This window comes from Ostrea edulis, chromosome 2 (genome assembly GCF_947568905.1).
Source record: "Ostrea edulis chromosome 2, xbOstEdul1.1, whole genome shotgun sequence".
Lineage (NCBI taxonomy): Eukaryota > Metazoa > Mollusca > Bivalvia > Ostreida > Ostreidae > Ostrea > Ostrea edulis.
Window position 1 is genome coordinate 12,149,802 of NC_079165.1, and position 63,490 is coordinate 12,213,291.

At 34.8% G+C, this 63,490-nt stretch overlaps 2 protein-coding genes and 2 long non-coding RNA genes across 4 annotated transcripts; 1 reads left to right on the plus strand and 3 right to left on the minus strand.

Annotated features, from left to right (window-relative positions):
* Positions 1 to 1,678: 1,678 nt before the first annotated feature.
* LOC130052388 (uncharacterized) lies at positions 1,679 to 2,853 on the minus strand. Its single transcript, XM_056157230.1, has one exon. The coding sequence runs from the start codon at positions 2,822 to 2,824 to the stop codon at positions 1,679 to 1,681; it is 1,146 nt and encodes a 381-aa protein (XP_056013205.1). The 5' UTR covers positions 2,825 to 2,853.
* A 5,410-nt stretch (positions 2,854 to 8,263) lies between these two features.
* On the plus strand, positions 8,264 to 9,274 carry LOC130052085 (uncharacterized). The gene is made up of 2 exons (XR_008800447.1): positions 8,264 to 8,732; positions 9,071 to 9,274. It is a non-coding gene; the product is annotated as an uncharacterized LOC130052085 (long non-coding RNA).
* An 8,305-nt stretch (positions 9,275 to 17,579) lies between these two features.
* LOC125653392 (uncharacterized) lies at positions 17,580 to 28,190 on the minus strand. The gene is made up of 10 exons (XM_056156111.1): positions 28,013 to 28,190; positions 25,297 to 25,840; positions 23,439 to 23,700; positions 23,115 to 23,301; positions 22,867 to 22,955; positions 22,571 to 22,708; positions 20,163 to 20,809; positions 19,905 to 20,044; positions 19,481 to 19,659; positions 17,580 to 19,366 (listed from the first exon to the last, which is right to left on the minus strand). Exons 2-10 carry the CDS (start codon positions 25,513 to 25,515, stop codon positions 18,558 to 18,560), a joined length of 2,670 nt encoding a protein of 889 aa, XP_056012086.1. The 5' UTR covers positions 25,516 to 25,840; positions 28,013 to 28,190; the 3' UTR covers positions 17,580 to 18,557.
* A 12,792-nt stretch (positions 28,191 to 40,982) lies between these two features.
* LOC125679080 (uncharacterized) lies at positions 40,983 to 60,735 on the minus strand. The gene is made up of 3 exons (XR_007371695.2): positions 60,497 to 60,735; positions 58,887 to 58,979; positions 40,983 to 41,257 (listed from the first exon to the last, which is right to left on the minus strand). It is a non-coding gene; the product is annotated as an uncharacterized LOC125679080 (long non-coding RNA).
* Positions 60,736 to 63,490: the final 2,755 nt, after the last annotated feature.

Genomic DNA, 63,490 nt, shown 5'->3' on the forward strand with positions numbered 1-63,490 from the left:
GATCATAATTGTATCATCATGTCATCGTATCATTGTTTTAGATCATAATCGTATCATCATGTCATCGTATCCTTGTTTTAGATCATAATCGTACCAAACCGATCACGGTAGCTTATAAGTGATAGAGCGTTCGCTTCGTAACCGGGAGGTCGTGAGTTCGAGCCCTGCTAAGACCAAAACATAGGTAGTGATTGCTCCTTAACCAAACGCTTGACATTTAAAAATGACAATCCTGTACGTGTCTTTCAGATATGACCTTTAAAATGGAGATGCTGTGCTACGGAAGGCCTTGGCACAATTAGAACCCCTCTCTGCTATCGTTCTGAGCGCTAAGCACATATCTAAATTTGTGGTACTTCACCTACAGCTGGTGACGTCTCGGTATGATTGAAAAATTCTCAACGGGGCGTAAAACAATCAATCAACCATCGAGGCAATGAAATGCGTGATTCCATATCTACATGTATGTAATTCAGATAATATCATGTTGCTCACTATCGCGCTAATTTGGAAATTGTCCCTGAAAGACAAATGTATGAGACTATGCTACTTATGTTATGCTTATGTCCAAGCTCAATTTACTTTCTCAGACTATAACTACCCTTACTACGTACGAATAGGTATTGGTATTCGAATGTAAAAAAATAAAATAAAATTCAATATATGCACCCAGGGGTGCATGAGCCGAGTTGCATGGGATACATTGTTAAGTCAGGAATGATGTGGCATATTCATAATTGTGAAGAACTAATTTCAGTTTTAAACTTTTCGAGTTACTGTCCAGAAACCATATTAATATATCTAAAGTTTTCAATCTATTTTCGGTCACTGTGACCTTGACCTTTGCCTTTTTTCTCCAAAATCAATAGGGGCCTTGCTTTGCTGGTATCCAACAATATATCCAAGTTTCATTTGTTGGTTTGGTGATTTTTTTTGGAATTTTAAATCTATTTTCGGTCATTGTGACCTTGACCTTTGACCTATTTTCTCCGAAATCAATAGGGGTCTTCCTAACCTGGTACATAACAATATCTGTAAGTATCATTTGATTCGGATTGAAACTTTCTGAGTTATCATCAGGAAACCAAATATTTCTGAATTTTCGTTCTATATTCGGTCACTGTGACCTTGACCTTTTGACCATTTTTCTCCACAACTAATAGGGGTCTTTCTTACCTGGTACCCAACAATATATCAAAGTTTCATTTGATTAGATTGTAAACTTTTCCAGTTGTCATCCGGAAACCAATTGTTGACGCCCAACCGCCCGCCCGCATCACCAAACCAACAGCCGAGTTCAACTTCGTTGCAACTCGGCTAAAATAAAAAGAGGGTCAGGTGGATATAAAAGAAAATTTGTAAATATATCATCTATACATTATGTATAGTGTCAGTTTTGTCGATATACAAAATGTACATTAAAGAGCACACTCATGCAAATTTGTTTTGTTTTTTAAAACCAAGTGTTTTTAGAAAGTAATTTGTCTGTTCAGTACATTGTTTACCATTGCAGTGCGTTCATAAAAAATTGTCAATCATTACATTTTATACCGATAGTCAAAACAAAAAGCATTGGAAATGTGAAAGTATGATAATGGTTGTCAGCACATTGTCTGCTACCGAAAACGTAAACAAATGTGTTTTTGCATAAAATTTGAAAAACATTGCTGCAGAATATTTATGCATGTCCACTATCCTGTTGTATAAACTTTTCAATGCTACCTCTTCTCACATTACCAAATTCGCCATCATTGAAAACGAAAAGCTGCCTGTTTACGTGAAATAATCTAGTAAGCAGGATTCCGAGAACAGACTGGTCAGATCTATGACAATGGAAAATATGGGTCATACTCGAACACGTAAGAAACGCTTTTGAGTATGGAAAATCCATACAACCATACTGAAGTGCGCATGATACCCAGGGCTGTAACAACACCTTTAATGTGAAAAGAGACCGCTTTATTGCGACCCAACAACCTTGTACTTCTGGATAGTTAAACAAGCACGGCTCCTCTTTCAGAAAGTCAAACAGAGTATTGTGTGTGCGAACTGCTATAGAACCATATCCACCAACAACCTGTATCCCGAAGTACCTAGCTCTTTCGAATAGTCTATCAACATTCTTATTTAATCGAACAGATGAATCGACCCACATAACAAAATCGAATTCTTGCAGCATCATCTGTATTATAACGGGTTTCCATGTGAAACCCCGGAGGAATTTCAAGTGAGATGGATAATTTTCAAATGGAAACCTCCTGACATCACAGTTACATAATTTCTGTACAGTTTTCCTGTGTTCTTCAGTCAATCCTAGATCAAATACTACAAATTTTAAATCAGGGTACATTTTCCGAACAGGGTTGTTAATGGAGTTGAAGAGACCAATTGCCTCGTCGTAATGATTGTCTGAAAATCCTGACACAATGGTGGGGGCTGTTGAGTTCTCCCTTTGTTGTGTCAAGTGGACTATCCCCTTTGTATCCAACTGCAAACGTTGAAGATATTTATCGATATGGGTAAAATTGTAACTGTTCACTATCTTTACGGTTTCGGTTAACGATTCCTTGAAAGTCAAGTTTTCAAACGATTTGCAATACGGAATTTCAACTTCCCTCTTAAGTTTTTCTCCCCGTTTCTTTCCTTCGATTGATATTTTATTCTCCAGATTATGTATGTTCTCAGTCAGTTGATATTGTATTTTATCGATTTGGACAGAGTCTGAAATCATATCATTTATGATACTTTTTATATAATGTCTCAGGGGCTGCCCAGCTGAAGTCGATACCAACATCCTCCATGGCAAATATCCGCAGACTATCATAGATGTTAAAATGCCAAAAGTGACAATTCTTCGATTAGGATATCGCAACATGCCTGAAAAGAAAGAAATAGTGAATTAACTAGACCGTCCAGGAGTGCAAATCTAAACCAATTTTCCCTCTGCTGCGAAACGTCCATATTGAATATGCTGAACTCCATGTTGAATATACTACACAACACCACATTGCACTTAATTATAAGATGTAAACCAACTACATCCGGTATACATAAATCAAGCGCACAGTACTGTAATGACGGATAGTCACGTGATGAAAATTTGGCGGCTCCCTTACGGGTATCGGAGCTAAAACAATTTTGAACTCTCCAGAAAAAAGAAGTTACAAAAATTTATACTTCAGTTGGAAAACTTGGTGATGGGCGAAGACTATCTTTTTCTGATGCAAAAATATCTACCAGTTTAAAAGATTATTTTGCAAAATGTTGCAGGCGAATATTCTAGTGGCATATTCATGACTTAGTTATTACATTTAATCAAATTTCGGAAGTTTGTTAGCGCGGAAGGCGACACAAAAATAAATCACAGTGCCGTGTACCTCCTCTAACGACCGCTATGCAATGATATTATTAATAAACACATTTGATGCATCAATATACAAGCACATAGCAACGGGGAGACCTCCTCCCCTTTTCATGACGTTTGATGTACTTCTCCCAAAATCACTTTCAAAGTTAGTTAATTTTACATGAAACGATTGATAAATTAGCTTTCTATAATCGTGGTGAATAGTAGTGGAAATGCAAAGTTGAACCGATAAAGATTGAAATCATGTGCTTAGTATACTGTAGGATACAATCCTCCACGATTTTGGAGTTTGGTCAGTTAAATATGTTCTTGCTAAGTAGTTCTTTTAGACAAATATGAGAGGCGAAGATAACGAAGTCATAACTCCCACAAGGAATACAAAATATAGTTGGGTAAACACAGACCCCTGGATATACCAGAGGTTGGATCGTGTGCCCAGGAGGAGTAGGGATCCCCAGTCAAACCCGCCGTGAGCCCTATGTCTTGATCAGGTACACGGAGTAATCCATAGTCGAAATCAGCGTGCAGAGAACAGTATGGAACACGATTAACAGCATTTGACCCAATGCTAGGTTATATGGGCAAACTAGATCATTATAACGACCATAGAATTTGCGAAATGCTGACTTTAAACGAGACTTTCGAAACCTTGTAACATCAATTTATTTGTCAGTATCCTCCCTCGATTTAAAAACTGATCATACTCAGAACAAGCTCTTGCGTATCGAATCAGTTGATATAAACACCATATGCAGTTGATAATGGAATATTCCTACATAAATACAGAAGTTGACGATGGAGAAGTTGAAATCACCCGTTTGTGATAGAGTTGAGTTGTAAGTTGAAATCAATTCCTTTCTTCGTTTATCCCCACCCTTTCACTTTTAAAAACGAAGCAAAGTGCCTGATCTCACTTTACCTGATACATGGCTTGTTGCCTAAGTTAACGCAGAAAACGAGATCTCGTTGGACCATTCAATATTCAGACAGCGACGTAATCTGAGACGAAATGATAGTTCCGATATTCTATATCGTGTATAGATTGCTGATCAAAATTATTCAAGTATACTATGTCATTCAACAAAGTAAAACACAATTATTATAAAACGGTTCTTATTTATAAGTGACTTCAGTATGGATTCATCATATTCATCATACCTTACTAAGGCCTACGTATGTAATCACATTACATATAACCCCCTCTCAAAAATGTTATTCAAATAAAAGGTTTAATCATGGTTTGTTAGTCCCTCGGGCTACCGGTGGTGCCGAAGGCGACTTTGGGTTTTCACACCGTCCGTCCGTCTGTCTGTCAGTCCGGCAAATCTGTTTTCCGCACTTTTTTTTTTTTATCTTGCTTGCAGACATTCACTCGATATTAGATACATTGTTTTACCATTACCAGTTATAGATCATGATGGAATTTTGTTCATTACGTTTATCATTTGTCGATTTATGACCCTTGGACTTAGAGAATTAAACAAATACCGAGTTCTCCATGTTTTTTCTAATGCTTGCATATATTTATTTGATATTTCAGACATTCCAGTTACAGATCGAGTTGGAATTTTGTGTTTTCATGGATGAATTTTGAGAAATTCTAGGAATCTTGGATAATACCAGGTAATTTGTATTTTAAAATGTCTTCAATGCTCAGTGGGCGTTGTTTATTTTCTGCACCATTTCAAACTTTATTTTTTCTCTACCATTTGTTACTACGTATGACAAAATGGAATATGGAATTTGAATCTGTCATATATAGTTTTTATTTGATGGGACCTGAATAGTTATTCTTGTGCATGAATTATCATTATTATAAACTGTCGACGTACGATTATTCACGCAGTTCTAATAATACGCAGACGACCTGACTTGGGACCGGTATGGGACATGTATTGCTCGGCCAGAGTGCTTATTTCTTATTTTGTATAAACATATATACAATGTATAATATAGAAGAAAAAAAATTAAAATCATGAAAGTTTCTTAAAACATGCTACATGCAACTGGAAGACAAATCCTGACTTAAATTTTTCACTCCAAGAGTTATTATCTTTACTACATGTATGTATGAAGAAAGAAATTCATTCAAATTAGAGTCTTACCAGTTGTTCAGACTATCCTTAAATGAAGAAATGATAAATAATGTGAGCAACAATTAGAAATATACGGTGATATATTTGGGACATGCAAATATTTTTTTCCCTTCTTATGTTGGAAAACATGTCGTTCGAACGAGATATCATGTCGTTCGAACAAGATATTATCTCGTTCACACGACATAATATCTCGTTTGCACAACATAATATCTCGTTTGAACGACTTATTATCTCGTTCTCATGACATAATATCTCGTTCGCACGATATAATATCTCGTTCGCACGACTTAAATTTTGTGCACACGACATAATTTCTCGTTCGCACAAGATATCTCGTTCGCACGACTTATTATCTTGTTCACACGGCGTAATATCTCGTTCGCACGAGATAAGGTTTTGTATTTTTTATTTTTTACTTTGCACCCACTATATACTTAACTAACCAAAGTCTATGATATTCAGAAGTTGACTTCAGTATATAATATGGATGAGGGAAAAGTTGGAAAATTTAATCATGTGCCTTTAATAGTATTCCTTGTGTAAATGGAATTAAATAGTTATTTCTTCGGGAAAAAAATAATTCGTGCGAACGAGATAATGAGTCGTCCGAACGAGATATTATGCCGTGCGAACGAGGTAATATCTCGTTCGAACGACATAATATTTTGTAACATAAGACGGAAAAAAATATTGCATGTCCTAAATCTACCACCGTAGAAATAGCTCTCAATTAATATTTATAATAGATTACATTTCTCACCATTTTGATCTAACATCTGTTAGCAGTATAGCCGACGCATGAAGGGGATGGACAATGTGTCTATCGTGCGAGAAAACAAAAGGGGTGGACAATGGGGGGATTATCCGGATAATCACCTTCTATTGTAAATATAGGGGGAGAAAACAATAGGGGGATTATCCCTTCTATTGTGAGGAGGACAATGGATGACCTTGAAGGCATCTCCCTCCTGACCTACTAAACTGAGGTAATAAGCATAGGCGGATCCAGGACTTTTTGAACGGGGAGGGGGGGGGAGGTCAGCACTTGATCTTTTAACTATTTTTCGCAATCTCCACCCCACCTTTATTTACACCTTTTGCTTGTGTACATATCATCAATGGGGGGGGGGGGGGATCTTAAGACAGTTTTATACACGAAAATGCTTTGTTTATTTACTACTTGTCCCCCCAGTCTAGTCATTGTTATTGCTATACTCAGATCTGATGTTAAATAATAATAAAAAAGCTGATTTAAAGGTTACGTCCAATAGGCCAGGGGTGGGGTGGGGGCCTAGGCGGCCCTCAGAAGCTCTGCGGTAAATGGTGCAAAATCCTGCATTCTGAGCATTTCCTGGCACTTCTTTTTCACTTGCCTGCTTCTTAAACAAAACTTTTATGTTATATGTACTTTTTAAGAATTCTTAACTGATACTTGTATCTGACGAAAATATCGTAAATATATATCAATGTTTTGTCTTATCTATCCTAGAATTAAATGATATACTGGTGTTGATAAATTTTAATGATGCAATTACATGTAAAATATCCACCTTTCATATCATTTTGACTCAAAATCTCGTTAAAATTGAATAACTTAATTTTTTGGGTCCGCGAAAAGGGGGAGGGGGTTCGAACTCCCTGGACCCCCTCTGGATAAGGGAGGTATCATAACTTGGTCATCAAGGTTTTTGACATTCGGTACATTTAACAGTATCCGAGACAGCAGCTCATCAAGGTTACTATCGGTACCTTTAACAGTATCGGATAGAGCAGGGTATCAAGATCAATTGAGGAGGACATATTTACGCACCGGTAATCCCTCCATATAAGACAGGAGATACTCATAATGAGTTGACCGTGAAGAACGTCGCATAGATTTTTACCTGTAACTTATCGACACACAAAGAGTATATCAAATTCTGAGGTAAATTCAATGATGCAGTTTCATGGATCCCTGTGTATAAGCCTTCACTCATCAGTGGTCTCCTTTACACTATTCTTCTTTTGACAGTTGAAATCTCTAATTTTATTACCGCAGAATTTAGATTTAATACTTACGAGGTTTCATTCTCCTCCATCTCCGAGCTGAAAGAGAGTTAAGCGTGATAATCAAGGTGATATTTCACGAGTTCTGATCATCATAGAAATCATTTTTTTTTTTTTACTGTAATAATAAAAATATAACGAAGTGATTCACCTTTCACACCGGTAGTTGATAGAGAGATAATTCAATGTCTCTCCCAACTCAGCCAACGAGCTACAATTATGAAAAGAAGTCGTAATTAAAATAAAAACCCACCGCATTTAACGACTGGGTATACGAATAAACGAGTCAGATTCTATAAGTGTACTCACTCTGGTATTAAAATAAACCAGTGAATTCTGAAGGAAAAAAATACCAGGAAAAAATACTTTATATAGTTCAGTGTTAATAAAAAACAAATAATTCTCCAAAACTTTATCCAAAATGAAATGAGTTTTAATAGAACTACACTGTAACATGGGCCGTTTGGGTGCATTTGGCGCAGTTCTGTGAATAAAAAGTTATCATGTTATAATTTAAAAATCATTTTGTTCATATTCATATTATAATACACTAATTCCAAATCTGTGACTGTCAATGGGTTCGACTGCGGCCTATGTACAGAGAAAAATCTCCAATTGAAATTTATAAATGGTAGATGATTGTATATTGTTTAACGTCCCTCTCGAGAATATTTCACTCATATGTAAACGTCACCACTGCCGGTGAAGGACTGCAATATTTAGGCCTATGCTCTGCGCTTTTCTAATTTAATCTATCCTTATCCAGTGAACATTTTGTACAGGCTAAATATGAAGGGATGGGTAAACACTGCTTTTTAAATATTCAAAGTTAAATTAATATCTATTTAAGTTAAGATATTGGGATACACACCAAAACCTATTAAAAAGAAGATGCAGTAACTAAAATATTTGATGACAGCAAGCCTAAGAAATAAGAGAAAATAGCTCAAAAAGATGAGGAAAAGCAGGATACGTGTAATACTTTCAAAAATCATCACAGCACTAGCACATTTTGTATTATACTATTGTTTTTAAAGAAATTGAAAATGTACAAGTAAACAAATGAAGTATAGTATATATGAAGTATAGTATATATGAAGTAAGTATATATGATTAATTAGTCATTATTTTTCAGCTAATCCATTTTCTTTTGGAAACCAAAGAAAACTCATATGCAGAACCTATTGACCAACCTGGACTATCAGCATCTAAGGAAACAGGTAATTTGATGCACTTCTCTATTAAATGATTAACAAAGTTTTACAACCAAGGTCATTTGAATTCCCCCTTTGCAGTTCATCTTTCAATTCTTGACATTTATGTGGTAATTACTGCAGGGGTGTAGTGATAATCAACTGATTTGTGCTGTATACAGGTTCACATTGTTAGATTCTCTTGTAAACAGATGTACTAATAAATCAGAAAGAGAAAAAACTACTATGAAAAATAAACTCTTTGTTGTGTGAAATACATGTACATGTACATGTACATGCACTTTCATGAAAATTCATTACTAAAGTTATAAAGTAATGGTTTGATTTCATTTTTATATTTTCAGCTCAATGAAGACATGAATAGTGACAAAAATATCCCACTCTCAATCCATATTGAAGAATAAATCAACTTTGTGCAACATATACAGATAGAATTGCCCAGTCATTGTCCATCATATGTGCTAAGGAATGTTCAAGTGAAGAATGAAGAAGTGAAGATAATGAACAATCCTGTATAAAGAATACAAAATTAAAAGTTTAAGAATTAAGAGTGTCGTTTTCATCAATTTATCCCAATGCACTAGTGTTTTCATTTGAAGCTGCTAATAATTCCTCTTCATTATAATCAGGCTCATATTGATATCCTTTGCAGTCAGACATGATCAGATGCTTTCACTGAGAGGCAATTGCCCGGTATACGTCATAAACAGATGGGATTGTGGGAAATATCTTAAAGAGCGATAACTTTATCTTGCAAAATGGCAGCCTCCAGCAGATGATGTGTAGCTATATTTAATAGCCGATTTCTACACAACAGATTACAATCAAATGGAAATAACCAGTGGACTTAATTACTAAATATTTAGTATTTGAAATGTGAAATTTTTTTATACCCTACGTTCCCTTTAAGCAGGGAGAAATCTTTATCGTGCCACACCTGCTGTGACACGGGACCTCGGTATTTGCGGTATCATCCGGGTGTGCAGAATTTATAATTAGCTAATATTGAAATGATGGTGGTAGGAATCATACTTACTCTATATTCAATGTGCTGAAATAATACACAACACATTTTTAGAATATATATATATATATATATATATATATATATATATATATATATATATATATAGAATCTGCAGTAAAAATGAAAATACATAAATTCATTTATGTAAATAATTTAAATTTGAAATTATTATCAGTTTTATGGTAGTCCTGTGGAGATCCGCGTTGGAACGAGGCAACTAAATGCTTAATGGGGCGGTCCTTCGGATGAGACCACAAAAAACGAGATCCCGTGTCACAGCAGGTGCGGCACGATAAAGATCTCTCCCTGCTCAAAGGCGGTAAGTGCCGAGCATAGGCCCAAATTTTGCAGCATTTCACCGGCAGTGGTGATGTCTCCATATGAGTGAAAGATTCTCGAGAGGATCGTTAAACAATATTCATTCAATCAATCAATTTTATAGATATTACCAAAATAAGTTTGAGGACGTTAGCCAATATTTCTTGCCTTATCTTTTTTATTGTTGTTGATTGGGCCACCAGAACTATTGAATTACGTGTAGAAGGGTAGGCACGGAAGCTACTACAGGAACATTTTACTTAACTAGATCCCAAATTCCAACCATCATAAGCTAATCAATAAAGCTTGAATCGCCGCTAATTTGTGCGGTGATATTTGACATTTTCTCCGATATACGATTTGACAGTGATTAATATATAAAATTGTGCCTGAACACGAAAATTATTACAGTACCGGTAGGTAGGAAACAAAGCTGATTTCTTTTTTTACTTTCATTAGTAGTCTTTCAACTTGAATAGATATGGGAAATCCTAAACATTTAAAGATGACATAATGATTTGCATTTCCAATAAATCAAATTCCATTTTTGCAACATTTATGAGCAGAAAAAATTAACTTAACATAAGATATGATTTTCATGAGAATATATTTATACTCTGTCACAAATACTAAGAACTGTTTTTCTTATGTGCCTTTATTAGCTCACCTGTTGTTGTTGTTTTTTTTTTACTTACGTGGCAGAATTTATTCAAAAGAGCATACATGAAAAGAACAAAAATCTCTTGGTGTATATTCTTTTAACTTGACATTTAGATACATCGAGGTCGTGTTATCTATTCGCAATACTCGCATTCGGTTGATTGATTGATGTTTTCCGCCACATTCAGCAAATTTTCAATTATCTGGTGGCGTCTAGTTTTTTTTTTTATGGTGGAAGAGAGAACCCAGATATAATGTTCCCGGGAAGAGACCACCGACCTTCTGCAGGTATATAGGCCTATTCGTGTATATATATATATATATATATATATATATATATATATATATTGTCAGATTGTCAAATTTTCGGGACGACCTGTCCCTTCTTCAGGACAAACGAAAATAATTACATAATGTGGCCAATATCAACAGAGCATAATAACAAAAACTACAGATGAATACATCTAGCACTACAACTACACTAATCTACAAACGTAAGAAATATATGTATATTAATTAAAAGTATGTTACAATACTGATAATGTCTCGCACATTGATTTAATTTTATTAAAGTTTATCCGAAATTCCTAATATAATGTCTACATGTATATAATTATATGTATTGGTACCGTATAAGTTTTACATTCAATGAATGTACATCTATATAAAATATGAATTGCTAACATATCATAAAGTACTTAAGAAATGTAACACTAATTATAGAGAGATTCTATTTTAACTATGCATTAAGAATAAATAATTTATAAAAGATAGTGATAAGAAAAATATCAACAACACGCACACAAAACTAAAAATAAACAATGTAAATGAATGAACACTACATGTATAAAATGAAATAAGAAATGAACAACATTTGAGAGAAAGATAATGTAAATAACAAGTTTGAATAAGTAAACAAAGCGGACCAACTCCAAACAAAAACAAAGAATAAGCAGCCTAGGAAATTGAATCAACATCAGACATTCCCGTACTGATCATGTCTAGGGTAGACGTGCAAAAAACATAGAATCACGGAAACTGATAAATGGGTTTTACATGTAAGCAATCGGTTATGAAGGTCACAGTAATTAAAAGTGGTGGGCTGATTGTAAACAGAATTGAAAAGAAAAAATGTGTACAAAAATGGTCGGACATGATCAGACGAGTAGGTCTAGATGAAGCTTAAAATCTAGTAAGGGTTTAGCCCGTACCCATCGTGGTGAAGTCAGTAGGTTTGTTGATACCATGCGGTTCAAATGACTTCAACCTGTGCATCCAGAATTTTTCCTTCTGCTTTCTTTCGGTATCTGACCAACTAGGGTCATGATCAATAACCACTACTGTCATGTCCTCCCATCGGTGGTTATTGCCATTGAAACGTGTTGCTACTGGCAAATCTTTTTTGGTTCTGATGGAGGACCGGTGGTTGTTGACCCATCTGCGAAGGTCTGTTGTTTCTCCTATGTACTGCTTCTGGCAGACATCGCAACTGATGAAATATATACATATCCCAATATTTTATAACTGCGACCCGTGACAGGACTGCTAAAACGCTCAGTGTCTGAGCTGTATTTGCATAATTGACATCTGAGGTCTGGGCATGTTTTGAAACCTCCATTGGGTAAAGGGCTATCCAGTTCGGTCCTTACTATCATGTCCTTCGGGTTTCTGGGGTGTCTGAAAGATGCCATCGGTGGTTCCTTAAAAACACCAGCCATTCGTTTGTTGGCATGCAGAATGGGCAGGTGTTTTTACAGAATACCGTTGATGTTCTTGAGGGCGGGGTGCTACGTATTGACCGATGGAACCCTGTCTTTCTGAGGTTTTTCTTTATACTGGAGGAGAGACTGTCGGTCCTGTAGTGACATCTCATCAATCGCGGATTGTACCTTGCAAGGATATATATATATATATATATATATATATATATATATATATATATATATATATTTGACTTTATATATATATATTTTTTTTTTAAAGTCAAAAATTAAAATCCATTATACTCAAACTTTTACCTATAGCGCTTTCGCCTTGCGGGCTCTTCAGTAGATTTTTAAACAATGTAAATAAGTTCCATTATGACGTCATGCTCGTGACGTTATGTGGGCAACATTAAACATAATACACGAGGATGACGTCATAATGGAACTTATTTACATTGTTTAAAAATCTAGTGACGAGCACGCAGGGCGAAAGCGCTATAGATAAAAGTTTGAGTATATTGGATTTTATTTTTTGACTTTATTTTACCCCGATACCAAGAAAAAAAGAACTTATCGAATATATATATATATATATATATATATATATATATATATCCAAATTGTGTTTTTAAAAAAAATCACAGTGTCCGGTATAAAATATTAAAAGAAATAGAATAAACATTACACAAAGTTAAAAATTTAACGCAAGCGCTTTCATTTTATAATCCTCAGGCGTTACATTTTAAAATAGTTTTGAAATGGTTTGACGTCATAAAGGCGTCCTAACATTTCACGTACATAACGACGTCATAAACGAATGAAGGGAAAAGGATTTTACGTTAAGCATATATATATATATGAAAGGTGAAGATAACGAACAGTGATCAATCTGATATCTTCTATAAGCAATACAAAATAGATAGTTGGGCAAACACGGACCCCTGGACAAACCAGAGGTGGGATCAGGTGCCTAAGAGGACTACACATTCTTTGTCGACCGGTCACACTCGCCGTGAGCCCTATATCTTGATCAGGAAAACGCAGTTATCCGTAGTCAAAATCAGTGTGCCAAGAACGGCCTAACAATAGGTATGAAACACGTCAGACAGCATTGGACCCAATGATAGATTGCATTGATTCATTAACTAGATCGTTATAACGACCATAAAATTTGTGAAATGCTGACTTGAATCGAGACTGTTGAAACCCCTGTACCATCAACTTGTTTGTCAGTAGCTTGTCTTGATTTAAGAACTGACCATACGCTAAAGAACTCTTGAATATCGAATCAGTTGCGAGATATAAACACCATTTGCAGGTGATAATGGAATATTGCTACATAAATATGGGAAGTTGATGATGAAGAAGTTTGTCATACAGTTGAGTTGTCAGTTTGCCAATAATGTCTACCATCAATAAAATATCTAAGTATGAAGCAGAAGTGGACGACTCTGTGGTATCTTTTATTTCGAGCTCACAGGGATATATCGAATCGACATATGAATGAAAGTTATTATTGTTAATAGACAAAACGTCGTCAATATATCTAAATATCGAATTGAAGGCCATCGCGCTCAAAACCACACGGCCTCTCACCTCTGCTCGACGCGGGTTCGAATCCCGCTCGCTCCGGTAAGTGAAACAGTTTCCCAGTTTACTTTCGGAAGGTCGGTGGTCTCTTCCCAGATACATTGTATCTGGATTCTCTCTTCCACCAATAAAAACTGGGCGCCACCATATAACAGAGAAATTGTTGAGTGTTGCGGAAAACATCAGTCAATCAATCTTATTAAATGGGGCAATATCGTCTTATCCAATGATATTTAGTCAAGGATATTCTAGTTTAACTTCAGACGATCATAATAAAAAATATTCCGTACCAAAATAATTCGAAATCCGACAGAAGGGGGATGCAGACGAAAAATAAATCTATGGAACGCGTGTTTAACAAAAAGGTACCGAGAAATTTCGTTATTTACGTTTTTCCATTTTATTCGAGAAAATACTTCTTAATGAATGTCAAAACATTTATATATTATTTTGTTTGATATTCAATAAATTATTTGTTGCAATTTTGAAAGAGAAAATCTACCGAACGCTTGTTTAACAAGAAAGTAAAACTTAGAAATTCTGTTAAGCGATTTCAAACTCGGGTGTTGTTCACTTTGTTGTTGTTTTTGAGCATCACTGAAGAGACATTATTTGTCGAAATGCGCGTTTGGTGCATCAAAATTGGTACCGTATAAGTTTTACTTTATATACATATTTTGACAACAGAAAATGCTAAACCCCAATAGCTTCTGGAACTTTACACCTGTGCTCCTACTATGGTTTCGCCCAGGGCCCACGAGAGGCAGGGGGTTAAGATGACCCTCCAGACTTCCTACCTCCTTTGGCACGCACATCATTTCGTTCATTTCGAAAGTAAACTGGGAAACTTCTCACTTACCGGCGCGAGCGGGATTCGAACCCACGCCGACCAGAGGTGAGAGGCCGTGTGATTTTGAGCGCGATTCTTTAACCACTCGGCCACGGAGGCCCCTCAAATGTACTAAGTTTCAATATCCCGGAGTTTACGGTTTGGTTTGTATCCTGCCTGCAAGATTTTCCAACGAAGTGATACTATGACCTTGACCTTTGACTTCTGACCTTGACAACTAATAGGCACCTTCCTCTCTTTCATGGTGATCACAGGTACCAAGTTGCAATATCCTGGAGCTTACGATTCGGCTTGTACCCTGCCTGCAAGGTTTTCCTACTAAGTAATACTATGACATGGACCTTTGACTTCTGATCTTGAAAAACAATAGTCATCTTCCTCTCATCATGGTGATCATATATACCAAGCTGTGATATCCTGGAGCTTGTGGTTCGGTTTGTTTCCTATCCACAAGGGTTTCCTACTAGGTTTTCCAACTCAGTAATACTACGACTTTGACTTTTGACCGTTGACCTTAAAAAAGAAAAGGCATCTTCCTCTCATCATGGTGATCAAATGTACTAAGTTGTAAAATCCTGGAGTTTACGGTTCGGTCTGTATCCTGCCCACAAGGTCCGGACAGACAACATCATATCATAATACTGTGACAGGGTGATATTTTTCTAAAGTAAATATATTATTTCATTATTTAGATTATGAAGATTAGTACATGACAAAAGTTGTCTTTACTTTTAATTTATTTTATGTACAACTTAATAGTATATGCAAATATCTCTAAAGTTATTTATAGATTATGAGATCATAATGGTCAGTAATAGCACCATGTAAATATTTATAGAATATAGAACTCTCCAATTTCATTGGTTGTCTAAGTTCCCTCTCTTTACTATTGTTCACATTTTGAATTGTCTTCTAAGAGTATAGAAGTGTTTTCTAGAAGATTTTCCAGAAGATTTTCCTAGTACAATTTGACTGTAAGTAAATATGACTTTCTTTTGAGTTTTTATGATCATATATAATTCAAAGTACATGTGCTTACTTTGAATTAATAGATTTGCTGAATAGTTAGATTTTATGCATTTTCTATGATGGTAATTGAGTAAGAGTGATCATATGCATTTCTACATTATCTTTAAGTTATCAATTACAACTAAAGAGTAAAATGTATATCAGTATGAATGTATATTAAAACTATAAATCATGATTGAATCAAATGTAGTAGTTTAAATATGTTATGTGTGAATGTCAGAGTGTTCGAGTAGTATTCAGCTATTTTTACTTTTTATGATTTCCTTGTGTGAATAAGTAATGTAACATTAGTTTCACACAAGTATTTGATATTTCATTATTTCTATATAGATTTATTACCAGCATATAGAATATTCTGGACCTGACCAGAAATTTGGCTCTGTGTCACACATAGGTATGACATTGCATTTTTTTGTATATTCTTTGCATTATGATAAGTTCTGAATATTCTTATCAAGTTTATTAATAGTCTATGATTAATTAAGTGCAATAGTCGAGTAAGATAAATCTATTTATTATTTATACCATATAGTAATCAATAATCAAATATATCTTTATAAGCACTATTAAGGGGAATAACTCTTGGTTGTAAACTGTGCTGAGCAAATGAGTTTTCTTTGTTGATATTTTTATACTATATGTTTTAATTCATGATATTATATATGTGATATTCTTGTTATATATTTCAGAGTTAATTAGAAAAGAATACAAACTCTGATAGAACCCTACCATTGGTGTTGAGTTGTTTATATACCTATACAATCCACACTATTACAATACGTCCTGTCTTCGACGAGCGTATAAAAATCAACGTGCCTAAATATGTCCAGAAAGTGAAATAAAATCTTAAGGATGGAGTCTTGTCAACTTCATTGTATTTAAAAAGTTTTCATTTTTTCACAGAATGTGCATTAAGATACACTTAATTCAAAAACATGAAGAAATCATGGGGTCATCAGCCTTAATTTTGCGTCAAAGTGAGCGGAAGTTCACTTTCTAAAAATAGCATTTTTTCCGGATAAAATTGCAAAATTGAACCATCCTTACACAAGTGTTCATAGACAAAATTCTTGATGTTGATTTTCAAATATTTTAGTATGAATATACAGTACGATATGGCAATTGTGTATTTTAGGGAAATTTTTTATTGATATATACCCCCAACTTGTTCCTATTCTAATTCGAATTTCCTCTGTCTAATTTTAAAATTTTACTTTTTTGAGCCAAAACAATAAAAGTTCTTATGAAAATTATACAATGACCATATATTTACAAATTCCTATAATTTTGCCTAAAGATAGGCGATTCCTTATAGATTATTCCTCAAGAAAAAAAATTGCAGGTCAACACCCATTTAAGAAAGTAATTTTACTTAAAATGATGAGATTTATTTCAAATTCAAATTTTACATTCATTTAAAGCGACTATATTTACAATATCAAAATTTATTAGTGTTGTAAGCAAATATCATAATTTGCTATGATGCTTTGAAAAACATGATTTTTATTAAAGCAACAATCACAAACTAGCTGCTTTCGCGAGCAAGAGTTTTCAGGCAATCTAATCCGAATTTTCTCTATCTTTTTTTCTTAAATGTAAAATACAGATATTTTTAAACTTATTTTGAATTTTAATTTAGTTTAATGCATTTTAATGAATAAAAACACATTGTGCTGAAATTGAGTCATTTTCATTTCAAATGAAAATGAAATGGAAATTTAATAGACCAATTTCATTTGGTATCAAAATTCAAAGAACAATATCATAACTGCTGTGTACATCAATACTGATGTGGTTTGCACACAATTTGTTTTGCAGTTACTTTTCAATTCTTGCAACAATCACTCTCTCTCTCTCTCTCTCTCTCTCTCTCTCTCTCTCTCTCTCTCTCTCTCTCTCTCAAAAACAGAACATGTTAAATTGAGTATAGCATATAATAAACTTTCATACTGTTGACATCCATACATTGCTTTGGGTCATGTTTGATTAAATATTTCAGCAAACAAACAATATTTTTTAATGTACTGAAAAAATACTGTTACATTCAGATAAGTCATAATTGAATTTCTTTTCTAGCCAAGTGTAAATGCTTTTTAGAGCAACCATATGTTGCCCATATCACCGTAAAAATAAACTTACACATCACAACATAGTATGTCCTTTCATTCCCATATTAGACATACTTCCCTACAGTATTATACTAGAAAATATGCAGCAAGCAAAAAAAGAGTGATAAAAATTAATGCCCATTTCCAAAGCTATCTTGAACTAAATAAACACAGCTTAATATTTCTAAATCGCATATGAATATAACCAGGTTTTCAACATAGACAGAGCACCAGTCTAAAAAATAATTCAAAGTATTAAGAGGGTTGAGAATCTTACATCAACATCCAACAAATATTAACAAACAGTGATTGTTTACAGGTACATCATACAGAGCCCAACTTACAGTATTCTAAATACTTTGATCGTAAATGCTTCCATTAATGCATCATTACATTTCTATGATGTTGTGACTTATAATATTTTGTACGTATAAACTTGTAGGGAGAGGGCAAATCAAGTTTTCAGAACTTGTGCCTAATTCCAATGTAAATGTCTAATGCAATAAATATGTTCAAACTAATTGTCCAATGACTATCATCAATCTATATTTCACATGTTGATACAAAGTATTTGTTCAAAGAAAAAATGACTTTCTGAGATTTAGTCACCCGAACACCATTTCTGACTTTTTCAGACAACAAATGTTGTATTCCATCATGTGGATCTCTTCTATAAGCAAGTTGTAGACACCTAAAGTTAAGTCCACTTCCAGCAATTTTGCTTGCCATGCCTTTACTGACAACATTTTCATTGATTAAATGATTCAGAGTTGGTATATTCTTTCTTACCTCTGAACTGTATCTGCAGCTTTCTAATGCATTTAAAAAAGTAAATGAAGCATTTGAAAATAAACAATTTGACACATCTATGTCTAAATGTCTGATCAGTTTTTGAACAGCAAGTACATCTTCTATAGCATCATGAGCATTGTACTTGGATGATACAAAATGTTTAAAAAGACTTTCCTGAGAATAACAATTCAATGTACCATCAAAGATTTTAAAAAGTATCTTTGTGTCTACAAATCCTGCAATGCATTGAGAAAAATCATTTGTTTTTTTACAAGATTCAAGAGCATTTAAGAGAAGGTGACAATCATACGATTTGATATTGTGACCAATCAGAATTACTTTAGTTTGAAATTTTGAAACAAAATTAAGCAAAGCATCAATTCCAGCTGAAATTTTTAAAGGATTAACTTCTACATTTTTGCTAAACATTTTTTCATTAACAATCTCGATTCCGGTAATTTCTGAAGCTTTTGCTGTGATGGGTATTCTCGGAAAGATATAGGTGGAAAACTTTTCTTCACCATACATGGCAGCTATCTGTGTAATATGAGAATCTCTCGCTGGAAAATGAATTAACACCAAACTATAATACTGTACATGTATTCATTTCAGAACTTCTTTTCCCAACTGATTAATCAATTTTGATGTTGGACAGGTAGTAAAAAGAAACAAACCTAATCCTGTTGCTTCAAGGTCAAAGAACACAAGTGGGGTGTTCGAGGAAAATGTTGCTGGCTGGAATGCTGCTTTGATGATTGGTTCTGGTATCGTTGTTATATCAATCTCATCAAACGCAATCTCCGATTTGTAATTTTCCCCCTCTCTAGTCTCCATAACAGCTGTTGATTGTTTCCTAAAATTTTGATAGTCAATATTATCTTGAGAAGAAGATTTTTATAACCCCACCCTATTTTTGCATTTTTGTGATTATCTCCCTTTTAAAGGCGGCATGTCCATTCATTTGAACAAACTTGATTCCCATCCACCCAAAGACAGAGAAGAAGATGAAAATGTGAAAAGTTTATGCTGATGACAACAGACAAATTTCGATAAGAAAAGCTCACTTGAGCCTTCGGCTCAGGTGATATAAAAACTAACCGGTTTGCTTTAAGTTGTAACCTCCTTTTCTTAGCTTGCTTTGTCAAGGCTAGAGTTTTTTTTCTTCGGGCTTGAGTATCCTTTAGTAATGCCAATTTCCCTGTATAAGCCCCAGGGGACAGTCCTAGTTTCTTGTTCAACTATAAATAAATCAAGATAATAAACTGGTCAGATTTTCTACTTTTCCTGACATGTAGGTATCTTTTTAAAACATTTCAAAATACATGGCCAATTCTTAAATACTTGCTTCTTACTTACTTGTATCAAATAACCTTGGCCCATGTTTTTTTGAGCCACACTGGCAGCAACCCTGTAGCCAATGGAACGGCTGTAGAGATGAGTTTTGGGAGCTTTGGACGCCACAGTTTTGTTGAAGCTTTCATTAGGTTGTGTGCTTCCAAGTCTTGAAAGTTTTAGGCTGTGTTTCTTTAAGCGGTTAAAGACCAGTGCAATATCTTCTTGCAATTCCTTGTTTTTCAGTGGTCGACCATAAGGCAGTGAAGAATACTTCTTTGTTGCATCTTCTTTGTGCTGACACCATGTTACACTACACTCTGTATGGTTTCCAAATGGATGGAGGGACAAGGCCGAGAGTCCCCTCTCTATTACACATGGATTTCCCTGATTCTGCGACAACATATAACTGAAAGACTTCTTAAAATATTGAATTACTTTCGTAGACAATGATTTATGTTTTCTCTGAAGATTATACAATGAATTTGAAATGTTTTTTTTGACATGATTCTTGTCCGAGTATTTCTTCAAATTTGCATCTAGATCCTTGTGGATTTTCGATATTGCTGTGGTGTCATCATCACCAATTATTGCCTCCATCTGAACACCTTGTTGCATCACACTCCCAACCATCTCAACCACCATATCTGGTTCCATTGATTTTGAACTACCTGTGAAAAGTTAGCAGATGGGTTATATACTGCATAACAAACAAGAGGCCTACAGGCCTTATCGGTCACCTGAGTACTAGTGAAAAAGTATCACTACTCCCAGGGGCTATGAAATCTAGAAAAATGTTCCTGCTCTGAATATCTAAGCTAAATTCTGATGTTCAGCAACAGTATAAATCAAGATGTGTTATCAAAACTTCAATGCCCTCAAAAGTGCATACACTGATGAAAGGCTTTATAAAATACAATAGGTGTATTAACATTGATACATTAAAAGATATGACTAATTTGGACCCATCCTAGAGTCAAAACACTGGGTTGTAAAATTCACCATTTTTAGTACGTCCTTTTCTGCTATTCCTAAGTATGCATTTAGATTTTATACAGTATCAGCAAACTTACACATAAATACTATATACTAAGTTTGGCCCTGCCTTGGGGTCAGAACCCTTACTCTGGGGATCATCAAATTTACAATTTTGTTAAAACTACCTGCTCTATCCATTTAGTTTCAATTTAGTATCAATAGCACTAAAGAAGATGTTATTCAAGTGTTTCACACATTAACGCTATATAACAAGTTTGCCCCCCCCCCCCCCCCCCCCCCCCCCCTGGGGTCAGAAACCCTACCCCGGGATCATGAAATTTACAATTTTGGTAGAGGCCTTCCTGCTCTACATCACTATGCATTTAGTTTTTCTTACACATGTGTGGTTGTACAGAAGATTTATGAAAATTGGTCAATTTTGAGCGGTTTTTGCCCTACCTCTAAGGCCTCTGGGGTGCAGGAATCCTAAAATTTACAGTTTATGTTCCCCTTGTTCCAAAGATGTTTCATACCAAATTTGAAAAGAATTGGAATGATAGTTATCAATAAGTCAAAAATTTCTATTGTTCACACATTTAATAATAGACCATTTTGGCCCCACCCTGATACTAAAACCTCTACCCCTGGTTCATCAAATTTACAATTTTGGTAAAGCACTATCTGTTCTTTCTAAATATCCATTCAGTTTCAATTTAGTATCAATAACACTAAAAAAGATGTTATTTAAGTGTTTTACACATCAACACTATATATCAAGTTTGGTCCTGCCCTGGGGGTCAGAACCCCTACCCCGAGGGTCATGAATTTACAATTTTGGTAGAAGCATCTCGCTCATCATTATGATATACATGTACTCACTTTCTCTGCTAAATGCCCAGGAGTAAAGAAGAAGATTTTTAAAGAAATACATCAATTTTACAGTTTTTACCCCAAAATATGGGCCCCTTAGAGTGAGGGGTCATGAAAATTACAATTTCCAGTCTCCTTCACCTATAGATGCTACATACCAAATTCGGTCGAAATTGGCACAGTAGTTCCTGAGATGAAGTTGTTAATAGACGGCACACGACAGGCGATGGATGCAGACCATTAGTCGGGGGCCATGATTTTTAGAACTTGAGTCTGCACTATGTAAGGAAGTTTTCATGTAAATGTCAGCTCTTCTGGCCCAGTGGAACTTGAGGAAAATATTTTTAAATGACCCCACCCTATTTTTGCAATTATCTCCCCTTTGGAGGGGGCATAGCCCTTCATTTGAACAAACTTGAAAGCCCTTCACTCAAGGATGCTTTTTACCAAGTTTGGTTGAAATTGTTGGAGAGGAAGTCAAAAATGTGAAAAGTTTAAAGACAGACAGATGATGGACAACAGGTGATCAAAAAAGCTCCCTTGAGCTTTCAGCTCAGGTGAGGTAAAAAAAACCCCCAACTAACCTGACCAATTTCTTTTACATTTATGCGACATGGGAAGTTGGTTTTTCTTCTCTGCATTTTCACAAATTTTACAGCATTTGTTTCTGACACTGTATTCAACAATCTTTCCTGTCTGTGTTCCTATCATTGAGCAATGTCCTAAAAAAAAAAAAAGATGACACCCTTTTATATCAAGAACATTGCTAATTGATTATGTAAGCCATGTTGCAATAATCCCTAAATCATAATTTAAAAAAAAAAAATTGTGTATAATTATGATAATACCTGTATTATCATCTCAGTGGATATATACTTACCAGTTAAACTATCAAACGACCTTCCACTTCCCCTCTTTTGCCATGCCCCATCGACACTCACTGTAATTGCATTGCCTCTGTTGTTAACACTGATAAAATATATATAAACCAATTAATTTATTAGGTCAATGTTAAAGATACTTTCCCTATTTTTCTCATAGCTATTCCAGTAATAACTCAATTACTCACAATGAAATCAAATTGTTTGGTAATACAGTGAGTACAGTTTAAAGTAACCATGTAAATACCTATACTTGGAAGTTTTGTCTACTTCCTCTGCAAGTGCTTCCTTGATTGATGTCTCTGCCACAGACTCTGTGGCCAGACCAACCTCCTCCTGTCTAATTTGAATCAAGGTTTTGCTGATTGGTGGAATGTTAAGCTCTCCTAGTATACCATTAATCTGTTCAAATCCTATTCCAGTGTGTTGAATGGCTTAATTAAAGTAAAAAGGATGTATATATAGCAACCTGTTTATCTAACAGCTAGTATTCATAATTAGTCTTGTATTATTTAATTCTTAATTACCAATACTTCTAAACACAAACTGTGAATTTGATTGATATATTTACCAGCTACAAGCTTGCGATTGGCACCCCACACTTTATTATGTCTTTTCCCTGTTGGTACATTATTCACATGCTTACAGTTGGTGTTCGAACATGGTATCTTCAATAAGGCAGATAAACCATAGGTAATAACTCCGATTGAGTGGTGTAACTGAAGTGGTAAACCACATTTTTTACATCCTGCCAACCCCTCAGCAAGCACCCCAAGTTCAATAACTCTTCTGCCAGTTCTCCACTGTGCATTGACTCTCGAGTTTTCATATACCTAGTGAAAATACAGTTCATTAATTAAGCATGCATAGAAAATTTTCAAATAGTTTTTCTTTTTTTGTACTTTGTAATCAAACATTGAATACTTATAAGCATCTAAATGCTTATTTTCCTTACTACAATAATAGCACATCCAAACAAGTGGACATCTAAGTGACATTGGACACATCTGATCAGTTCAGGCCAAATAAAAGAATATGTATGGTTCCGATTATACGACAATCCCTAGTTTTTACCCCCAACCCTAATCTTTTTTTGACTCTTTCCAAAATCAGTTACTGTATTTTGCTGAATGTAATGCACACTTTAAATTTTTCAAGATTTTCTTTTATGAGAAGGGGGTGTGTATTAATATATACCACTATATATATATATTGGCTGTAAGTTCATTCATAGCCAATATATAGATACTGCTAAAATGCTAAGCTATACACACTGGCTACAGCCCATCTAACATTAGACAGAAAGTGATTTAGAACTAAAGGGTGCTTACATAAACAATAGTGCAAATTTCAGGTTGTTTGAATATAATGAGTGATCACCCTCCTTATTTTTTTTTAAAAACAGTTGAATAGGTTCAAGACCTTGAAAGTGCTTGAAAACAATATCTGTTATTTTTTGCTGATTTCAAATTCTGTATTTTAAATTTTTTATTTGAAAAATATATATAAGAATTGTCAAAACTAGGGTGATCACTACCAATTTGATAGGTATATATCACATCATATATAAATGATACATGCAAAGAAGTGAAAGTAAAAGGAAATTGTGTTTCCATTAAAAATCTATCATTAAAAAAATAAATAAGAAAAATAAAATAAAATCCCTACCTACCTATCCTATTTTTTAAAGGAAGTGTAACTGAACCACACATATTATTTTATTTGGCCTCACCATAGAGAGAATTGTTATTCTAACATAAAATGAAAAGCATTCTAACCATTCATTAAAACACTTCATGAAAGCATTTTCACATTCATAAAAAAAAATATAAGATTTTTTTTTTAATAATTGATTCTCAAAACAATCACTTCTTTATAACACATTCTTAGATAGACTTTTGTTGTTCATGATCTTAATTGACTAATTGACAAATCTTAATTGCTTTTATTAAATGGAATGGGGTTCATTCCATTTGATAAAAGCAATTAAGATATTTTTTTTTGAAAATCCACATCATATATGATTTACTAATTTTAGACCTGACTGGGACACCATACTTCTCTTTCTAATATTATGAACACATAAACACTGGACTGGTATTTTGTAACTAAATGGGGTTTGAAAAAAAGGTTAGCATCTTTAGTGCACTTAATTACCATTGTTTCATTGACAATGTTTAATTTGGTTGGTACATAATTACGTCAGTTTACCTGAATATTGAAAATTCATGAATTCATGTTGATGTGCGTGAGTGATGAGTCATGACCAGCTGATGACGTACTTGTAAGCTAGGCCTATACATGTACACACGTATGTTCATAAGCAGGCCAACGATTTTATAGAATATATACATAAGTTGTATTGACCCTTACGGAAGATTATAATTAAAGATATATTATTCCACTTCCATGGTGTACATTTTACTTACATTTTCTTCGTGTGCAACAGTGTAATAGTCATCTGAAATGTCGTCTGCCAGGTGTGGAAATTGTGGAACGGTGCTCTCTTTATCGGAGGGGATTGCATAGTCATGCTGTGAAAGAATGACACCTTTCTCCCATCTTTTTCGCTGGGCTTCGGCGATATTGTTGTATTTATTTGCAGTTACAGACTTCGCGAACCGCCCTCGCCGCCTTGACTTTCCCATGTTGTTTACGTTTGTATGCAAGAGTTACGATGGTTGTCGTTAAGTTTTCGTTGCGTTTATCGAAACATTAAGAATTAAATAAATTTTGCTAGTAAATGGTACAGATTTGCCATTTCTATTTCAATATAATCATTTGATAATTGTCTATTCTCCAAAAATTAACAACAGAAATTTTTACGTCACTCAAACTATGGAGACCCAGTTACGTTAAAAATCAATTCCTTAAGCACGGAACACAACTTTCTTCTACAACCATGTCTGTATCTAGCGTATTTCCCACAAAAGGCACACAGTGCGGTGGTAACGGGAACGCTGATTTTACGCACTGAAAAATATATTTTAAAAATTCTAAACTGTTTAACAAAGACATTCAAAATGTTAGAAAATACTTCTGTAGTAGTGTGTAGTAGTATCTTTTATAGATAGATGAGGAAACAAGAGGCCCATGGGCCACATCGCTCACCTGAGTCACCTTGGCCCATATCTGAAGACTTTCCATATATATTTGCATGTAAAACCTTAGTCCCTATTATGGCCCAAACTACCCTTTGCAAACTTGAATCTACACTATGTCAGAAAGCTTTCTTGTAGATGTCAACTTCTTTGGCCCAATGGTTCTTGAGAAGAAGATTTTTAAAGCTTTTTCCTATATTTGTATGTAAAACTTTGACCCCCCCCCACTTGTGGCCCCATCCTACCCCCCGGGGGGCCATGCTTTGAACAAACTTGAATCTGCACTATGTCAGAAAGTTTTCTTGTAAATATCAGCTTTTCTGACTCGGTGGTTATTGAGAAAAAGATTTTAACTATATATTTGTATGTAAAACTTTGATCCCCCTTGTGACCCCATCCTACCCCCGGGGGCCATGATTTGAACAAACTTGAATCTGCACTATGTCAGAAAGTTTTCATGTAAAAATCAGCTTTTCTGGCTCAGTGGTTCTTGAGAAGAAGATTGTTCCTATATATTTGTATGTAAAACTTTGATCCCCCTTGTGGCCCCGGGCATCCAACCCCCGGAGCCCATGATTTGAACAAACTTGAATCTGCATTATGTCAGGAAGCTTTCATGTAAATCTCAGCTTTTCTGGCTTAGTGGTTCTTGAGAAGAAGATTTTAAAAGTTTTTCCCTATATATTTGTATGCAAAACTTTGATCCCCCCTTGGGGCCCCATCCTATCCCCGGGGGCCATGATTTGAACAAACTTGAATGTGCTTTATGTCAGAAAGTTTTCATGTAAAAATCAGCTTTTCTGACTCAGTGGTTCTTGAGAAGAAGATTTTTAAAGTTTTTCCCTATATATTTGTGTGTAAAACTTTGATCCCCCCTTGGGGCCCCATCTTATCCCCAGGGGCCATGATTTGAATAAACTTGAATCTGCACTATGTCAGAAAGTTTTCATGTAAAAATCAGCTCTTCTGGCCCAGTGGTTCTTGAGAAGAAGATTTTTAAATGACCCCACCCTATTTTTGCATTTTTGTGATTATCTCCCCTTTGAAAGGGACATAGCCCTTCATTTGCTTTTGCTTTTGGCCATGTTTGGTTGAAATTGGCCCAGTGGTTCTGGAGAAGAAGTCGAAAATGTGAAAAGTTTAACAGACAGACGACGGACAAAAAGCGATCAGAAAAGCTCACTTGAACCTTCGGTTCAGGTGAGCTAAAAAGCTACTGCAGTTTCATTTTAATGGGGAAAGGGAACATGATGAGTTTCGAAAATTATTAAAGTGCAGAAGACTTCATTTTGAAAACACATTAAAAGGACAAAACAATTTACAACAAGACATTAGATATCTCACGTCCACGATCACTTCATCTGCCATTTAAAGTGAATCACTCTGGTATAAATTAACCAATATAAAAATATAGACTACTTGTATAAAAGTAACTGAACATGATTACAGCTAAATATGTTGAAAAAATTACAAAACACTTTATCTCGAATGAAACTTTTCACACTCCATGCCTATGACATTTGATTTGTTTCCCCTGTCAAATGTCGATTATGAATAGAGCTCAACATAATATGTATTGTTTCATCAATACTATTAATTTACAATAGGTTCCATTTTGGTAAATCGGTAAATTCACGGTATGTGGAATTCGTGTATCCATCTTAAAATATCAAACCAATAATACTAATAGGCTTTCGTATTTAATCAGGCTATTCATTTAAGACTTGCGAAAAATTACTACAATGCTTATTTTTTTCAAACGAGGATTCTAGCGGACACTGGTATTTGATCAACGTTCATTTTTGGACAGCAAAACAAATTTGATTGATTGATTTTGCGTTGTTTAATATTCCATAAAGCCAAGTTTTTCATTCATATGGAGACGAAAATGATTGTAAAAATTCTGTATGCGTTAAAATTAAGATGGTGAAGTTTGTTGTTGAAGCGATATGCGAGAAATATAATCGCTCGTTTATTTAAAAATGTCAGTCAGTTGTCTTTTCAAATCTATGCACAGAATGACATTTTCATGTAGTCTACATACTTTTACGGGTGAAACGCCACATCCGTACCAGCCCTCCCCATCCGACTAGAAGATTAATACACAACAGAATGGTGTAAAGAATGAAGACACGCATTTTTCTTGTTTACAAGACAAATCTTGTTTACAAGACAAATTGTTCACTCAAAACACAGATTATTCCCTTTGACTTTCTCAACGCAAATTAAAAAAAAAGTACCTTGACTTTTATATGCTTACTTAATCATGGAAAACCCCTAATTAAAATTTTACAGACCCATTTCGTGACCGTACGGTTACTGGAAATGTGGGCGTGACCAAATCAGGATGAATGTTATTTACTAGTACTTTGAATGGCTAGGTTGTCCGTAGGTGCTAATTGCTATGCACAATGAAATACACGGAAAGTACAATAGGCATAGCCTATGTAGGCCCTCAAACGGATCTGAGGTTTTATCCGTAGAAGTATGTAGACTGCATGAAAATGTCGTTCTGTGAATAGATTTGAATAGACAACTGACTGACATTTTTAAATAAAAAAGCGATTATATTTCTCGCATATCGCTTCAACAATAAACTTCACCATCTTAATTTTAACGCATACAGAATTTTTACAATCATTTTCTTCTCTTGGCTCTATGGAATATTAAACAACGCAAAATCAATCAATCAAATTTGTTTTGCTATCCAAAAATGAACGTTGATCCAGTACAGTGTCCGCTAGAATCATCTTTTGGTTAGGATACAATACTAATGAAAAAATAAACATTGTAGTAATTTTTCGCAGGTCTAAAATGAATAGCCTGATTAAATACGAAAGCCTATTAATATCAAACAAAATATATAAATTCACCTTTTACTATCTCGTAATTATCAGATAATAATTTCGAAATTACAAGAACAGATCCCGTAATTACGAGAATATATATATATGACTGGCGTCATGAGAAAAGGGCCCTTATCTTTCGACGTCACAATTCACAGAAAACGACGTCAAAGTTGGTTAACTTGAAACGTATAAATCGCAGCAACGTAAAAAAAAAAAATATGAGTTTGTTGGTTGTATTTGCTTATATTCTGGATGCATTAATTATATAAATAATCACATGTCAGTTCCAACATAGAATATGTATATGTCCGAAAAGAATTTTAGTTACATATTACATTTCATTAATTTCATTGGACGGGTACAAATAACTGTGTTTGTTAATACATGCAAGGTGAAGATAACGAACAGTGATCAATCTCATAACTCATACAGGCAATACAAAATAGATAGTTGGGCAAATACGGACCCCTGGACACACCAGAGGTGGGATCAGGTGCCTAGGAGGAGTAAGCATCCCCTGTTGACCGGTCACACCCGCCGTGAGCCCCATATCCAGATCAGGTAAACGGAGTTATCCGCAGTCAAAATCAGTGTGCCAAGAACGGCTTAACAATCGGTATGAAACACGTCAGACAGCATTTGACCCTATGCGAGGTTGTATTGACGAACTAGATCGTTATAACGACCATAGAATTTGCGAAAAGCTGACTTCAATCGAGACTGTTGAAACCCCTGTACCATCAACTTGTTTGTCAGTAGCTTACCTCGATTTAAAAACTGACTATACCCAGAACAAGCTCTTGCATATCGAATCAGTTGAGATATATAAACACCATATGCAGATGATAATGGAATATTGCTACATAAATGTGGGAAGTTGACGATGGAGAAGCTGAAATCATCCCGTTTGTCATACAGTTGAGTTGTTAGTTTGCCATTAATGTCTACTTTCAATAAAATATCTAAGTATGAAGCAGAAGTGGACGACTCTGTGGTGTCCTTTATTTCGAGCTCACAGGGATATATCAAATCGACATATGAATGAAAGCTGTCATTATTAATAGACAAAACGTCATCGGTATATCTAAAAGTCGAATTGAAGGTCACAGCGAGAGATTTTTTCTTCTCACGTAGAAGTTTTTGAATAAATTCTGCTTCATATGAATATAAAAACAGGTCAGCTAACAAAGGAGCACAATTCGTGCCCATGGGAATCCCAACAGACTGTCGGAAGACCTGATCACCAAAGACCACGAAGATATTGTAAATGAGGAACTCTAGCATATTTTTTTATTTCAACTTCAGAGTACTTGTGCGTGGAATCAGAGTGGTGTTTAACAAAGTAAGTTTTTGAATGATTGATCACTAGATATGAATATTTCCATTTTCCGTTTTTGTTGAAGAAGCAACTGTCTATGATGTCAAAAAGTCTAGTCTTTAATTTATCGTGAGGAATGGTCGTGTATAGTGTTGAAAAGTCATAGGTTTTAATGCTATACATATGTAGCACAGTCTAGTAAATACGTACGGGTTTTCAAATAAAAATGTTATACATGTACACCACGCAAATTTGTTTATATGCTGAATCGTACTGATATTTGTCAGTTACATGTATCGTAGTGCATATTGTTCCTAGTTTTGATGCACCTTTAATTTTAGATTAAATATATACATGTATTTATATCCATACATTATTTGATTTATCTCACATTTACAGATCTATGTGCAGTCCTGTATATACTTGTACCGTACATACACGTAAGAACTAATCGAAGGAATCGATCTATTTCCAAACATACTGATATGTTATATGGAGCTGTAAAATTAGATTTCTGATAATCCACCATTTTAATTTCAATATTATATATATATTTTCTCGTAATTACGGGATCTGTTCTTGTAATTTCGAGAAATATAATCGCTCTTTCATTTTAAAAATGTAACAAAGTAGTGTAAAGAATGAAGACACGCATTTTTCTTGTTTACAAGACAAATTGTCCACTCAAAACACAGATTATTCCCTTTGACTTTCTGAACGCAAATTAAAAAAAAATACCTTGACTTTTTATATGCTTACGTAATCATGGAAAACCCCTAATAAAAATTTTACAGAGCCATTTCGTGACCGTACGGTTACTGGAAAAGTGGGCGTGACCAAATCAGGATGCACGCTGATTTCCTTTTAAACTTTCATTATTAGACTTCCAACTTGAATAGATATGGGAAATCCTAAACATTTAAGGATGACATAATAATTAGCATTTTCAACAAATCAAGTTCCATTTTTGCAACATTTATGAGCAGAAAAAAATAACTAAACATAAGATGTGATTTTCATGAGAATATATTTATACTTTGTGTCACAAATAGTAAGAACTGTTTTTCTTATGTGCCTTTATTAGCTCACTTTTTTTTATAATTATAGTGATCTGTTTTAAATTGCTCAAAATATTTTTATCGTGATTTTCTGGTAGTTTTACATAAAAGTTCTTATCCTCTATATGTTGAAGCACGAGGGATTTGTAAAATGTTTTATCCATACAGACTATTGCTCCTCCTGTGTCTTCTTCTTTGAGGATAATTTCAGAGTCATTCTGTAGTTTTTGAAGGGCTTTTCTCTGTATCAAATTCAAATTGTTTTTAACAGTATTTTTGTTACACAGTGATGATTTGGTAGATTTAAGGAAAATATTGTACTGTAAATGATAACATGTCATGCAAGTCGAAAAACTTACTATACTGCATTATTTGCAACGGGTGTGGCGAGGAATATATTGGACAAACCGGAACACAACTAACAGCGAGGATGCGTGTCCATCGCCAACAAATTAACGATCTCAGTACAAGAAATACCCCATGCAGTGAACACTTTGACACCTGTGCTAGAGGCAACTATAGCGTATTTCCATTTTATAAACTTAAAACAGAATCAACGTCCATGAGACTTGCTAAAGAAAATTATTTCATTAAACTGTTTTCTCCTAAACTAAACAAACTTTAATCAATGCATATATGAAAAATTCTGATTGTTAAACCTCTTAATTAATCAACTTTTATCATGTAAATGTTCATGCTTATTTTGTCCAAGTCACCTTTCCCGAACTTTTGTATTATGACGTCATGTATCTATTTCCTCCTCGCAAAGACTATCATGACGTCACAATAGACGTCTCTAAGATAAACAACTTTGTATTCATTATTAATTTGTATTCACCTGAGGATGGATGTTAAAATCCAGAAAGCGCTAGTGATTTAAATATATTTTGAAACTGTATATTTTCCTGCTTTTTTTATTAAATTATTTTGACTCAGTCTATTTGGATTATATATATATATATATATATATATATATATATATATATATATATATGTATATATCTATCTATCTATCTATCTATCTATATATACATATAGATAGATACGCTTTTACAAAAAGTTACAGTCTGATCCCACCGAAGAGTTCTCTACCAAGATCACAGAAACCCTCCAGCAAAATACAAGGGCGAGATCGATGACAATGTTTTGGGAGCGCTTTATCCTAACATCTGCAGACCAGAACTATTCTATCTACTGCCTAAAATTCACAAAAAAGACATGCCGGGCCGTCCTATAGTCAGCGCCATCAGACATCCCACGGAGAAAACCTCTGAATTCATTGATTTACATCTCCGTCAGCACGTAGAAGATTTACCATCATACTTGAAGGACACCACTGATTACCTTAATAAAACACCCTCATCGGGCCTGCCAGACCATACCATCCTTGTGACCATGGATGTTACTTCACTTTACACTAACATTCCACATGACGAGGGTATCGAGGCATGTAGAGAGGTTTGGTACAATAGGGTAATTAAATATCCTTCAACCGAATCACTCATTCAGCTTCTTGAACATGTCCTCAAGTTCAATAACTTCATGTTCAATGGTGAACACTACCTGCAAATAAGTGGCACAGCTATGGGAGCAAAATGGCACCATCGTATGCCAACATCTTTATGGGGAGACTGGAACGTGGACTTCTACATTATTCACCAGTTAAACCCCTTAGTTGGCTACGTTTTATAGATTACATTGAGATGAAGTGGGTTGTCGGTCGTGAAAGCCTAGACGATTTTATCGAGATGGCAAACTCTTTCCATAATTCCATCAAATTTACTGGGGAAATTTCCACCTCAAATAACACTTTTTTGCATACCACAGACACATTTAGAAACGGGAAAATTGAGTTTAATCTCCACACCAAACCCACTGACTCTCATTTATACCTTATGCCATCTAGTTGTCACACACCCCACACTTTCAAAGGTGTGTCTAAGGGTTTAGCTACGCGAATCCGCCGCATTTGCTCTACTCCTACTATTTTCCAAGAACAAGGAGCAATCCTCAAAACTCATCTCACTAACAGAGGATATGATCCTTGCAAGGTACAATCCGCGATTGATGAGATGTCACTACAGGACCGACAGTCCCTCCTCCATGAAAGAAAAAACCCAGAATGACAGGGTTCCATCGGTCAATACGTATGATCCCGCCCTGAAGAACATCAACGGTATACTGAAAAAAAACCCCCACACCTGCCCATTCTGCATGCCAACAAACAAATGGCTGGCGTTTTTAAGGAACCACCGATGGCATCCTTCAGACATCCCAGAAACCTGAAGGACATGGTAGTAAGGACCAAACTGGATAACCCTTTACCCAATGGAGGTTTCAAAACATGCTCAGACCTCAGATGTCAATTATGCAAATATAGCTCAGACATGAGGGTTTTAGCAGTCCTGTCACGGGTCGCAGTTACAAAATATTGGGAAACTTTTCCTGCAAAACCAATAACTGCATCTATCTCATCAGTTGCGATGTCTGCCAGAAGCAGTACATAGGAGAAACAACAGACCTTCGCAGACGGGTCAACAACCACCGGTCCTCCATCAGAAACAAAAAAGAATTGCCAGTAGCAACACATTTCAATGGCAATAACCACCGATGGGAGGACATGACAGTAGTGGTTATTGATCATGACCCTAGTTGGTCAGATACCGAAAGAAAGCAGAAGGAAAAATTCTGGATGCACAGGTTGAAGTCATTTGAACCGCATGGTATCAACAAACCTACTGACTTCACCAGGATGAATATGGGCTAAACCCTTACTAGATTTTAAGCTTCATCTAGACCTACTCGTCTGATCATGTCCCTAATAGTGGTACTATGACCATTTTTGAACACATTTTGTTTCTTTTCAATTCTGTTTACAATCAGCCCACCCCTTTTAATTACTTTGACCTTCATAACCGATTGCTTACATGTAAAACCCATATATTAGTTTCAGTGATTCTATGTATTTTGCACGTCTACCCTAGACATGATCAGTACGGGAATGTCTGATGTTGATTCAATTTCCTAGGCTGCTTATTCTTTGTTTTTGTTTGGAGTTGGTCCACTTTGTTTAATTATTGAAACTTGTTATTTACATTATCTTTCTCTCAAAGTTTGTTCATTTTTTACTTCATTTACATAGTTTATTATTTTTTTAATTTGTGTGTGTGTGTTGATATATATTTTACTTATTATTATCTTTTATAAATGACTTATTCTTAATGCATAGTTAAAATAGAATTTCTCTTGGTACGAGTTAGCTTTACTATTCGTCTTAAGTCTATCTTTATCACTTCGTACATTTTGGATCAGCTCTTTGGACGAATAAAACATGTCCTAATTCGTTCCACTTTTTAGGGAAGCCTAAAGACCAAAAAACATGTAATCTGCGTTGTAAATACGTTTGTAAATTAGTGTAGTTGTAGTGTTAGATGTATTTATATCTAGTTTTTGTTATTATCACATATGAACTAATATGATATTTGAATTTTAAAATCCATTCTTTTTCTCATGAATGTATGAACCTGTGCAATAGTTAAATTGTTACATGAGGAATATGCTTTGGTTCCAGCTGACAAAGCTAGTAACAACATTGTCTTTGTTTGTAAGGCTCATTATTACAACTGTATTTTAAACGAACTTGGCATTAATTCCACTTTTGGTAATCATACTCATACTCCAACTGCCCTTTCAAAAGATGAAATTCTTCAAAACCATGCTTCAGTTTTAGACACATTTAATATTCCAGTCAATGGGTCGAATGAATGTGAGTTACCGTACCTATACTGGATTCCTAAACTACATGAAAACTCTTACAAAGATACATTACTGGATCCAGTAAGTGCTCTACCAAGCCCCCTATCTTTGCTCCTCACGAAAATGTTAACAGCTGTGAAGGAGAAACTTCAAACTTACTGTGCGACTACATATGCCAGAAGTGGTGTTAATCAAATGTGGATTCTAAGAAATTCTAAAGAACGTTTAGTAAACTTGAAATCACAGATTTTTTCCCAAATCAATAACATTAAAATCTATGACTTTTCAACACTATACACGACCATTCCTCACGATAAATTAAAGACTAGACTTTTTGACATCATAGACAGTTGCTTCTTCAACAAAAACGGAAATATTCATATCTAGTGATCAGTCATTCAAAAACTTACTTTGTTAAACACCACTCTGATTCCACGCACAAATACTTTGAAGTTGAAATAAAAATATGCTAGAGTTCCTCATTTACAATATCTTCGTGGTCTTTGGTGATCAGGTCTTCCAACAGCCTGTTGGAATTCCCATGGGCACGAATTGTGCTCCTTTGTTAGCTGACCTGATTTTATCATATGAAGCAGAATTTATTCAAAAACTTCTACGTGAGAAAAAAATCTCTCGCTGTGGCCTTCAATTCGACTTTTAGATACATGTATATCGATGACGTTTTGTCTATTAACAATGATAGCTTTCATTCATATGTCGATTTGATATATCCCTGTGAGCTCGAAATAAAGGACACCACAGAGTCGTCCACTTCTGCTTCATACTTAGATACTTGATTCAAAGTAGACATTAATGGCAAACTGACAACTCAACTGTATGACAAACGGGATGATTTCAGCTTCTCCATTATCAACTTCCCATATGTGTGTAGCAATATTCCATTATCACCTGCGTATGGTGTTTATATATCTCAACTGATTCGATATGCAAGAGCTTGTTCTGGGTATAGTCAGTTTTTAAATCGAGGTAAGGTACTGACAAACAAGTTGATGGTACAGGGATTCCAACAGTCTCAATTGAAGTCAGCACTTCGTCAGTACAACCTCGCATTGGATCAAATGCTGTCTGACGTGTTTCATACCAATTGTTAAGCCGTTCTTGGCACACTGATTTTGACTGCGGATAACTCCGTTTACCTGATCAGGATATAGGGCTCACGGCGGGTGTGACCGGTCAACAGGGGATGCTTACTCCTCCTAGGCACCTGATCCCACCTCTGGTGTGTCCAGGGGTCCTTGTTTGCCCAACTATCTATTTTGTATTGCTTATAGGAGTTATGAGATTGATCACTGTTCTTTATCTTCACCTTGCATTTATGTCCTGCACGTCTCCAGCGTCAAAGTGACGAACACGTCTGTTCATCCCTTTAAAATGATGTACCCCATTATCAGCACAGGAGGCACGTGTTCTAGTAACCATAAAATTGTATATGGATACAAAACTTGGACTGCAAAGTTGTGTATACGGCACAGCTGCATAGTTACACTTATTAAATGACGTAGTGGTTAGAGCATCGCGCTCAAAATCACACGGCCTCTCACCTCTGCTCAGCGCGGGTTCGAATCCCGCTCGCGCCGGTAATTTAAAAAGTTTCCCAGTTTACTTTCGGAAGGTCGGTGGTCTCTTCCCAGGTACATTGTATCTGGATTCTCTCTTCCACCAATTAAAACTGGGCACCACCATATAACTGAAAAATTGTTGAGTGTTGCGTAAAACATCAGTCAATCAATCTTATTAAATGGGGCAATATCGTCTTATCCACTTGGACTTGGTCGTTTAACTTTGGTAACATCCCGTATGGTGACAGTCCTGGTCAATTACTGTTAGTACACCAGTTTAAAAAAAAATCAATCAATTCTTTCCTTTTCTTTCCAATATCTAACTCCATGTCTATGCACATCTTCTGTAGCACCGTTTTGTTTAGCTTCTTTAGATTGTCGCGCAAAGCCATTGTATTCCTTGCTAATGTGGTTAAACGCATGCGCGAAAGATAGTCCGAACTGGACTATTTAACACATCGTTACATCTCTCATTAATGGATTAAACTTGATTGTATAGCTTCATCACTACATTCTCCTCCCAAAGAATTAGCCTGTCTCAATCTATCCGGTGTATTCTTTAATATCGTCAGTTGGTGATAATTATTTTCAGTTGTTGGTATAAATTTTAAACTTTAAATTTTACGTCAATTTCAGCTTCATTCATCACATCAAAATTTGCAAGTAATGTATTCTGATGGACAGTGTCTGGGATTTCGTTAAGAAGACAAATGCCATCCCGAATGTAGCTTGGAACTGTTCCGCATAAATCCTTTAATACCGGTAATAGATATGTGGAATTACTATGTCAATATATTTAATACCGGTAATAGATCTGTGGAATTCCTATGTTAATATGTTGGATGTGTAGGTAATAGATCTGTGGAATTACTATGTCAATATATTTAATACCGGTAATAAATCTGTGTAATTACTATGTTAATATGTTGGATGTGTAGGTAATAGATCTATGGAATTACTATGTCAATATGTTGGACATGTAGGTAATAGATCTGTGAAATCACTATGTCATTATGTTTAATACCGGTAATAAATCTGGGGTACTACTATGTCAATATGTTTAATACCGGTAATAGATCTGTGGAATTACTATGTCAATATGTTTAATACCGGTAATAGATCTGTGGTATTACTATGTCATTATGTTTAATATTGGTAATAGATCTGTGGAATTACTATGTCATGTTTAAAACCGGTAATAGATCTGTGGAATTAATATGTCAATATGTTGGACGTGTAGGTAATAGATCTGTGGAATTACTATGTCATTATGTTTAATACCGGTAATAGATCTGTGGAATTACTATGTCATTATGTTTAATACCAGTAATAGATCTGTGGAATTACTATGTCATTATATTTAATACCGGTAATAGATCTGTGGAATTACTATGTCAATATGTTTAATATATACCGGTAATAAATCTGTGGTACTACTATGTCAATATGTTTAATACCGGTAATAGATCTATGGAATTACTATGTCATTATGTTTTATACCGGTAATAGATCTGTGATATTACTATGTCATTATGTTTAATACCGGTAATAGATCTGTGATATTACTATGTCATTATGTTTAATACCGGTAATAGATCTGTGATATTACTATGTCATTATGTTGGACGTGTAAGGACAGCCACAATCGGTAGTAGTTTTACATCCACGGGTTCACGAGTAGAGATGTATTTGATTTTGCTATTCAATGGCGGTTTGGTGTTCCTGTTTTATGTATGTTGGGTAGTCCAAAGAAACTCCCTGTCCCAATCTCAAAGTGAAGCTTCTCTTTCAATAAATTTTCGTATTTATTGCATCACTGTTTTAAATTTCTCATGATATTTCTATCAGATTTACACAACAGTTGTCATCACAATGATGTTGGAGAGCGGGGGATTTATAGAATGTCATATCTATACACACTATCACTCCTCCTCTCTCCACCACTTATATATAATAATGATAATTTCAGTATCACTTTCTAGTTCTTATCCCTTGGGGATCCGGGTTAGAATAAGTTCTCAGTATCCCATTGCTTGTCGGAAGAGGTGACTAAATGGGGCGGTACTTCGGATGAGAATGCAAAACGAGAGGACCCGTGTCACAGCAGCTGTGGCACGATAAAGATCCCCCCTGCTCAAAGCCAGTAAGCGTCAAACACAGACCTAATTTTGCAGACCTTCACCGACAATGGTGAAGTCTCCATTTAAGTGAAAAGTTCTCGAGTGGGACGTTAAACAATATACAATCAATCTCTAGTTCTTGAGCTTTTTTCTGTTGTTTCACTCAAATTGTTTTTAATCAGTGGTGGTATTGTAAAGAAGTGGGTACAGTTTCTAAAGTCATCTGGCCCAAAATATTGATGATTTCACTTGGAGCTCAAATCCTGGCTTTCAATTAGGGAATAGATAAGCAAACCCAAAATTTGCTCAGTTTGATCAGCAAAATGATTTGTGTCATATGACGAGACCTTGAAGTTGGCATAAAATTGCAAAAATGCCATTTTCAATGAAAATATCCACATATTCAGGTTGTTTTCCTTTCAGAAAACACACAGGCGCATGCGTCGAGCAAATTCATATTGAAGCATGTTTTTCATCTCAAAATAATACACAATATATTATCATTTTCAGTTTGCTCGACAAATGCGCACATCTTTTCCTGAGCAATAATTTGTATGACATTTGACAGTTTTCAGGCTTATTTTGAAAAAAAGGCGGGAAATGTCTTATTCATGATGTCATAATGCTATCCATTTAGGAATATCATTCTGATTTTGTTGACATAGGATACCTGGCATTTATTTTACTTTCTTAAAACGCTGATTAAGGTTAATTCCAGACACATTTTATAGAGAGAAAATGTTTGGGCCTTTTTATGTATACAACCGTTCCTTGTTCTTTGACAATATATATATATATATATATATATATATATATATATATATATATATTATTTGAACATATATATATATGTGTATGGTATACCGTATACCAGGGTTTTTCTGCCTCATGTTTTTCCGCGAATCAGAACCTAAAATAGTGTATTAAATTTACAGAATCAAATTTTCACTATTTCAAAGTCATCGTGAAAATATAATTCAGGATTATTTAAACTTATAAAAGAAGCCAGCTTGTGAAAGTATAACTCTTAATTTCTAATGCAAAAAATTCACACAGTGAAACGATCTACACGATTTCTGAGTTACTGATTTTGCACTTTTCTTTACACTATAGTAAATAAGGGACTCACTGCTGTATGTGACTGTAATAATCCACCCCAAGGCGTTACCCTATCTATTGTACTTGTATTAAACGACCACCTGCCTAACGCGACCAACGACCGTGATTTTTACAACATTCTACATTTCCGTGTGATTTCACGAAATTTTACTTTTATTCAACGACTTTACATTTTTCGATTATATAACGCGATTCCTACTTTCGATTTCAGTCGAGCATGACTATTCTTTCGTTTTAAAACGCACGGGTAATAGTTCAGCTGTGATCTTGTTTAGTTGACTCACTGACTCAATTATTATAACCAAAGCCATATAATCAACACAGGGTCGGATGAGGTTAATTAACAAAACCTGAGTTGTTGTTTATTTAACAAAATCAAGAATCGGGGAATCAAGGCCTTTGTTTTCATAGTTGTGAATTTCGACAGACTTTGAGATGTGCGGGGTAGATCGGCCGTATAACTTTATCATAAAAGCAAACTTTTTATCAAATTTACGCGGATTTATTTTCCGCGATTCGGAAATCGTCGCGAACAAAGCGGAAATTGGATACACGCGGAAAAAACCTGATATACGGTGTTTATATATATATATATATATATATATATATATATATATCATGAACGTAACAACCTAACGACACTCCTATCCAAAAGTGTCGGATAAACAAAACAGATACCAAAAAGTAAGCCAACATTACAAACAATGAAAATTGTCAAAAACGTGACTGGATGTTTGTGTTTGGTATAGGTGGTCCTACTGTAGTAGGATGCTTATTGTCAATCTTCAAATAAGTGATATGGCCTTAAAAACGGAGGTCCCGTGTCGCAAGCGACATTAACACGTTAAAGAACCCTCACTGCCATCTGTGACTCTCTCCTGTTCTACAGTTATATATATATATATATATATATATATATATATATATATATATATATATATATACGGAAGACCTTAACAACACTGGTAGGTAAGAGTTCTTGTTCTGTAATCTTCTTCGTTTGATAATTATACCTTCGCAACAAAGTTAAAGGAGAACACTGTAGTGGTCGCCCTCATGAAGAGTGGTTTTCCAGCCTTCCCCTTTTAATCGGAAGTTATCATTCTTCACACACAGACGAAGAAACCATCTTCCTATGCGTTTTTTTTTTAAATTCTTAATTTTGCTTTGTCAAGATCGTGTATACGATCCAAGTAATATTCGCCCAAACACTGTTACAAAGGTAAATATACTTTATTGCGTATACATAGTACATTAATGACATCTGATTATATGTATGTAGGCCCTTATATATATTTTTTAATTATAGGAAATATTGAACGTGCTTAAATATGTACAGAAGGCGAAATAAAATCTTAAACTAACATAGTAGACTTCGAATTGCTTTGCATGGAGCACAACTTTCCTCTACAAAAATATCTATATCTAGCGTAATTCTCACAAAAGGCACACAGTGCGTTGGTAACGGAAACGTTGATTATCCGTAGATCTGAAAAATATATTTCAAAAATTCTAAACATTTGACAACTGTTTAACAACGAAATTCAAACTACTTCTGTAGTAGTGTCTTTTTTTTTTTTTTTTTCTAGATAGATAAAAAAAATTATACTGCAGTTTCATTTTAATGGGAAAAGGGAACATGCTGAGTTTCGAAAATTATTAAAGTGCAGAAGATTTTATTTTCAAGGCACATAAAAAGACAAAACAATTTACCACAAGACGTTCAATACCTCATGTCCACAATCACTCCATGTGCCATTTAAAGTGAATCACATGGTATAAATTAACCAATATAAAAATATAGACTACTCGTACAAAAGCAACTGAACATGATTACAGCTAAATGCAAGGTGAAGATAACGAACAGTGATCAATCTCTTAACTCCTATAAGCAATACAAAATTGATAGTTGGACAAACACGGACCCCTGGACACACCAGAGGTGGGATCAGGTGCCTAGGAGGAGTAAGCATCCCCTGAATATGTTGAAAAAGTTACAAAACACTTTATCTCGAATGAAACTTTTCACACTCTATGCCTATAATAATAATAATAATAATTATCCTTTATTTATACAGGATTGCACAATTATTTATATAAACTAGTTTACATTGTGGTCCTGTCTGTAACATATATACATATCGAGAACATGTATCACAAAGCATGGAAATATCACAATTTATATACAAACAGATAAGAACTAAGTGAAAAGAGAGAATAAACGAGTATCATTGAGGATCAAAATAATGTTTTAGATAGGCTGATTTAAAAGATTTGGTAGTTGTGCATTTTCTTATAAAATCTGGTAATGGGTTCCATAAAATTGCTGCTGAAATGATAAAAGATCTTCTAAATATTCTGTTTTGGCTCTTAGTAAAGCTCTGTCTTGTATCTCTTGTGGTTACCTCATTCACAAATCTAAAAACATGCAACTACTCTGGAGTCATCCGATGTAAAACTTTGAACATAATAATTTTTCGATAAATAAAATAGTCAATCAAAGGCATCCATCTCAAATTTGATAGCATGCAAGAAGTTGACACTGAATGAGGTACTTTGATATGTAAAATGATCCTTGCTGCCCTCTTTTGTAATTTAAAAAGCCTATCAATATTTGTCTTGTTCTTTGTATCCTGCCATACTGTACAACAATAATTAAAACTAGAGCCAAGCTCGTTGCAAAGCAACGAGAGGTCTTCCGTCGGAGCTGTGTGACATAAAAACCTTAAACTTTACCATATGTCCTTGGGTCAGGTCCTAATGCAGCCTAGTTAACATGAAAATACAGGAACCGTACATGAGTATGTGTGTGTGGGATCTAACTTTCGCCTTCTTTCCCTCTTGATATGTTATACGTAACATCACCCCGGGGAAAATTATTTGAAATACTTATCCAGTGATTTTACAAAAGACGAATACAAGTTAAGTTTTTAGAAAGAAAATAATCAACTGTACTGTAACAGGAAGATAAGTACTGTAACGATATAAGTAGTTTGGCTACGCTGGCGATTCTGACTTCTCGTATGTACTTATGAAATAGTTTGAGAATTTAATATATATCATTGAAATGAAGCTATAAAGGTGTACTATAAATTTTTATCGTTAGGTGTTTAATAATTTTATACTACTTAAGTACATGCGTGTATGATCTCATTACATGAATCAGTCTTTTGAGGCGCGCGTGTATGTGGGATTAAATTCTTTCAGCATTTAACTTTTCAGTCCCAATAATGAACAAAAAATTACTATTTAAATTTATGAAATTCATGGCTCAGGACATACAATAAAGGTTTATAGCTGTTACCAATATTTTATCATACAACAAAATTATGATAGCATAATATTCAGACTGAAGAGAATAATTCATCGAGTTTGAATTATTTATACATACAAATCAAATAAATTGCTCTCAAATCTTGAATATTTTATTAAACTTTAATATCTATCTGCGTAAATACATGTAGGTATACTATGTACACAGTGCGCACAGAAGTCGCGTATGAATTTCACGCCAGGGGCACGTGCCGAAGTAAGTTATACACATATTTTTCCCCCTTCACCTACCTAATGATACGGTTACCTGTTTGCGGGTCAAGCATTTTACTCATATATAACACAATACTCGAGCAAAATATTATGTTTATGAGATCAATAAGATGTTAAGGAACAACTTTTCCAGCGAAAGCCATATCGAAATATTGACCGTTTTTGAGTTATAAAGCGAAAATTTTGAAGATCCCCAGATCCCTAATTTAAGGGGCCAGCCCCTTTTTAGGGATATCAAAAGAAAGCTCTTAACATTTTGCACAACTTTTGTTCTACACGTCTTAACAAAATATTTTTAGTTTAAAAGATACAAAGGAAAATATGTGTAATGTTTTGCTCCTTTAGGCGTCCTAATTTTTGAACCCTTACAACCACCATTTCGAACGCTGTAATCAAAAAACAAAAAACGATGTGCACAACTACAATGCTCCTACTTTTCATTTTCAATGCATTTTCTGCTCAAGCTTATACAGTCTCGGAGCCTTTGTCTGGAATCCAAAGCCCCTAAAATTTTATTCAAAGGGGAATAACTCGTGAACAGAAGGGAATTTCTGAACTGTAGTACATTATTTTAAAATCGTTCTGTAAAGTTTATAAACCCTGAAAATTTGAGCATAATCCATGCAGAAATGAGCGAGATATGAAGCTTCAAAGTTAGCGTCTAGGAAAAAGGAAGAAGAAAAAAGAATAATAAGAACTAGATGCGATCTCGTTGCGAGCAACGAGTGGGTCTTCCGTCCAATTTTAGATGTGATGAGATAAGAATTTGACTGAGATTTTCATTCATAAATAATGATACAAATATATTGTCTAGACGTACAATTTAGCTTCGGTAATGTTTTAAGTGCTATAAATTAAAGAATCTCTGCCGCTCTTGGCCACTAATTAAAGTGGTCAGCTTTTTTTTTCGACAAAAAAGTTAATAATGTTATTTACTGCGATACAAATTCGAGACTGATCAGGCGAGTCATGTCGCCCGGAGGCCTATTTTTTTTTTTTTATATCATTCTAGATATATCTCGCAAAACTGAACAAATTTTGTTCTACATGTCCTATTAAAATTTTCTTGAGAAAAAAGTTATTGATTGCGACATTTATCAGACTGTTAAGGCGAGTCATAAGGACCGTGGGCCTTTTTCTTGATATCGTTTGAAAAATCTTGCAAAACTGAACAACTTTTGTTCTACATGTCTTATCAAAAGTTTTTCGAAAAAAAAGTTATTGATTGTGACACTAATCAAACTGTTCAGGCGAGCCATGAGGCCCGTTCGCCTTTTTCATGATGTTCTTTGAAACATCTTGCAAAACTGAACAACTTTTGCTCTAGATGTCTCATTAAAAGTTTCTTGACTAAAATGTTATAGATTGCAACAATAACCCAACTGTTCAGGTGAGCCATGAGATCCACAGGCCTTATTCTTAACATCGTTAGTTAACGCTTGCGAATTTGAACTTTTGTTCTACATGTCTTATCAAAAGTTTCTCCAGAAAAAAGTTATTAATGTTATTAACTGTGATACAAATTCGACTGTTCAGGCGAGCCATGACGCTCGTAGGCCTATTTTTTAATATCATTAGATATATCTTGCAAAACTGAACAACTTTTACTCTACGTGTTTTATCAAAGTTTGGTGACGAAAAAGTTAATCATTGTAACAGAAATTCAATGGTTCAGGCGAGCCATGAGGCCCATTGGCTCATTTCTTGATACGGCACGAAAGATCTCAATAAACTGTACAACTTTTGTTATATATGTCTAAACAAAATATTTACGAGTATAAAGTTATGCGACATTTATCACTGTTAAGGCGAGTCATAAGGCCCGTGGGCCTTTTTCTTGATATCGTTTGAAAGATCTTGCAAAACTGAACAACTTTTGTTCTACATGTCTTATCAAAAGATTCTCGAGAAAAAAGTTAGTAATTGTGACACTGATAAAACTGTTCAGGCGAGCCATGAGGCCCGTTGGCCTTTTTCATGATGTTGTTCGAAAGATCTTGCAAAACTGAACAACTTTTGTTCTAGATGTCTTATTAAAAGTTTCTTGACAAAAATGTTATAGATTGCAACAATAATCCAACTGTTCAGGTGAGCCATGAGACCCGCAGGCCTATTTCTTAACATCGTTAGTTAACGCTTGCGAAACTGAACAACTTTTGTTCTACATGTCTTGTCAAAAGGTTCTCGAGAAAAAAGTTATCAATGTTATTAATTGCGATACAAATTCGACTGTTCAGGCGAGCCATGACGCCCGGAAGCCTTTTTTAAGATATCTTTAAATAGATCTTGCAAAACTGAACAACTTTTATTCTACATGTCTTACCAAAAGTTTCGTGAGAAAAAAGTTAATCATTGTAACAGAAATTCAATGGTTCAGGCGAGCCATGAGGCCCATGGGGCTATTTCTTGATATGACACGAAAGATCTCAATAAACTGTACAACTTTTGTTATATATATCTAAACAAAATATTTACGAGTAAAAAGTTCTGATTTAAAACGTGGGAAAAAATTGGACACTTTTTTAAACTCCATTTTCGACCCCTACCGAGCTTCCATACTAGGCACTTCCGGAAATTTTTAAAACCCAGGTGCACAACTACAACATGTCGTCTAACATCACTGAAAATTTCAGCACTCTAGCTTTTATCGTTTTTGAGTTTTTGTCTGGACAAAATGGTCATCTGAAAATCGATAAAAGGGGAATAACTTCCAACCGGAAGTGATTTTTCAAAAATTGAAACGGCGGTACAAACTTCAAATGGCAACGCATCAATCCTGAAAATTTAAAGCAAATCTATCCAGCCATCTCCGAGAAATCTTCTGCACAAAAATCGGTAAGGAGAAAAAAAAAAGAATAATAATAACTAGTGATCCTAATTGTTCGCGAACAATTAGAGGGCTTTCCACCTACAATGATTTAAAAAAAGATATTTAAAAATATTTAAGATGATGTACGAATCTCAAAATGACCAAGAAAATTTAAATTAATAATTTTCACGTTGACCTTGACCTTTGACCTTGACCTCATTTTGAAGGTCAAAGGTCCTTGCTCTTAATGCAGATGATCCCATGTCTCTATCTATATTAATGTAAAAGCTATAAGCTTAAAAAATGGTAATCAAGACATTCAGGGGCAATAATTTGTTTAGGGGTTTTCGGTTACTTTCGGTTAGCTTATCAATGCTAAAAATACTTTGAAAGACCTTGAAAATGGAAAAAAAATAATTTTGATGATGACCTTGACCTTTGACCTTGACCTCATTTTGAAGGTCAAAGGTCATCGGTTCTAATGCAAGTGGTCCCATGTCTCTATCTATATTAATATAAAAGTTATAGGCTTAAATAATGATATTGGAGACTTTCAGGGGCAATAACTATGCTTAAGGGTTTTTGTATCCCTTTGATTATTTTTTCTTTGCAATACGGTTTTACTGTGAATTCATTAGCGAAGGTTTCGTGTCTCTATGACTTTCCGTTAAGTAGGAGTAGCGATAACAAGGTTTTCGACGCGAGTCTCCGAAATTCACAGAAGGGTCAAAGTTCAAAGTTGTAATGCATACTATCAAAACCAATCAAGAAGTCAATACTTACCCATATAATATTTCAACGCTATCTTAAGCAGGAAAGAGAGTATAAAAAGTGCTATTTTTTCCTCTTTTCTGATGACCTTGACCTTTGACCTTGACCTAATTTTCAAGGTCAAAGGTCACCGATCCTATTCCAGTTGGTCCCATGTCTCTACGACAAACCGTTCTCAAGCTCGACATATTTTACGAATAAATCGCAAAACATAAAGAGGCATTAACTCCCTTTAGGGGACACCGAATCCCTTCATTTGAAATTCTTCGCTTTTACTAATTACCCTCTATGTTTTAGAAAAGGTTTCATCCTCCTATCATTTACGGTTACAAAGTAGAAGTGCTAACAATGATTTCTGCGAAAGGTCAAATAACTCCGTAAGGGGTCAAAGTTCAATTACGCAGGGTGAACTGTATTCGTTTCTCAAGAAGTACTATATGATGGACTATAAAGTTTTTCGATAAGTCTTAAGACGAAGATTTTTTTTGACGGCAGGAAAATAATAATAAACAGAACAATAACTAGTGATCCTAATTGTTCGCGAACAATTAGAGGGCTTTCCACCTGCAATGATTTAAAAAAAGACATTTAAGAATATTTAAGATGATGTACGAAACTCATTTTGACCAAGAAAATTTAATTAATAATTTTCACGATGACCTTGACCTTTGACCTTCACTTCATTTTGAAGGTCAAATGTCATCGGTCTTAATGCAAGTGATCCCATGTCTCTATCTATATTAATGTAAAAGCTATAAGCTTAAAAAAATGTCAATCAAGATATTCAGGGGCAATAATTTGTTTATGGGTTTTCGGTTACTTTCGGTTAACTTATCAATGATAAAAATACTTTTAAAGACCTTGAAAATGGAAAAAATTTAATTTTGATGATGACCTTGACCTTTGACCTTGACCTCATTTTGAAGGTCAAAGGTCATCGGTCTTAATGCAAGTGGTCCCATGTCTCTATCTATATTAATATAAAAGTTATAGGCTTAGATAATGATATTGGAGACTTTCAGGGGCAATAACTATGCTTAAGGGTTTTCGTATCCCTTTGATTATTTTTTCTTTGCAAGAGGGTTTTACTGTGAATTCATTAGCGAAGGTTTCGTGTCTCTATGACTTTTCGTTAAGCAGGAGTAGCGATAACAAGGTTTTCGACGCGAGTCTCCGAAATTCACAGAAGGGTCAGAGTTCAAAGTTGTAATGCATACTATCAAAACCAATCAAGAATTCAATACTTACCCATATAATATTTCAATGCTATCTTAAGCAGGAAAGAGAGTATAAAAAGTGCTATTTTTTCCTCTTTTCTGATGACCTTGACCTTTGACCTTGACCTAATTTTCAAGGTCAAAGGTCACCGATCCTATTCCAGTTGGTCCCATGTCTCTACGACAAACCGTGCTCAAGCTCGACATGTTTTACGAATATATCGCAAAACATAAAGAGGCATTAACTCCCTTTAGGGGACACCGAATCCCTTCATTTTAAATTCTTCTCTTCTACTAATTACCCTCTATGTTTTAGAAAAGGTTTCATCCTCCTATCATTTACGGTTACAAAGTAGAAGTGCTAACAATGATTTCTGCGAAAGGTCAAACAACTCCGTAAGGGGTCAAAGTTCAATTACGCAGGGTGAACTGTATTCGTTTCTCAAGAAGTACTATATGATGGACTATAAAGTTTTTCGATAAGTCTTAAGACGAAGATTTTTTTTGACGGCAGGAAAATAATAATAATAATAATAAACAGAACAATAACAATAGGACTTTCCACTGAAAGGTGGAAAGCCCTAACAATAGGACTTTCCACAGAAAGGTGGAAAGCCCTAATAACTAGACACGATCTCGTTGCGAGCAACGAGTAGGTCTTCCGTCCGATTTGTTGATGCTCTCGGAGTTAAAAAAAACAAAAAAAAAACAAATGAGTCCCAATTTAGTTTCCGACTTTAAGACACTTTAGATATAATCAATTTTTCATATCATAAGCTTCTGAAGCAAAGTTGCGGTGAAATTCGTTTCAAATTCGACTCTCCGGGCGAGCCATAAGGCCCGAGGGCCTATTTCTTGATGTCATTTGTTAGCCCTCTATAGACTCAACAACTTTAGTTCTATATGTCTTTACAAAATATTTACCTGTAAAAAGTTATTGAGATCGACCGATATCGACAAAAAATCGACTCTACAGGCGAGCCATTAGGACCATAGGCCTATTTCTTGATATCAATCGATAGATCTCGATAAACTGAACAACTTTTGTTCAATATGTCCTTACAAAATATTTACCAGTTACAAGTTTTTCAAATCGACTGATATCGACAAAAATCGACTCTACAGGCGAGCCATGAGGCCCACAGACCCATTTTTTGATATTGATCGATAGGTTATGACACATTGAACAACTTTTGTTCAATAATGCTTTTCAAAAAATATGTCGTTTTAAAGATATGAGGCGTCAAATATTTACGATTTTGGCCCTTAAAATCTCTAATTACGTAACATATGACCTACTTTTTGATTTGATAAGATCAAGCTCGATGAGATGAACATTTCCGCTTCTACAACTTATTATAAAATATTAATAGTTTCTGAGATATTCTCAAAAACATTTGGACCCTTCTGAACCCCTAATTTAAAGGGCCAGCCCGTTTTGATTGATATCGTAAGAAAGGCCTTGTCATTTTAAACATTTTTTGCTCCACAAGTATTTAGAAATTCTTTACCCTTCTCGAGTTATCTCTACAAGAAATATTTAGGGGCCAAACTGTAGCTCCCTAACGGGGCCACATAGGAAAAAAACGAAATGTACATATTGTTTAGATTATCATTCTGAACAACTTTTGTTCAATAATGCTTTTCAAAATATTTGTCGTTTTCAAGATATGAGGCGTCAATTATTTATGATTTTGGCCCTTAAAATCCCTTATTACGTATCATATGACCTACTTTTTGATTTGATAAGAACAAGCTCGTTTAGATGAACATTTCCGCTTCAATGACTTATTACAAAATATTTATAGTTTCTGAGATATTCTCATAAACCTTTGGACCCTTCTGGGCCCCTAATTTAAAGGGTCAGCCCCTTTTGCTTGATATCGTAAGAAAGGTCATGACATTTCAAACATTTTTTGTTCAACAAGTATTTAGAAATTCTTTACCGTTCTCGAGTTATTTCTAGAAGTAATTTTTAGGGGCCAAACTGTAGCTCCCTAACGGGGCCACATAGGGTAAAAACGAAATATGCATATTGTTCAGATCATCATTCTGAACAACTTTTGTTCTTTATTGCTTTTCAAAATATTTGTCGTTTTCGAGATACAAGGGGTAAAAATTTTATGGTTTTGGCCCTTAAAATCCCTTATTACGTAACATATGACCTAAATTTTTATATGAATAGATTTGGATTGTTGAGATGAACATTTTTTGTTCTTTGAGTTATACCAAAATATTAACGATTTTTGAGATATTTGATCTAGACTTTGAGCCCTTCTAGATCCCTAATTGAAGGAGCTAGCCCCTAAATCTTGATATTTTCGAAAAGATCTCGTAAATGTGCACAACTTTTGTTCTACATGTCTTAACAAAATATTTGCAAGAAAAAAGATATTGGAGATCAAAGGTCAAAAATCGCCGAAATCGGCGAAAAATTTTGGCATCCATTTTTTCAGGTCCAGGCGAGCGTTTAGGCAAATCGCCTCCGGTAAAATCGAATCCCCCACAAATCTTCTAAAATGTTTACTCTATCTTGTGTAGAAATTTCAAGACTCTAGCTTCAAAACTGACGGAGGAGATGTGTGGACAACAAGGCCCTTCAAAAAGTAACTAAAAGAGAGATAACTCCTGACCGGAAGTGACGTCAAGCACGAAATTTTGCAAGCAAAGTCTCGTCACCAAAAGACATCTTTCCTGAAAATGTCGTGAAAATCGATCGAGAAATGGCTGAGAAAAACGCGTGTACTACCAAGGAAAATAATAATAATAATAATAATAATAATAAAATAATAATAATAATAATGAAGAAGAAGAACGCGAACAATAATAGTAAGGTCTTCCGCAGGAGACGGAAGACCTTAACTAGATTCGATCTCGTTGCGAGCAACGAGTGGGTCTTCCGTCCAAATCTAGATGTGATGAGATAAGAATTTGACTGACATTTTCGTTCATAAATAATGATACAAATATATTGTCTAGACGTACAATTTAGCTTTGGTATTGTTTTACAAATATTGATCATTTAAATGTTATAAATTAAAGACTCTCTCTACCTCTCGGCAACTAATTAAAGGGGTCAGGTTTTTTTCGAGAAAAAAGTTAATAATGTTATTTACTGCGATACAGATTCAACTGATCAGGCGAGTCATGCCGCCCGGAGGCCTATTTTTTTTATATCATTCTAGATATATCTCGGAAAACTGAACAAATTTTGTTCTACATGTCCTATGGAAATTTTCTTAAGAAAAAAGTTATTAATTGCGACATTTATCAGACTGTTAAGGCGAGTCATAAGGCCCGTGGGCCTTTTTCTTGATATCGTTTGAAAGATCTTGCAAACCTGAACAACTTTTGGTCTACATGTTTTATCAAAAGTTTCTCCAGAAAAAAGCTATTGATTGTGACACTAATCAAACTCTTCAGGCGAGCCATGAGGCCCGTTGGCCTTTTTCATGATGTTGTTCGAAACATCTTGCAAAACTGAACAACTTTTGCTCTAGATGTCTCATTAAAAGTTTCTTGACTAAAATGTTATAGATTACAACAATAACCCAACTGTTCAGGTGAGCCATGAGACCCGCAGGCCTTATTCTTAACATCGTTAGTAACGCTTGCGAATCTGAACAACTTTTGTTCTACATGTCTTATCAAAAGTTTCTCGAGAAAAAAGTTATTAATGTTATTAATTGTGATACAAATTCGACTGTTCAGGCGAGCCATGACCCCCGCAGGCCTATTTTTTGATATCATTAGATAGATCTTGCAAAACTGAACAACTTTTATTCTACATGTTACATCAAAGTTTCGTGAGGAAAAAGTTAATCATTGTAACAGAAATTCAATGGTTCAGGCGAGCCATGAAGCCCATGGACCCATTTCTTGATACGGCACGAAAGATCTCAATAAACTGTACAACTTTTGTTATATATGTCTAAAAAAAAATATTTACGAGTATAACGTTATGCGACATTTATCACTGTTAAGGCGAGTCTTAAGGCCCGTGGGCCTTTTTCTTGATATCGTTTGAAAGATCTTGCAAAACTGAACAACTTTTGTTCTACATGTCTTATCAAAAGATTCTCGAGAAAAAAGTTAGTAATTGTGACACTGATCAAACTGTTCAGGCGAGCCATGAGGCCCGTTCGCCTTTTTCATGATGTTGTTCGAAAGATCTTGCAAAACTGAACAACTTTTGTTCAAGATGTCTTATTAAAAATTTCTTGACAAAAATGTTATAGATTGCAACAATAACCCAACTGTTCAGGTGAGCCATGAGACCCGCAGGCCTATTTATTAACATCGTTAGTTAACCCTTGCGAAACTGAACAACTTTTGTTCTACATGTCTTGTCAAAAGTTTCTCGAGAAAAAAGTTATTAATGTTATTAATTGTGATACAAATTCGACTGTTCAGGCGAGCCATGACGCCCTGAGGCCTAGTTTTTGATATCATTAGATAGATCTTGCAAACCTGAACAACTTTTATTCTACATGTCTTATCAAAAGTTTCGTGAGAAAAAAGTTAATCATTGTAACAGAAATACAATGGTTCAGGCGAGCCATGAGGCCTATGGGCCCATTTCTTGATATGACACGAAAGATCTCAATAAACTGTACAACTTTTGTTATATATGTCTAAGCAAAATATTTACGAGTAAATAGTTATGATTTAAAACGTGGAGAAAAATGAGACACTTTTTAAAACTCCATTTTCGACCCCTACCGAGCTTCCATACTAGGCACTTCCGGAAATTTTTAAAACCCAGGTGCACAACTACAACATGTCGTCTAACATCACTGAAAATTTCAGCACTCTAGCTTTTATCGTTTTTGAGTTTTTGTCTGGACAAAATGGTCATCTGAAAATCGATAAAAGGGGAATAACTTCCAACCGGAAGTGATTTTTCAAAAATTGAAACGGCGGTACAAACTTCAAATGGCAACGCATCAATCCTGAAAATTTGAAGCAAATCGATCCAGCCATCTCCGAGAAATCTTCTGCACAAAAATCGGTAAGGAGAAAAAAAAAGAATAATAATAATAAGTAGACACGATCTCGTTGCGAGCAACGAGTAGGTCTTCCGTCCGATTTCTTGATGCACTCGGAGTTAAAAAAAAAAAAAAAAGACAAATGAGTCCCAATTTAGTTTCCGACTTTAAGACACTTTAGATATAATCAATTTTTCATATCATAAGCTTCTGAAGCAAAGTTGCGGTGAAATTCGTTTGAAATTCGACTCTCCAGGCGAGCCATAAGGCCCGTGGGCCTATTTCTTGATGTCATTTGTTAGCCCTCTATAGACTCAACAACTTTAGTTCTATATGTCTTTACAAAATATTTACCTGTAAAAAGTTATTGAGATCGACCGATATTGACAAAAAATCGACTCTACAGGCGAGCCATTAGGACCATAGGCCTATTTCTTGATATCAATCGATAGATCTCGATAAACTGAACAACTTTTGTTCAATATGTCCTTACAAAATATTTACCAGTTACAAGTTTTTCAAATCGACTGATATCGACAAAAATCGACTCTACAGGCGAGCCATGAGGCCCACAGACCCATTTTTGGATATTGATCGATAGGTTATGACACATTGAACAACTTTTGTTCAATAATGCTTTTCCAAAAATATGTCGTTTTAAAGATATGAGGCGTCAAATATTTACGATTTTGGCCCTTAAAATCTCTAATTACGTAACATATGACCTACTTTTTGATTTGATAAGATCAAGCTCGTTGAGATGAACATTTCCGCTTCTACAACTTATTATAAAATATTAATAGTTTCTGAGATATTCTCAAAAACATTTGGACCCTTCTGAACCCCTAATTTAAAGGGCCAGCCCGTTTTGATTGATATCGTAAGAAAGGCCTTGTCATTTTAAACATTTTTTGCTCAACAAGTATTTAGAAATTCTTTACCGTTCTCGAGTTATCTCTACAAGAAATATTTAGGGGCCAAACTGTAGCTCCCTAACGGGGCCACATAGGGAAAAAACGAAATGTACATATTGTTTAGATTATCATTCTGAACGACTTTTGTTCAATAATGCTTTTCAAAATATTTGTCGTTTTCAAGATATGAGGCGTCAATTATTTATGATTTTGGCCCTTAAAATCCCTTATTACGTAACATATGACCTACTTTTTGATTTGATAAGAACAAGCTCGTTTAGATGAACATTTCCGCTTCAATGACTTATTACAAAATATTAATAGTTTCTGAGATTTTCTCATAAACCTTTGGACCCTTCTGGGCCCCTAATTTAAAGGGTCAGCCCCTTTTGCTTGATATCATAAGAAAGGTCATGACATTTCAAACATTTTTTGTTCAACAAGTATTTAGATATTCTTTATCGTTCTCGAGTTATTTCTAGAAGTAATTTTTAGGGGCCAAACTGTAGCTCCCTAACGGGGCCACATAGGGTAAAAACGAAATATGCATATTGTTCAGATCATCATTCTGAACAACTTTTGTTCTTTATTGCTTTTCAAAATATTTGTCGTTTTCGAGATACAAGGGGTAAAAAATTTATGGTTTTGGCCCTTAAAATCCCTTATTACGTAACATATGACCTAAATTTTTATATGAATAGATTTGGATTGTTGAGATGAACATTTTTTGTTCTTTGACTTATACCAAAATATTAACGATTTTTGAGATATTTGATGTAGACTTTGAGCCCTTCTAGATCCCTAATTTAAGGGGCTAGCCCCTAAATCTTGATATTTTCGAAAAGATCTCGTAAATGTGCACACCTTTTGTTCTACATGTCTTAACAAAATATTTGCAACAAAAAAGATATTGGAGATGAAAGGTCAAAAATCGCCGAAATCGGCGAAAAATTTTGGCATCCATTTTTTCAGGTCCAGGCGAGCGTTCAGGCAAATCGCCTCCGGTAAAATCGAATCCCCCACAAATCTTCTAAAATGTTTACTCTATCTTGTGTAGAAATTTCAAGACTCTAGCTTCAAAACTAACGGAGGAGATGCGTGGACAACAAGGCCCTTCAAAAAGTCACTAAAAGAGAGATAACTCCTGACCGGAAGTGACGTCAAGCACGAAATTTTGCAAGCAAAGTCTCGTCACCAAAAGACATCTTTCCTGAAAATTTCGTGAAAATCGATCGAGAAATGGCTGAGAAAAACGCGTGTACTACCAAGGAAAATAATAATAAAATAATAATAATAATAATGAAGAAGAAGAACGCGAACAATAATAGTAAGGTCTTCCGCAGGAGACGGAAGACCTTAACTAGATTCGATCTCGTTGCGAGCAACGAGTGGGTCTTCCGTCCAATTTTAGATGTGATGAGATAAGAATTCGAATGAGATTTTCGTTCATGAATAATGATACAAATATATTGTCTAGACGTACAATTTAGCTTCGGTAATGTTTTACAAATATTGATCATTTAAGTGCTATGAATTAAAGACTCTCTGTCGCTCTCGGCCACTAATTGAAGGGGTCAGACTTTTCTTCGACAAACAAGTTAATAATGTTATATATACTGTGATACAAATTCGACTGATCAGACGAGTCATGTCGCCCGGAGGCCTATTTTTTTTAAATATCATTCTAGATATATCTCGTAAAACTGAACTAATTTTGTTCTACATGTCCTATCAAAATTTTCTTGAGAAAAAAGTTATCAAATTGTTAAGGCGAGTCATAAGGCCCGTGGGCCTTTTTCTTGATATCATTTGAAAGATCTTGCAAAACTGAACAACTTTTGTTCTACATGTCTTATCAAAAGTTTCTCCAGAAAAAAGTTATTGATTGTGACACAAATCAAACTGTTCAAGCGAACCATGAGGCCCGTTCGCCTTTTTCATGATGTTGTTCGAAAGATTTTTCAAAACTGAAGAATTTTTGTTCTAGATGTCTTATTAAAAGTTTATTGACAAAAATGTTATAGCTTGCAACAATAACCCAACTGTTCAGGTGAGCCATGAGACCCGCAGGCCTATTTCTTAACATCGTTAGTTAACGCTTGCGAAACTGAACAACATTTTTTCTACATGTCTTATCAAAAGTTTCTCCAGAAAAAAGTTATTGTGACACTAATCAAACTGTTCAGGTGAGCCATGAGGCCAGTTGGCCTTTTTCATGATGTTGTTCGAAAGATCTTGCAAAACTGAACAACTTTTGCTCTAGATGTCTCATTAAAAGTTTCTTGACGAAAATGTTATAGATTGGAACAATAACCCAACTGTTCAGGTGAGCCATGAGACCCGCAGGCCTATTTCTTAACATCGTTAGTTAACGTTTGCGAAACTGAACAACATTTGTTCTACATGTCTTATCAAAAGATTCTCGAGAAAAAAGTTAGTAATTGTGACACTGATCAATCTGTTCAGGCGAGCCATGAGGCCCGTTGGCCTTTTTCATGATGTTGTTCGAAAGATCTTGCAAAACTGAACAACTTTTGTTCTAGATGTCTTATTAAAAGTTTCTTGACAAAAATGTTATAGATTGCAACAATAACCCAACTGTTCAGGTGAGCGATGAGACCCGCGGGCCTATTTCTTAACATCGTTAGTTAACGCTTGCGAAACTGAACAACTTTTGTTCTACATGTCTTGTCAAAAGTTTCTCGAGAAAAAAGTTATCAATGTTATTAATTGCGATACAAATTCGACTGTTCAGGCGAGCCATGAAGCCCGGAAGCCTTTTTTAAGATATCATGAAATAGATCTTGCAAAACTGAACAACTTTTATTCTACATGTCTTACCAAAAGTTTCTCCAGAAAAAAGTTAATCATTGTAACAAAAATTCAATGGTTCAGGCGAGCCATGAGGCCCATGGGCCTATTTCTTGATATGACACGAAAGATCTCAATAAACTGTACAACTTTTGTTATATATATCTAAACAAAATATTTACGAGTAAAAAGTTCTGATTTAAAACGTGGAAAAAAATTGGACACTTTTTTAAACTCCATTTTCGACCCATACCGAGCTTCCATACTAGGCACTTCCGGAAATTTTGAAAACCCAGGTGCACAACTACAACATGTCGTCTAACATCACTGAAAATTTCAGCACTCTAGCTTTTACCGTTTTCGAGTTTTTGTCTGGACAAAATGGTCATCTGAAAATCGAGAAAAGGGGGATAACTTCCAACCGGAAGTGATTTTTCAAAAATTGAAACGGCGGTACAAACTTCAAATGGCAACGCATCAATCCTGAAAATTTGAAGCAAATCGATTCAGCCATCTCCGAGAAATCTTCTGCACAAAAATCGGTAAGGAGAAAAAAAAAGAATAATAATAATAATAATAAGAAAAGTGAAAAATCAACAATAGAATAATAGAAGGGTCTTCCGCTGAAGACGGAAGACCCTAATAATAAGAAAAGTGAAAAATCAACAATAGAATAATAGAAGGGTCTTCCGCTGAAGACGGAAGACCCTAATAATAATAATAATAAGAAAAGTGAAAAATCAACAATAGAATAATAGAAGGGTCTTCCGCTGAAGACGGAAGACCCTAATAATAAGAAAAGTGAAAAATCAACAATAGAATAATAGAAGGGTCTTCCGCTGAAGACGGAAGACCCTAATAATCTTAACCAGCACAATCAGTAGAAGGTCTTCCGTTGTTACGGAAGACCTTAATGAGGAAAAACAATAGTATTGTAAATTTTGAGTAGTGCCTCCTTTGACATAAAAGTACTCAATCTCCTTAAAACACCTAGTTTCTGACTAAGTTTTTTTTTTTTTTTACATAAGGCATCTGTGTGATAAGACCACGTAAGACATTCATCGATGTAAACACCTAAAAGTTTGGCACATTTGACATTTTCTATAAAACTTTCACCAACATCAATACAAAGGCATTTCATTTGTTTCCCCTGTAAAATGTTAATTATGAATAGAGCTTAAAATAATACCGGTATATATTGTTTCATCAATATTATTATTTTACAATAGGTTCTATTTTGGTCAATCAGTAAATTGAAGGTATGTGGAATTTGTGTATGCATCTTAAAATATCAAACCAATTCCCTTTCTATCCATTACAGCATAAGAATTTAATTTCCAGTCTCTTTAATTGATTACTAAAACTAGAAAAAAATCCGGGCAATATCCCAATATTGTTTGGAACTCATAAAACTAATTACTATGGTCCGCCAGATCATTGCAGTTTATATTTGTATGACATAGCATTTCTGTCAGTGTTGGAGTGAAATCAAAATCGTAGATAATGTTTTGATAGTTAATATGAGGGAGGAATAAATCAATAAAGAAAAGATTTTTAAAGACTTTCAATTGATAGATTTGTTGAATTTTGACATCTAAATGAAAACAATATCATATACATTTTAGGTTGACTATAGAATTGTTTAATAATCCAAAACAATTTGCTGCACATTAGTTTTACAAATTTTAATAGACTGGCAATGCTTTCCTTTTTCTATCAAAGTTATAATAAGCAGTTATGAATAGATATGATGTTTTCAAAGGATGACATATAATTATACAAAACTTGAATAAATTAAATTAAATATGCTATTCATTAAAATTGGTAATTATTGTGCTGTCATTAATTAAATTTGACCTAAACATGAACCCAATCAAAAAAAATAAATAAATACAACACCGAATCGTGCTGTTCTGATCGAGCTAACCCTGAATCGTCCCAGCCCTATTCACTGCAGATATACAAATATTCAATAATTGCAAGAATCATGCCTTATTAAAACCAAAGACGCGTTATGCCTTTACCGATTTACAGTTAAAAAGGTAGAAAAGTTGTATTTTACTTGTAAATTCGTTCCTGTGCCATGGATCTTGTACATTTCTGTCAAGCTGTGTGCTTTCCCTATGAACTAAACGCTGAAATCTTAGCCCTGAAACTGTAAATGATGATGATTTGTTTAATTGTAAGGGATTTGTTCCACGTGAGTAAGAAAGAGCTTTGTTCTGCTCTTGTGAACTTGACATTTATGATGTTTGACTTTTTTAATCATTCTCTTTGTATGTATGGATATTGATCTACCTTAATACGAAACAACATACAATTACATTGTGTATAAAATATACTGATCAAAATAAAAAAAAAAAAAGAGAAAGAAAGAAAGAAAAAAGGCATAGTACAATTACATATTCATCTTAAGACATGCGATATAGTTTAAAATAATTAATTTATTGATAAAAGAGAAATGATGCTAACGCTGGGTTAATAATCAAACTGCATGTATCACAAACCACTAATGATAATTACAGTCGTCAACAGGTCAAGGTCACCCAAAATTAGTACATAGTGTGCCCTCCATGAGCACTAATGACTGTCTGAAAACTTTCCAGCGTGTCTCAAAAATTGTCTAGGGATGTTATGTCACTCTAACTGTAGAGCTCGAGCAGTATGTGGTCTGGCATTCTCATGTTGGAATACTACTCTGGGATGCTGTATTATTGGAACCACTTTGGCTATATGATTTCAATATACCGTTGAGTCGCCAAAGTACCAATGTTGTCCTGTCTGTAATATCTTGCAACTGCATATTGTTACACAAATGCTTCCAGTCGTCCAATTGCTTTGAGCAATATTTAGACGAATCATTTCTCAAAAAGAGGTTACATTCAAAGACAATTCAATGAAATATGGAGAACCCGTGCATTTGATTAACTACTGGTGCCTGAATCACGTGCATTTGATTAACTACTGGTGCCTGAATCACGTGCATTTGATTAATTACTGGTGCCTGAATCAGTGCATTAGGAACTTACAACAACCCAGAGTTACAGAGACCGATTTTAGGATTTCATGAAAAAACGTTTTATTGTCCTCAAATTCTATAGAATATCTATCCAGTAACCGACAACACTAGGGGTAATACGGAGTCATCAGACTATCCAGTAAACAAGTGTTAGATGAAAGGTGAAGATAGCGAACAGTGATCAATCTCATAACTCCTATAATGGTACAGAATAGAGAGCTGGGCACACACGGACCCCTGGATAGACCAGATGTAACAAGAAGTAATCAGGCAATTCAATACGAAAAATTGGTTTGAAAAGATTCAGCGAAAAAGCACTACATGTACTATGCGTTTCTTTTCTTTTTATCCGTATAGTATCCTAATCAAAAAGTGATTATAGCTGACACTGAATACTGGGTCAACCTTCAATGCGTTTCTTTTCTTTTTATCCGTATAGTATCCTAATCAAAAAGTGATTATAGCTGACACTGAATACTGGGTCAACCTTCAATTTTGGATAGCAAAACCAATTTGAAAATGTTTGTAAAAAGGCTGTACGCAATAAACTTAAGATGATGAATAAATATAATTGTTCTTTTATTTTAGATAATGTCAGTCAATTGTCTTTGCAAATATATGCACAAAACGACATTTATATGCAGTCTACATACCTTTTGGTGTGGCAGAATGGATTGCACTTTGGAACTGTGCCAGCCTTCCGCATCCGATTAGAAGATTCACAAACAACAAAATAGTGTAAATGATTAAGACACGCATTTTTGTTGTTATTTCCCTGTTTAAAAGACAATTTTTTCAATCAGAAAAGCAGATAATTCTCTTTCACTTTCTCGACGCAAATGCAGAAAAATTCACCTGGACTTTTATTTGCTAATGTAATCATGGAAAAACCGTAATTAAAATGATATATGTTTTTAAAGACCGTACGGTCACTGGAAAAGTAGGCGTGACCATTTTCATTTCATTTATTCGCTCAAGTTATTCACAATGGTACATGTGAAACATACTTTTGACTTTGTAATTATATAAGCAATATTTCCAAGGGTATAAATTATGCATGCATATATATGTTCATTAGCACAAAATAGAGATGGGGGCATAATGCATACAAAGAGATTCGGACATTTAATAAACATACGAGGGCTGTTCGATATGTAATGTGTATTGTACCACAGCGCGATAACGCTTTTCACGATTTCGTAGATGAGGATACTCATGAATAGCCCTATTCAATACCTTTCCAACGGTATAAACATGAGCCTTCAGCTCCACATAGTTTTAAACTTATAGTCATTTCAATAGAGCCAGTCGTTGACCACTGTTGTAGAAATGGTTGGGAATCTGGTTGAGAATATTGAAGAAATTAGAGCTTATATTAAAGTTCACAAAAACTCGGTCATTCGATACTGCAGCTTTTTACTGAATTGGGGGAAGTTTATGGGTCTGATAAGGTATCTTATGAGAGAGTTCGTAGGTGGAGAAAGAAATTTCTGACTGGCATAGAGTCCGTCAAAGATGCAGCAAATCTGGCCGACCTGTGACTGTAACAGGCAAGACAAATGTCTCAAAAGTCATGGAAATAATTGTAAGTGATGGCAGATATGCGATTCGTGATATTGTCAAAGCTGTTGACATATCGCTATCGGGGGTGCATTTCATTTTGAAGCGTATTTTGAAAGTACGAAAGATTTCTGCCAGATGGATACCGCATATATTGACAGATGACCAAAAACGGGTACGAGTACAAACCGCTATGCAATTGCTCAAAATGTTTCCCAAATTCAATCAAAGACAATTTGCAAACATTGTTACATGTACAGGTGACGAAACATGGGTTCACTATTTCGAACCAGTAAGAAAAATTGGAAACAAAATATGGCTAACTAAACACGGTAGAAGGCCTGTAGCTGCCAAAAAAAACAACAACAAAAAAAACAACCCCAAAGCACAAAGAAGGTTCTTTATTGCATATTCTTCTCATGTGATGGTATAGCCGTACAAATTCTGGTGTCAAAGGACAAATGTGTTACAGGTCGGTCTTATCGAGATGTTATACTAAAAAAGCTCAAGAAATATTATCATAAACCACGCCCTGTGTCAGGATTTAGGCATGTTTGTCTACTTCATGATAAAGCTGCATCACATACATGTACATCTGTGCTTGTGAAGCAATTTTTGAAGTCGGAGAAGGTTACCGTCTTGTCACACCCACCATACTCTCCAGATCTAGCCCCATGCATGCGACTTTTTCTTTTTCCAAAACTTAAAAAGTTCTTATCTGGTCGTCGTTACAAGTCCCGACTAGCCCTTGGCTCAGCCATCAGTCAGTGCCTCTGAGGTCTACCAATACATATGTATCAGCGTATCGTGACGCATTTCAGAAATTGACTAGGAGATTGAAATTATGTATTTCAAACAGCGGAGAATAATTTGAAGGGATTTAATGCTCATTTCACTATTTGAGTCGAATGCTTTTGAGATATCGTACAATACACATTACATATCGAACAGCCCTCGTACATGTTAGGGAAGACAGCAGACTAACTCCTGAATTTTAGAAATAAATATATAGATAGTCTTTTTTATGTTTTAAAGTTTGATATTGTCATTAATTCTCTAAATTTCTCTAAATCAGCATAATACCTATCAAATTAAAAAGTTCAACGAAAAGTGGAATGAATATTAGGGGATGGACATACATAAAGAGAGTTATAAGTCAAGTATACATAACATATATATTGGATGGTAGTTTGGCCAGATCGTAAGAGTAAAGCACTTTTAAAAAAATTACCCAGATTACAGAGTTGTTTTCTATTATGAATTGACATCAGTTGTATCATTAGAAGCATGGGACCAATAATACTTTTTTTTTTATATATGCAGATCTGAGCTTTTTGTATAAAGGGCATACTAAAATAAAATGATATTCGTCCTCAATTTCGTTCAAATTACAAAATTCACACAATCGATTTTGTCTATTAAATAAATAAAAATGGGAAATACTAAACATTTAATTTGCATTTCCATTTGATCAAGTTCCTTTCTGCAAACATCTATGAGTAGAATAAAAAATAATGAAACATCATAAGATACGAATTTCATATATTCATACACTGTAGCAGTATTCCTTCATATATGTACATTTAGATGACTACTGTTTTAGATGACCCGTTTCTTCTTCTTCTTTATGAGACAAAAGCTTACCCATGAAAAGAAAAAAATATCTTGCTGTGGCCTTGAACTCGACATTTAGATACATGGAGTCGCGTTATCCATTAACAATACTCGCATTCATTCATTAGTCGATTCGATACATACGATATATATATTCATACCTGTATATTAGCAGAAGTGATGAAAGAAACAGGTTATAGTTACATGAGGATTAGGCATTGGTTCCAGCTGACCAAGCTTTTAACAACATTGTCTTGTTTGTAAGGGTCATCATTAGGAGGTTTTCACCCCGTTCGTCTGTCAATTCGGCAAATCAGTTTTTCTCACTTTCCGTCATGTTTACAGATATATTCATTTTACAGATATTCATTTGATACAATGCTTTACCATGACAAGTCACAGACAAAGTTCGAATTTCGTTCCTGTCCATTCATTTTTTGCTGAGTTATGGCCCTTGAACATAGAAACTTCAT

What these genes read in the sequence shown, in the direction of transcription:
- LOC125653392 (XM_056156111.1), bottom strand. Translation starts at nt 25,515, where the DNA reads ATGGGAAAGTCAAGGCGGCGAGGGCGGTTCGCGAAGTCTGTAACTGCA. An exon ending in GTCGTTTGATAGTTTAACTG is followed by an intron (nt 22,709 to 22,866) that starts GTAAGTATATAT and finishes TTTTTTTTTTAG; the next exon opens with GACATTGCTCAATGATAGGA. An exon ending in TTACAACTTAAAGCAAACCG is followed by an intron (nt 19,660 to 19,904) that starts GTTAGTTTTTAT and finishes TCAAAATTTTAG; the next exon opens with GAAACAATCAACAGCTGTTA.
- LOC130052388 (XM_056157230.1), bottom strand. Translation starts at nt 2,824, where the DNA reads ATGATAGTCTGCGGATATTTGCCATGGAGGATGTTGGTATCGACTTCA.